The sequence below is a fragment of the Strongylocentrotus purpuratus genome, unplaced genomic scaffold (assembly GCF_000002235.5).
Source record: "Strongylocentrotus purpuratus isolate Spur 01 unplaced genomic scaffold, Spur_5.0 spur5_scaffold_21, whole genome shotgun sequence".
Classification (NCBI taxonomy): Eukaryota; Metazoa; Echinodermata; class Echinoidea; order Camarodonta; family Strongylocentrotidae; genus Strongylocentrotus; species Strongylocentrotus purpuratus.
In genome coordinates, this window is record NW_022145607.1 from 37,107,405 (window position 1) to 37,179,493 (window position 72,089).

The 72,089-nt window shown below is 38.1% G+C and overlaps 2 protein-coding genes across 3 annotated transcripts in view; both read right to left on the reverse strand.

Moving 5' to 3' along the window:
- Positions 1–900: 900 nt before the first annotated feature.
- On the reverse strand, positions 901–39,403 carry LOC100890978 (trophoblast glycoprotein). The gene is made up of 3 exons (XM_030994723.1): positions 39,285–39,403; positions 32,127–33,443; positions 901–2,970 (listed from the first exon to the last, which is right to left on the reverse strand). The coding sequence occupies exon 2, from the start codon at positions 33,378–33,380 to the stop codon at positions 32,145–32,147; it is 1,236 nt and encodes a 411-aa protein (XP_030850583.1). The 5' UTR covers positions 33,381–33,443; positions 39,285–39,403; the 3' UTR covers positions 901–2,970; positions 32,127–32,144.
- Positions 39,404–45,726: 6,323 nt separating this feature from the next.
- The window catches only part of LOC100888923 (inhibitor of Bruton tyrosine kinase), a 29,207-nt gene continuing 2,844 nt past the window's right edge, over positions 45,727–72,089 (reverse strand). The window contains exons 2-21 of one of the 2 annotated variants that reach the window (XM_030994725.1): positions 69,917–70,299; positions 69,286–69,507; positions 68,111–68,304; positions 66,894–67,096; positions 65,805–65,976; positions 64,259–64,382; positions 63,331–63,496; positions 62,264–62,435; positions 61,025–61,130; positions 59,403–59,971; positions 58,355–58,559; positions 57,673–57,871; positions 56,801–56,979; positions 54,485–55,123; positions 53,926–53,975; positions 53,240–53,632; positions 51,687–51,827; positions 48,275–48,379; positions 47,272–47,401; positions 45,727–46,783 (exon numbers count right to left, since the gene is read on the reverse strand). In XM_030994725.1, coding sequence (XP_030850585.1) covers positions 46,649–46,783; positions 47,272–47,401; positions 48,275–48,379; positions 51,687–51,827; positions 53,240–53,632; positions 53,926–53,975; positions 54,485–55,123; positions 56,801–56,979; positions 57,673–57,871; positions 58,355–58,559; positions 59,403–59,971; positions 61,025–61,130; positions 62,264–62,435; positions 63,331–63,496; positions 64,259–64,382; positions 65,805–65,976; positions 66,894–67,096; positions 68,111–68,304; positions 69,286–69,507; positions 69,917–70,243 — 4,431 coding nt within the window. In that variant the 5' untranslated portion in view covers positions 70,244–70,299 and the 3' untranslated portion in view covers positions 45,727–46,648. Of the gene's footprint in view, positions 46,784–47,271; positions 47,402–48,274; positions 48,380–51,686; positions 51,828–53,239; positions 53,633–53,925; positions 53,976–54,484; positions 55,124–56,800; positions 56,980–57,672; positions 57,872–58,354; positions 58,560–59,402; positions 59,972–61,024; positions 61,131–62,263; positions 62,436–63,330; positions 63,497–64,258; positions 64,383–65,804; positions 65,977–66,893; positions 67,097–68,110; positions 68,305–69,285; positions 69,508–69,916; positions 70,745–72,089 lie in introns of both variants that reach the window. The other variant, XM_030994724.1, reaches the window with a different exon arrangement.

A 72,089-nucleotide genomic window follows, 5' to 3' on the forward strand; every position in this document is an offset into this window, starting at 1 on the left:
CAAATAAAAAAAGATTGCTTTTAAATCTGTCTATTTTCAGAGAAGCATGGGTACCAAAGAACTGCATTTGTTATGGAGAATGATGATTAGGCCAATGCAGAATGATGATGGTTAAGCCAATACTGAATCTACCGGACGCAAACAGACCTTTGATGTTTCTACCCCCTGTGACATGCACAGCTCTTTTCATTCTTGCACTACTTCCTCCACCCCATGCAGTCCCCGCATCAAAGAGATTTAAACCAGGCCGACGAGTGTGGTCTTTGGTAATCGCACCTACCGCTGAGGCCGAGTGTCTCATTAGGTATGTCTTCATCAGCTCGAGATTGCCAAACATCCAGCTATTTGAACTATCCCGATCGCAAACTATCCAGTTAATTTGTGTCTTCATCAGACCGAAGTAGCAATTAGCGGGATATTTGGTTGGGATTATCATCCCAAGATATCTTGGAATAGTTTACAAAATATCCAGCTATTTGTCCTATGCGTCTTCACCAGACCGAAGACTCGCTCTATGCGCCAACGCTGAGCAAAATATCTCGAGCTAATTTCTCAAGGTCAAGTTTCAAGTTCTAATCTCGAGCTAATGAAGACACGATTTGTAACTTCAAGATTATTTCCTAAATCAGAAATAGCGGGTTATTTGGCACTCTCGAGATGATGAAGACAGGCCTATTGTAAGTTTGTAACAATCAGCTTTCATCTCCACTAAGGGAAATTTATATTCATTCTGAGCAGTAATGAAGCTCATAAACCTGCACTCTAAAACTCTATTCACGTCGAAGTCCCTCACTTTCATCACACAGCAGCATGGACCATGCCACTACTCCCAAACTTACATGGTCTTCTTTCGATGTTTACAAATTTAAGTACCCAGAGATACATCACCAAAAACCAAGATTCCTTGTTTACTGTACATCCACGTATATATGCAGTGGTTCAGTATTATTCTTTACGAAAATACTAGCCTTCCATTGATGTCTGCCTTAAGTGATGGACAATTCTTAAAGCAAAGTAAATACTGAATACATCGTGTTTCAACCTCTTTATCATATCATATATGGTTATAAATAACAGTTGGATAGCATAAAACTAGGTGATGTACAGATGTAATTTGCCAGATACATTTCAAATACAAGCTACTTCAGCAAAGCAATGAGGATGACGTATTGTAATAGGTACATGGTTGAAAAGGGACCGGTACCCCACAAAATGAACATACACATGTCAAATACATGTCAGCATCGAATGTTGCTGCAGTCTTACACCTCACCATGTTCTAAAACGAAGGTCTACTACATGTATGTTGACAATGGGAAAACATTATTAGTTGATGGTTAAATACCGGTACAGTAAAAACAAGTATGTATGGACGTCAGCATGAGGTAATTAATTTTTGAGGTTATTTTTCATGACTCTAAATCACATACCCAGAAAAACCCTTCTTGATCTACTGACCGCAAAAAGGGCATTCACTCAAATCATATGCCTTTCTGGCTTTTAGGAGAGTCAGCTGATGATGGCTTTATCATTATCATCAACGGCTTCTCCTTCGTACAGATATCTAAAGAAAAAATAAAGCCTGCATTATCAAATAACCAATTGCTTCAATCACAAATGAGTATTCATAACAGACACGTCAGGTTTACCTTGTGCAGGCAACTACAGTAAGTGCAGCACATGTACTTTCATAATTCATTGAGCACAAATATGTGAACTGACTGACATATATATTTCATATTAATTACAAATAGCATATAGGTCAATGGCCGTCAATGATGGAAAACACGATGGGAGACGGTTCAAGAAACCCCAATCGTTGACCACTCAGAATCGTAGGTTCATACCACTATATCATCTGGAGCCAGAAGAGTGTTAACTCATGCTTTGCTACAGCGTGAACTCCAAAAGGATAACATATGCCGTCTCTCTCTTTGCATTCACCAAAGGTCACTACGAAGAAAAATTCAGGGTTTAATTTCGAGTCGTTCTGAGGACTCCATTTACGATGGCTCAAATCTCATGGACACCTTCAATGGCACGAATCCAACAGAAGAGCCTCCACGCACAGATTGGGTCAAGCTGGCTGAACCCCTTAAGCCCAGGGGCTGATCCAAAGCTCTTACGCTCATGGCACGCACTGGCCAACAGAGCAGGTGGCACAAGGGTTGTATGACTTTCAACTTTCAACTTTCAACTTCTTGAGACAAGAACTGGACTTCTTGAAGAGCTGAACAGTTTCCTTCCACACGCATCTAAATTTAGCTCAAGTTACACATTGGGGACTAGATACATGTAATTTCATTGGTTTTCAAATAAATATGAATTTCCAGTAACAATGTCATCATTGCCAAACTATGTTTCCATGGGTTATACTATCTGAGGATAGTATACGAAAGTATCTTTAGATATCATTTATATTGTATGATCTAATCAATATTCTATAGCCCTTTGGTCCTTCCGAAATAAAAAAAATAACCTTGAAATTACATTACACACCACACCGTTACACCTAGGTTTACAATTACTGCTGCCACTAATAATAATGTTTTACAGAATGTGGAATTGATTGCTTAGTATGTACTGTACGTTTCATACACCCTAAGGAATTAAGTTCAATAATATGGTCCGTGTATGAAGGGGAATATAACATTTGGGGTGCCTCTCGGTACGTGCAACAAAATCTATAATGATATCATCCTTTCTCGAATTCAATATTCCCCACGTCCGATCCACGACTATCCTCCCTTTGGCCGCCACTAGATATCACGCTGTCTCCTCAAGTCATTATGCTTGTAGTTCATACCTACTGTAGGCAATATCCATTGGTAGCGTCCCTTGTTTCTCAGGTACACGTTGAGCGAACAATCGTGTCAAAGTTATTCTCCTTCAGGTGGCTCCATACTTACAATATACCTCTGAAGGAGCTCCTGGCTTGCTCTCTTTCCATTTAGCCAAAGGGACAATAATCTGGATAAAAAACAAAGAAGAAAGAAAGAGGGAGAAAGAGAAAAGAAATTGATTAATATAATGATCCCAGCACCAGCAAACAATGTGCATTTGAAAATAAAGGTGCTCAATAAATATTAAAGAAATTGTCAGTAGGAAATGTTTCCTTCAGTTTCTTTCAGTTTCCTTCAGCCCCCAGGGAGTATTTAAAAACCAAGTTAAGCATAGGTAATAGGATATTTTTAAATGTCATTATTGAATAAAGGACAGATAAAGATGTATTGATAAACACTTGAAATTTTCTTCATACATGTAAGTTAAATGCGAAGTAGGGAGATGCATTTTATAACTATAGTACAATTTTTTTTTTTTTTTTTTAAATCTCTTCAAAAGAAAGGGTAATACAATAAAAATAAAAAAAGAAGAGAAAGATAAAACACTATAATTAATTTACAGAGCTCTGCAATTGCTTTGTTGCTATGGCAACATGAATTATATGGCATTAAACAGCTGTTCTTACACATAATCAAATAAACTTTCACTTTGTTAAAATGAGTGGAATCCCTTTCATTTCAAGAAACACAAAAAAACAGGATCATATCAAAGCCGGAAATTCATCAGCAGACAAAAATAATTGTGAATCAATCAACGGCTGGAAATGGATCTCTTGAAAGAGAGAATCTTTTCAAGATAATAACGGAAGGAAAGGAGAAAAGCAAATGGGGAGAACAGAATGATGTACATGTAAATGTACGTACAATAAAACAGATAGCAAAAAAGGAAAGAAGCAAATTAGAACACAAGAGAGGAACGGTAAAGAGGCAATAAAACGAAGATGAAAAGTAGGCCGTGTAAGAGAGAGGAGAGAAGGGTGAGAATACGTCTAGACAAAACAAAATCTGAATGAAGAAACTAATGAGAATAGATTCAATTGGACGAGATTTAGCCACAAATTCATCATGAAACACAGTCTCAATAGCACTAGTAAAGGGACTGAATATTGGCTGCAGTAGAATCTAAAATGGAAATGGCTGTTCAGGAGAGGCCTAAGTAAGGAACTCTGTCTAGGAATGCTTCTCAGAACCAATCTAGATGAAGAATGATCATGTTTCCCGTACAAATTGATTAAATTAGGGAATGAAATTACCCGCCATAGGGGAGGAAACAGCACTACTAATAAATGTTCAGCAGCTATCCAATGCACTGAATCATGATCATTGCGCTCAACCAGTGCACTGTACACTGTTGGAATTTCAAACAATTGACCCTTCATTTTGGATTATAGTATACACAGCCCAGTTTACATACATGTATATATGGATGGAAAATGCAAGTCAACTCCCTATCCTAAAAGCGATACACTTTTGATAATCTCGTAGCAATACACTTATTTTCATGGCGAGACATTTCTATAAGGGTCTTGTCCAAATTCAGTACCTGGGCCATGCATCATGTTGACAGGGGCTGTATCGGAGGAAAGATGGCTGAAAATAAAAATGCACACTCTTGGAAAGAACAGCTACAAACTGAGCATGTATCATGCACAACAGGCATTACTTTTTTACTTGAATTACAAAACTAGTTTACTGATGTATTGTTATTTTACATGTTTATGTGGATGTAGGAGTAAATTATTCCCACCTTACACTCCTACAGTGAAATAGGGTAAAGGGGGACTGGATCAAACTATAGCTGAGAGGTACAAAAATGACACACACAAATGATAAATACATGAAGTAAATGTAGCTGTGCCACTTATTCACTAGTGTTGAAGCACATTCAATATCCTCCGCCCCCCCCTCCCCCCCCCCTCCCCCTCCCCAGAGCCATATCAATCCAAGGGGTGCCAAATTACAGGAGTAATATCTGACACTTCTAAACACTTCTCTTGTCTTCTTATATTATACATGCGTAATTGCATAAATGCAATCGACCAACATTAAAGGACTTTGTAACATTGTTCAGATGAGGGAAAGGTAGTGACTGCAATGCTAGATGTGCAATTAAAGATAATCTGAAAGTTTGAATGAAAACGGACCATCATTAACGATAACAATTGGGAAAGCTGATCTGATCGATTCCTTAATTCTCCCAACTATATTATTAATAATTACACTTTTTAGGTGAATGTAAATCGTCACAAAGCAATTAATTTGCTCTATATACCATTCCAGACCTCAAAGTGTAAACAAAAAAAATTAAAGCCAATTTTATGTCATATTTTCATGGAAAAACGGTTGGGAAAATTCAAAAATGGTTTGGAGAATTTACTGTTAATCACTGTTAGAGAGTGTGATCAGTGACTCCTTCAAAGAAAACCATGAATATCTTTGTGGTTTAAAAATTTATAAAGGATATTTTGCATTTTAGAGGGTTCGTACAGTAGAATTAATATGATAAGTAACATTTCATACACAAATTACTCAGTTTTTTCATAAACCTCCAACAATGTTAGTGAGTCACTTTAAAGAAGAGCCTAGACTATTTCCCAAACAACAAAGTAGCACGAAATTCGTTTCAGGCTGCCATCCAAGCAAAAAGCAACTGCACGATGTCTTCACGAAGGAGTGCATGATTGCGCTCCGCCAAGAACCGCGATGTCGGTGGGGCTATAAAAATAATTGGGTTTCTATTTTTGATGAGACAATTCATGCATTTTTTAACAAAGAGGGCTATAAATGAATGAAGCCGTCCCTCATGGGACTGTGAAATAAAAGGAGACAAAATGCTTGGTAGGTGAGGAGATCTGCCCTTCTTTCCTTCGTCTCTTGTTGGTGTGGCGAAGGAAAGAGGATACGTTGTGCTCAATTTTTGATGCGATGCATGAGGCCTGTTTTCATCAGCTCGAGATTGCCAAACATCCCAATATTTGAACTATCTCGATCGCAATTTATCCAGTTAATTTGCGTCCTTATCAGCCCGAAGTTGCAATTAGCAGGATATTTGGTTGAGACAATCATCCCAAGATATCTTGGGCTAGTTTTCACCAGCCCAAAGACTCGCACTATGTGCGAACGCTGAGCAAAACATCTCAAGCTAATTCCTCGAGCTCCAGTTTTAAGTTGATAGGTCAAGTCTCGAGCTGATGATGATGATGACGTGATTTGTAACTTTGGGATTATTTCCCAAACCAGAAATAGCGGGCTATTTTGCAATCTCGAGCTGATGAAGACAGGCCTTTTGATGCGATGGAGAAGCTGAGAAGAAGATACACTCCAATGGGGACGCCTAGAGCTACATGAAATTTTAACGCTCTTGCGTCATAACATTAATCAGAGAGGAACATGGGAATCGACAGGTCAAACTCTGGCATGACAAAAGGACGGGATAAGAAATGGGAAATTGAAATATCTCTCAAACATAAGAAGTATCACCGTTACTTCATATGGAGTTGAAAACTATGTCATAAGATTATGCAAATGACATGTTTAAAGGAATCAGCAATTGTTAAAAACCTAGTATTTTGCTATAAAGAGGATGAAAGTGTCATTTGAATAGGGACAATCAATGACTATGATAATCCATTGCATCGACTGGCAGTTTTCTCCCGAATCAAATACTACCTTACTCGAATATACAGTGAATGATGGGTCTTTTTGTTATGCATTTGAGTTGATTATCTTGACTTAGACCCCGTTCTCACTCACTTTGAAAGTGGTCTTAGTTAGACCGCTCCAGAGGAACGGGTCTTGAGGAACGGTTTGCGAGCGTACACACTCCGAGCAGTTTTTAATGGCTCAAACCGCTCCACGAGTCAAAGTGGTCTTGTTGCTATGGCAGCTCAGGTCAGCAGATCAATTTTTCGCGTGGAATACAAACCGTATGTACCGTACTACATGTTTCGCACCGAAGGTCACTAGCTCACTTCCGTTCAAAGTACGCTTTCCGTTCACATTGCACGTTAGAGCGCTCCAAACCACTCTTAATAAGACCCACTCCTCAAGACCACCTCGGAAGGTGGTCTTCTGGAGTGGTCCAGAAGTCCACTTCCTGGACCACTTTGACCGTTCTCACTCACCTAAGAACCGCTCCTGAGGAACGGGTCTTAGTTAGAGCGCTCCAACGAAGTGATTGAGAACGGGGTCTATGACGGTATGACCAAACATGTTGATGTGCCTCACATAAATTCATTTGATCAGGGATCATTGCTTGCTCTGTATCTTTGAGACACGTTCAGTTAAGTAATGCAAATTATAATTATTGTAATTGTCAAACAAAACAAAAAGTATAAAAATATAAAATGCCTTCTGTATAATCTAATGCTTACAAATCTGACACCCCAAAACACTGCGACTGCGATTCTTTGGCCACATCAACAGGATGAGACCATCACGATACCCAAAGATACTCCTAACTTCAAATATTCATGGTGATAGACCCCAGGGCAGACCAGCCAAGAAATGGCTTGATTGTGTAAAGGCTGATTGTGCTAATAGATGTCTGGGATGCCTCACAGAAGCGACCAGAACGTCACAAGATAGGAAGATCTGGCTTGATGTCATGAAGCAGAAGCCATCACACATCTCCCAGATGGTGCGGAAGGCTTAGGTCAAGGTAGGTCAAGGTAGGTCAAGGTAGGTCAAGGTCAAATAAATGGTGACTGCACGCAACAAAGGACTTGTGCAAATTCATCAAGCTCTGTGTTGTAAGATACGGAACTGTGAAGCGTATGACACCTGAGGTCAACATTATGTTTAACGCAGCGGTTTTTGCTGCGTCATAACTGAATGAGCCTCAATTGGTCTGAAGATAAGTTTAAACGACAAGATGGAGAGAGGAAATGAGAAGAACAGTGCAAAAATAATTCTATTTTTAAGAGAAAGAGATAGTGGAGATTATGGCAATACAACAGATACAGGGAAAGACAAATAGGATGAGGTGGCAAGGTCCTTCATACATGTATTTGCTAACACAACCTGTGAAGGTGGAACAACCAGCATGCTTAATTAAACGATACCGATGACCGTCTGTTTCAGCAGCCTTAACCTTGTCTTCTGACAACTATCCATATATTCTACGCTACTTGGTATTCATTCCATTGAAGCGTCAACAAAGTATTATGGCCAGTTCAGACAGCAGGAAAACTTGTGTAAAGAAATGTTGTATGAATAATCCTTGGTCCGAAAGAGGTGTAAAGACTAGATAACATCGTATGAAGAAACGTAAAAAGGAAGTACACATGTACCTGTATTTACGGAGAGGTTGATTGACATGATAGCCGGTCGATCATCAGTGCTCACTCAAGATATGCCCTGCCCAGTTACACTGCTTTTTTTTACAATGCAACGTACAGACTAGAACGGGGCCCCTGATTTTATTACCAAGTTTTTGTTTGAAATGGTGTTCAAAAATGCATTTCTCTATACAACATGTTGTTGTTGAGTTCAGCGTTATATAAATGGCAATCAGTCTTTATTTACTATTATCACCAACTGTTTCTTTAAAGCTTTAAAGATAAACTTGAGTTCTGGTAAAAAAAGAAAATGACTTCCCACAGAATCTAACGAAACTTACACTGAATGTTCAAGATTACAAATAAATGTCATGTGCCAAACAATTTTGGAAGAAAATGTATACTGGCTGAGAAATGAGCATAGAAAGATAAGGAAATCAGGGTAGTACTAGCCCCGACACCATGTGTGTTGTCCCATATACATCCTTCTGTGTAAGCGATTGTTATTTTACCACGACTATGCCAAATTTATGATGATTTTGATGACTCCAGAACCTTGCATTACACACCATTACTTGTATGATCAACTTTTCTGATCCATTCCACATCTTTTCTTTCACAATGCAATCGCATTACCAGAACTCAAGTTTATCTTTAATTATAAATTAAAAATGTATAATTCACCTCTCTCTTTTATCATAATTTGTGTGTGTGAATGACCCTGTACAGTATATTTGTCAGGGTCTTTATCAATTTCAATATTATTATTATGATATCATGCCAGCTTACCAAATCCTGTCCTTTCTTAATTATTCCGCACCATCCTGACAAAATGTATATACATGTACATTTAGTTCTTTAGTGTTCAGGCTAGAAAAGAAGCGTTATTTTATAGCTCAACAATTCTTGTATAGTAATACAATGAATTCTGATAGTGTGAACAGAGGGTTAGATACATGTATTCCATTTACACCTCAGTGAGTCCTTTCAATTCAGGTCACTTTCAAGCTACTTAGTATAGATCTAGGTTGGGACAAGAAGCGGTTTGTCCGCCGCATCAATTCTGTCAAGGCAAGAATAAGATTATTTGCATCTCGGTAGGTGAATGTGACGGATCAATAAACAACTATCTCTGACCTCGTACGGCAAAGTCTGAGGAGGATAGTGCACTAATAAAGCCTTCGCAGCAGCAGAGAAGCGAGATGATTTAATCTTTGCTGGATGCTAGATGCTAGAAGGACATAAACTTGTTTTCTCTACTGTAAAATCCCAAACTTTTGTGTGAACAAATTAAAATTAAATATATATATATATAAACATATTTTTGAAAATCCCCCAGATCTACATAACTTTCAATTCAATTCAATTAAATTTATTTCGCAATATAAAAGTATACAGAGTAACAGTAAATTTTAACTATATTTACAAAGGTTATATGCGGGGCTTTCCATGAAGGTTGCGAAAACCTCTGAAGTCGGATTGCCCATAATAATAATAAATGAATCCAATTCAGACCCCCCCCCCTCCCCCCCAAAAAGAAGACAATTATTAACAATTCATAGAAGTCTCTACTGTTACAGTAATATTGACATTGTCTAAGAACCCTTTGGCTCACCAGAAACAACATGATCCATACATACATGTACAGTGTAAGATTAAGTTAAAGAGTTTAATCAATCCTCATCATAATTATATTCAAAAGTTGAGATAATCCCTATCAAAATCTTTATCTTCATTAACAGGCACAGTCTCATTATACTTGTAGCCTTCAAAAGTACATGTATGTTTATTGCCATTAAAAAAATGTTGCTATGAGTTACTGGTTGCCTATTCATTTGTGGCGAGGGAAATTGAAGGCAGATAATAATTACATGTATAACAATATTCTGGGATTACATAACACTTTATACATTTACAAAGTCTCTAAGTGCTTTACAAATATATTCCATCTCACAACTCTATTACGAGTACATCCTCTCCAAATTAAGTCAATTTCAATATGTCATGGCAATAAACCTAGTTTTTTTTTACCTATAATGGCTTTAAAATAACTGCTCCTACATCTGAAGCCTTGTTAAAGAGAAGGTTGAGTTCTGGGAGGAGGTGAAAATAATTTGTGAGCGTTATCATTCTTATTATGCAAGTGTGGAAGAACATCAGATAAGACATGTTCCCTGAAAAGCATGGCTCTTCAAATGCCTTCATATTCTGAATATGTCATGTAAATCGTAAAACTTGGGGGTAGGTTTTTTACGCCACGTGTTCGTGTAGTCCCATATACATCTTTCTGTGTACAGTGTTTGTAACTTTACCAAGACTTGGCCAATTTCTTATCCTTTTGATGATTCCAGAACCTTGCAATACACACAAATTCTTATATGCTAGATGATCAACCTTTTCTGGTCGATTCCACACCGTTTCTTTCACAATGCAATCGCATGACCAGAACTCAACTTCATCTTTAAGATATGAAGTGATACACAATGGCGTTTTTTATGATACATACACACTACACACGATTCACATTTTCTGTATTCATAACACAAAGCTCAATGAATACGTGCCTGATGTTTTTTGCAAAAAGCTGCCATTTATTTACACGTTTAAAAAAATGCTGATGGTTTTACTAAACAAGCCTTTAATATCTGCAATATGAATTCAAACCAAGAAATTCGGCCTATTTGGTCTCATATTTAAACAGGATGTCATAACAGAGGCACCGATCTTCTAAGAGATCTTATTCATCAAAAATAAGGCACACTACATTGAAAAAGACTTATCTGTATTCAAGCTCCATCTCTCACTCTCCTCACACAACAGCATCAAAATATGTTTTCATATTTAAGATGAAAAACACTAGCTCTTGAAAGGTTGAAGACTGAATAGACTTATAGCACAACATGTAATTCAAGTCCGCCATCCCAAGGGTTATCTAAGGAGACGTTGCTATGGCAACAAGAGGGATGTTGCCAACCAAGTCTGAATACCGGTAAGATGTTATTTTGATACAATGCTGTTCACCCGAGCAATATCAGCACAATAATAATGGAGCTTTTATGGAAATTCCAATTTTGCAAAATGGATTCAGATCCGGTAGTGAGTACTATAATGTAGGTTAATTGGGCTATCGAGCATTAGACTTATTAGTATTACACAGGTAACATGACATAAAAGATGTTTTTATTTCTTTAGAGATGCTCAAATGAACATAAAGATTGTTTATTTCATTCATATGACAGCGTATTTGGAAACCGAGTGTAATCTAATAACTTTTCAACAACAAAAATCTGCTAATATGTGACTATTTTTCTTCTTTTTCAAAAACAAAATTAATTTGAACTTTTCTGATTGTGTTGATTTTCTACTTTCTTTAAAGTAAGTTTGAAATCCACACTATAGGAAATGTGTTCACTTAAAGATGAAGTTGAGTTCTGGTCATGCGATTGCATTGTGAAAGAAACGGTGTGAAATCGACCAGAAAAGGTTGATCATCTAGCATATAAGAATTTGTGTGTATTGCAAGGTTCTGGAATCATCAAAATGATAAGAAATTTGGCCAAGTCTTAGTAAAGTTACAAACACTGTACACAGAAAGATGTATATGGGACTACACGAACACGTGGCGTAAAAAACCTACCCCGAGTTTTACGAGTTACATGACATATTTAGAATATAAAGGCATTTGAAGAGCCATGCTTTTCAGGGAACATGTCTTATCTGATGTTCTTCCACACTTGCATAATAAGAATGATAACGCTCACAAATTATTTTTCACCTCTTCCCAGAACTCAACCTTCTCTTTAAGGTTCTTTCATTGATACATTTATGAATTTTCTTACTTATCAAGCATGTTGATAAATAAGTCTAAAAAAGGTTGGGAAGCCATAATGCCATATGTATGGTGAATATATAGTATGGAATTTGTTTGTTCACTCCTCAAGGTTATGATATTGATTAATGTTGGACTGTTCTATACAACAGAATTCTTATTGACATCGACAATGGAGTTTTCCTTCACAAACCTCACTACACATTGGCATTCTTCTTCAAACTTCCAGTTATGTCTTTTAGATTTAATGCAACATTAATGAGCAATTCACTTACTTAGTACAACCATGTCAAAGTGGCATTTCTCAGTTTTATGTTGTACAGCTCTCAAACATTAAAAAAATATAAGAAGGCAGATTGGCTGTCCATCAGTTTATTACTACAGTTTGGCTGAGAGGGTGGCAAACAAAATTGATAGCTGGTCCGGAAAATAGGTATTCTATCCTAAACTTTGGTATTGTGACTCTTGTCTTTATGTACTGTACTGTACAGTATGTATGTTTCTTCTGTTTCTGTAAATATATATCTTTGTTAATTTCTGTCTTGTACTGCTATGAGTATTCAGGCAGTAGACTAGTCTTGATTTTGTTTTGTCATGCTTATGTTCAATAAATAATGTATGTGAAAAATAAAATATGTACTCTTAACAGAACAAAACCCCAATTACATGTACCCAACTACTGGTACCCATCCATTTATGAGTGAAACATTGTCATTGTAACATCAGAGTATCGCTAATCAGGAATATTCCACATAAAAACATTAACACCAGTACTACAAGCATTGCAATACCAGAATGAATTGATTGAAATATTGAGGTGCTAATACATTACACGCCTCTCTAGACAAACGCTTCCAAACCATTGTGACATCATCAAGTATTGATTGGCTGTTTTCAATATTGCATAAATGAGTGCAGTCATCCATGTTCTGCAATTGACGAAATGACGAATCAATGACAGTTTATATTGCATGATAAATTGACTTTCACAATCAATGGTATTTTGTAAACATGTTGTCACAGGTGCAACTTTCATTTCTATTGTTTCTTAGAACAATGACCTGATTGTTTTATACTTCAGGCAAACGCTTCCAAACCATTGTGACATCATCACATATTGATTGGCTGTTTTCAATATTGCATAAATGAGTGCAGTCATCCATATCTGCCAATGATAAATCAATGGCAGTTTATATTGCATGATAAATTGACTTTCACAATCAATGGTATTTTGTAAACATGTTGTCACAGATGCAACTTTCATTTCTTTTGTTTCTTAAGACAGTGACCTGATTTTTTAATACTCTATTCTATTAGATATTGCTTCTTTTTGTTTTGTCCTTCAAATTAATAAATAGACCTAGTGTTATTATAGATAATATTGACTTGAATGTGTACAGTTAACAACTAGACTATTCATTCCCCATGGAAATTTGATGTTTTTGTATTTTTCGTAACTCAAGAACGAAAGGTGGACTGATTGAATAAGGGTCTTTGTTGAATACTTTGGATGTAAGCTTTACTATGTCACATTCTTAAGAAAAGTAAATGGGGACAGATCAATTTTTCACATACTTTAAATGTGACAAAACTAGTTAAGGTTTATATGAATAATTTAGTTGTCAGGTGTTTGTGCAAATCGTGTGTTCCGTGTAGTTCCTGCATTCCCAACTTTATGATCTCTGGAAAAGATGTGAAGAAAAATATAATTTCCAACATCTCTACTAACCTATCATCCTCATGAAAAGAGGCCAAGATTAACATTTTGTTATGATCATAAAAAAGTGAAATTGAAGCCATGCAAGCACCGCAAATTATTCTATCCCAAATTTTCCGTGATTACCATCCTATTTTGCTCATAAATATTTCTTCCAGTAAAAATCAATAAATTTCTTTGAATTCCTAATGAGAGTAGGAGAAATACAAATCTGCAATTACTTTGTATCGCATTTTCTTCAAATAACTTCCCATATTTTCACATTAAGATGAGAACTGATTAATTTCTTCAAATTTAATCAAAAACAAATGGATACAAAGCAACTTTGCCACACATTCTCTTCCTATTTTCTCAAATTTTGCCAGATATTAATCATATTTTCAAACATATGAATAAAATCAATCTATTTCTTGAACTTCCAAATGGCTATGCATGTGCAGCGACTGAATCTCACATTTTCCATGATTATTCCTCATAGGAGGCCCCTTGACATGAAAGGGAACGTAATGTCTTATTTATGAGATGGGGGCCTAAGCAATATCCAATGTCACAGAGAGAGAGAGAGAGAGAGAGATAGAGAGAGAGAAAGAGAGAGAGAGAGAGAGGAAGAGAGAGAGAGAGATTGAGAGAGAGATTGAGAGAGTGAGAGAGAGAGAGAGATAGAGAGAGAGATAGAGAGAGAGAGAGATAGAGAGAGTGAGTGAGAGAGAGAGAGAGAGAGAGAGAGAGAGATGCAGACAGCTTCATCACATATATTCGTAGAAGGAGACAGGCATTTTATAGAGAGATGTGCAGGAATTTAGACTGCTTTTAGTCTTCATATTGTCTGCAGCGGAATCAGCTCTGATAGAAGTTTAAACGGGCAATGTGCGTATGTAACCAATTTTAATGCATAGTATTGCATAAGTTTTTGTGAAGTGCAATCTGATGCAATTCACAAAGACAGGCAATACAACGCATTAATTTGGATACATTAAGAAAATGGTTAGAATGTGTAACAAAGATATTTCTTCTCCCATACTACGTAATTGAACCATAACCTGTGTCATTTATAAGACTTGATATCCATTCACTCATCCAGAATAATATTTTATGAATTTAAAAGAAAGGCACATCAATTCAGCCATCTCCAACTTATTATTGAAATCAGTTTTCCTTTCAGATATCAATTCCCTTATACATTAGTTCAAACTTTAGAACTTACTGACAAATATTTTTTAACAGCTACTGCAAAAGCAAGAAGCTTTCAAACATCATTCATAGCGGCAGACAGTTGTTTTAACAGCATGTTTTGTACTTCAATTAGAGGGATGAGCACTTCACAGTAATTGAGAAAGTTTTGTGCATGTGACAGTTTCCAGTTTTATTGTAAATTTTGCATGTTCATGAGTGATAAAATTCACAAGTACATGTATGGGATGTACCCAATTCAGTGGGTGAATTTCCTATATATTCTTCCATACTACAATAAGCATGATATATGAATGTACTCATACCAAAAATAAAATTTATTAACAAAACATATTTTCAATCTGGTGTAAACAGTACCATGTACATTGTACATGTAACCAAAATAGGTAAGTGTTCTGTAAAATTGGTTAAAAGCCTGTTGCTAATCAACTAATTAGATCTTGATTGCATCATGATAACTTAAATCCACATTTAAAACAATGCTAGTTCACAGCAACCGGTTGAACTTCTAGACCAGACATTGATGATTTTACACATTGACAACATACAAACATACATTCCTCAAATATTCCTTCCCCCTCCCCGTTCAACGTGCCCCATTAATGTACGCACCATTCCCCGGGCGGCCCAATGACATTTGCAACACGTTGTCATGACAAACGTGCTGATGGGTAAACGCAACCACGAATGTATATATAGTTGAGCACACACACAGGTCCAGGGACGCCCAACATGCAACGTTCAATCTACATTCTTTGGCTAGATTCATCTCTTTGTAAATTGGAGCGTGCATTTAAGAAGGTTGAGTTAATAAACATGGAATAGATTGAAGTGTTTCAATTGCTCGGTCCTAGATTTGATTTCGAAGCCGGTTCTTACCCCCCTCATGTACGGAGTATGTAGAATCGCATCGTAACGTCTGCTGAAAGCTTCAGAAGTAATAGACTTCGATATGACAAATATAAACTCGAAAATCAGAAACATGGTGATAGCAAAGAGTATACAGCAGGCCCTATTTGCAAAATGTCATATTTCCTGCAAATTATATTATGTTACATTTTGGATATCTATTTAGCAAATTGAAATCGAAATGTATTACAAAGAAGTGAAAGTTCTCCCCCTTTTATCAAGACAAGTAAATGTTTTGACTCCTTTATCAAAATGCTCCAGCGATAAATTAGACCGGGCTTAAAGAGGGGTGCCACTAAAGTTAGTTAAAGAGCTAGCAATAAAATGAATGTTGGTGAAGAAGTGTATTGAAGTGTAAGCCCAGGAAAATACTTTTTTGTTCTTCTCGAGTGATGCACATGAAAGATGGAAAAGCTGCTGTGTCCTTTAAGGTTGACAGAGCCAAACCAATAACAAACTTGCAGGTATATTGCTTCATGTTATTACAGGGCATTCACAATATCCCTCCCCATAGTACCTCTACATTAATGAGTCTCCCATGGCGAATACATGCAAGCTTTTCTAACAATGTCTCTTCTAGTATACCCACTCTATTTCTCTCTATACCTTCCCCTTCTCTTTCTCTCCCGATCTTTCTCTCTTTCTGTCTTCCTTCATCTCTCTCTCTCTCTCTCTCTCTCTCTCTATTTTCATCTTCCTTCATCTCTCTCTTTTCATCTTCCTTCATCTCTCTCTCTCTCTCTTTTCATCTTCCTTCATCTCTCTCTCTCTCTCTCAAACTCATAGGTTTGGTTCTCTTCGCATTGCCGAACACTTCTACATCTACTGAAGATGTGTTTTGATTTACTTACATGTAAAATATTTATTCTTTTAGCTGTAGCCCCCTCCCTCCTCTCTCCTCTGTCAGTCTATTTTTCTCCCTTCCTCTCTCCTCTGTCCATCTATTTTCCTCCCTTCCTCTCTCCGCTGTCTGTCTGTCTTTTTTTCTCTCTCTCAGGCATGATTCTCTATATGCCGCCTATGACTCTCCTAATATTCACCCAAGATGTGTTGTAATACTCAGTTTTTACATTCTTGTACTATATGTAGCCCCCCCCCCCTGTCCCTTTTTTCTCTGTTCGTCTGTCTGTCCTCCTCTATTTCTTTTTCTTGTTTCTTTTCTCTCTCTCTCTCACAGGCATAATTCATTACACGCTGCCTACGACTGTTCTACATCTACCAAAGATGTGTTTTTTAAACTTACACTTTTCACATTCATACCCTCTCTCTCTCTCTCTCTCTCTCTCTCTCAATTTGTCTTTTCCTTTCTGTCTATCTGTCTCAAACTCTCTCTGCCTCTACCTCTCTGTCTTTTCACATCTTTATATATATATATATATCTGTGTTGCTCTTCACCCTCTCAGCCTCCCTCTTCCCACACCCTCTCTCTCTTTCTGTCTATCTGTCTCTAACTCTCTCTGCCTCTACCTCTCTGTCTTTTCACATCTTTATATATATATATATATCTGTGTTGCTCTTCACCCTCTCAGCCTCCCTCTTCCCACACCCTCTCTCTCTTTCTGTCTATCTGTCTCTAACTCTCTCTGCCTCTACCTCTCTGTCTTTTCACATCTTTATATATATATATATATATATATATATATCTGTGTTGCTCTTCACCCTCTCAGCCTCCCTCTTCCCACACCCTCTCTCTCTTTCTGTCTATCTGTCTCTAACTCTCTCTGCCTCTACCTCTCTGTCTTTTCACATCTTTATATATATATATATATATATATATATCTGTGTTGCTCTTCGCCCTCTCAGCCTCCCTCTTCCCACACCCTCTCTCTCTCTTTCTGTCTATCTGTCTCAAACTCTCTCTGCCTTTTCACATCTTTACATGTATATATATATCTGTGTTGCTCTTCACCCTCTCAGCCTCCCTCTTCCCACACCCTCTCTTTCTTTCTGTCTATCTGTCTCAAACTCTCTCTGCCTCTACCTCTCTGTCTTTTCACATCTTTATATATATATCTGTGTTGCTCTTCACCCTCTCAGCCTCCCTCTTCCCACACCCTCTCTCTCTCTCTCTGTCTATCTGTCTCAAACTCTCTCTGCCTCTACCTCTCTGTCTTTTCACATCTATATATCTGTGTTGCTCTTCACCCTCTCAGCCTCCCTCTTCTCACCCCTCTCTCTCTTCCTGACACACAATCTTTCTCCATCTCTATACCACCTGCTGGAATGTGCAATATGTGATGCGTAGAGGTGAGATCGATTCTCATGAAATTCGGTGATGGCCACCATCTCAAGAAAGTCCTCCGGGCATCGGCAGGTAGCAAGCGGCTTCTATTATCAACACCCAGCTCTTCACTCCTTTCTGAATAGATGAATATTTTTTTCCTCTTCTCATTTTCCCATTTAAAGGTAATTCTGATTTCTAGTAATGGAACTGTGATTTAATTGAGAAGGTAATTGAATTTTCCATGCAGTGAAGGGGATATTTGCACCTTAGAAATAGCACAAACTTACAAAAACTTATTGAAAATCCCAGGTGCAATGAATAGCACAAACACTTATACATGCATGTGGGACTAGAATTTTTATATTTAATTACTCAATTTCTGCACCTTTCATTCCTTCTTTCTCAACTTTATGAACATTTATTTATTTCATGAGTTGAATTTGCTGAGCAGGTGTTATTTTGTCTTTAGCATTTACCTTCAATGTTGTTGGATTTTGACATAAAAGACCTGTTTACGCACTTTTATGATACTTTTTGAACAAAAGCAACTATTGACAAATAAGAAGCTTGCTAGAGGCTTGCCTGTCAGAGCAATTACTAATGTATGTTAAGTGGCTTCCACCATAGAGATGCCACTATTCATAGCTGGTGAGTCGAATGGCTGGTTAACAGGGGTTCTGGAGAAAGCCATGCATATTAAAATGCATTGGTTAAAGGCCGTGTAGCTTGGCAAATACTCCTTAACGCCATCAGTTCACGCTTCGGTTTCGCGTACGTTCCACACACGTGACTGCTGCGATCCGTCGTCCGTAGTCGTATTATACCGGATTGACCCCCGAGTCAGGCCAGGGGAAAGACACGTAGCCCCGTCACTTTACACTTCCTTTAACAGGTCTATCGTCCTCACCAAATCTAATGATTAAAAGAGTTTACTTGAAACTCATAAGAGATGAAAGTGACTGGTAACCTTCACATACTTCTCATACAGTACAGCTCATGATGGATTAGAAGACTTAACCTCTCTAGACAGGTGGTTTTATTGATTCCTACCATGTGACCTTCTGTATAAGATCGACTTTATACAACATTCATCCAAAGGGCTGTTCTTGCATTAATAATCAAGCCCCCGGGCATCTCCATCCAAATACAAAAATAACTGACTCTATTGAACTTTCTACCAGACTGACCAAGGGCCAACATCATGTACAAATAAGTATCTACATGTTCATTTGGGGTATAGATCTACCATCCCAAAAGAAAGGGGGAAAGGAAATGATAAGAAGGAACACAAAAGAAACTGATGGAAAATGTTCAGATTGTACTTTGCACATACAAAAGTCTTGTACATTAATCGAGAAATGAATGTGAAAAACCAAAAACTTCCTAAAAACTCTCCATCCGGCAGGTGGAGGGCGATGAGTTGTCCAAAAAAGAAAAAAGAAACAGGTTAATAGTGTCACACTCTTCATCAGACTATATGTACAAATATATGTGCTGTAAATATCTGAGAGCATAACGAATCATTACTACCTTAGATTGTATAGCATTCGTAAATAAGTACATATTGCTGTCTCTCTCGAGGCCAAGACAGTTTAAATCCAGGAGTGGAGGAAAACAGTGTACAACCAATCTATGAACCCAGGTAACTAGATCATTTAATCCTCACCAGACCACTTGGTATTAGATTGATTGTGAGGTAATTCCTCTTTGAGCAGTCCCCCCATTAAACGCACAGGACCTGCAATAATAAGGGCGACACACAGGTAATGAACCCTTCACATTCAATCAGAGGGGCTTTAGGTGCGCCAGTAATGCAAGATGTTGCGAGGAATTGCCTGTGGCTACAAGGACGAGCGAGGGAGGCTTGTCAGTAGGCGCGTCTTCATCATCTCGAGATTGCCAAATATATAGCCCGCTATTTCTGATTTGGGAAATAATCCTGAAGTTACTAATCGCGTCCTCATCAGCTCGAGATTCGACCTTGAAACTTGAAACTTGAAACTCAACCTTGAGAAATTAGCTCGAGATATTTTGCTCAGCGTTAGCGCATATTGCGAATCTTCGGTCTGGTGAAGTCGCACCAGACAAATAGCTGGATATTTTGCCAAATAGTGGGATATTTTGCAAACTATCCCAAGATATCTTGGGATGACAATCCCGACCAAATATCCCGCTAGTTGCTACTTCGGTCTGATGGAGACGCAAAATAGCTGGATAGTTTGCGATCGGGATGCACGTAGTTCAAATAGCTGGATATTTGGCAATCTCGAGATAGTGAAGACAGGCCTATATTGTCAGAGACTTGTCTCGTCCTGCCATGGTAAGCATGTAAGCATTGCCAATTTGCCATAGAGATTTCTGCGGTCGTCTTCACAGGTCTGTTTACGTATTCAAGGTTGCATGTGAGAAGATGTAGAAAATTCAAGCATGCATTTGCACTGTAGCATCCATGTACATAAGGCAGGTGTGCTACATATATTCATGAAGATTGTTCAAAATGGTGTGAACTAAATATATACGACTTGTAAATGTCAATGCAAAATTTGAAATAAACAAAAAACATTGGAGCTTTTCCTTTTTAATGGAGTACATTTCAGAGATGAATTAGAGGAGATGTGAAGGAGAAAAACAAAGGGAGAAGAAAGAGAGAGAGAGAGAGAGAGAGTAAAAGTTTGAGTAAACACAGAGACACAAGGAGGGAAGTCTGACAGAAAACATTGAATACTAATAATACAGTCAAACCTGTCTACAGCGACCGCCCAAGGGAAACACAAAAAGTGGTCTTCGTAGACAGGTGGTCTTTGTAGACAGGTTCCTTTAGTACATGTTTCAATGAGAAACCATTTTCAAAGGAAACAAAAAATGTGGTCCTTGTAGACAGGTGGTCTTTGTAGACAGGTGGTCACTAAAGCAGGTTTGACTGTAATATAATATTGGATTCTTTACAGCGCACGTATCGACCTTGCAAGATCCTCAAGGCGCTCCAACATTACCCGGCTATGCTAGGCTGCCGATTTCGACGCTCACAGCATTTAAGGAATTCCTTCCTACCGGTTCCCATTTAACACCTGGGTGGAGAGTGGCAAGTGTAGATTAATTAGATTAATGTCCTGTACAATGAAGTACAGGAAAAGTTCGGTAACAACAAAGAAGTGTATGAGCTGAAGAAAACAATTCAGAAGGAGTCGAGAAAGGTTAACAAATGTTATGGGACAATCAAGAATCAAAACAGTGATATAAGACTGAAGTCGAAGGGCAAGTTTAGAAACATAAGTAGAATGAAGGTACATACAGGTATGTACATGTATAATACACACAAAGACTCAGTAAACAAGATGTAGTAACAAGATTTAATAGATACATGTACATGTGAAGAAGGGGTACAAACACTTACAAAGTGGTAGGAGAGGCCCTTACTGTACTGGTACTGACAGAGACATACTGCAACATACTCCTAAAAATCAATTTACAAAAAAGAACTTAAAGTCTTGAACCATACACATGTTCATACACTGTAGTTGGTTCATATCTAAAGAAGATAGGGTGGAATATATCCCACATTGTATGCATGCGATTGGGGGTCGGTTTGTGAAACCTGACTAAGCACTAAGAAAGCATGTGTATGCTTGCAAGTAACCAGGGGAACAACGGCTTTGAGTCCTCTCCCAGGGCCTTGGTAACAAGGATTAATACCTTACCAAAAGGGCACTATAGTGCATTGACCTGGTTTGAGCCCAGGACTTCTCGATTATGAGACAATTGCACGCACCATCCATTTACTACACCTGGGTGGAGAGTGGCAAATGTAGATTAATGTCTTGCCAAAGGACATCAATGCTGCTATGGGACTTGAACCTCAAACCATTTGTTCCACAGTCTGGTGACGTATCCAATAGACCATGGCACCTCTACAGGGACCACGACACTTTTACAAAAATGGTGTTCCTTTTTTTTCTCTGAGATGCGAATAACTTCCAGTCTATTGCATTTGCTTAGTTGATGATTCATTCAAATTTCATTAAAAATAGTGCAACACAGCACTAGCATTCTTGTGTCTCTATTGTCATGCATTTATAAACTAGTCGTCCCAAGGCCTTTACATGAGCCTGCATGCATTAAAGTTCATTAAAACCTGAACAGGCACTGTGTCTATAGCATTACAAAGCCAGTCAGGATGAAATATGACTAAACCTGTGAACAAGGGGGTCTGTCTGTGTGTGTGTGTGTGTATAAAGATGTCTTTGCGTACCATGCCTCACTTATGGAAACTTATACGATGGATCTGTTTTTGCTTTTAATTGTTTTCAATTGTGGCGCTGTCAAGTTTTTAAGGAGAAATTTAACCCTAGTCCCTTTAATAGAAAGAGGGGCATGGAGGAGGGAGGAGGGGGAGGAGGGGGAGGAGGGGGAGAAGGGGGAGAAGGGGGGGGGGGGGGGGCGGGGCGGGGCGGTGGCGCTGCATAACATCAATACTGCAGCTGGAAGTAGGGCAATCATTTTAAAAATACAGCTGCGTCTTATACACAGAGATATACAGTATCATACGACATTGATCAACGCATTTCTATGAAGAAATATAATTCACAAGAATGTTTAAATGTTGAATGTATGTTACATTCCATCAATATACTGTTTATGTAACCTCATGTGCCCCTTATAATCATTTTGCGTCATGAAATTGCTCCCAGTAACTACAGACACACACAGACAGACATCGCAACCCTGCGATAAGACCCTCAAACTAAACCGCAATTGACTGAAAAACGCTTGAGACTTAACAAGCCGGAGAACATTCATCGTCGTATCATTAAGTTCGCTTGGGCAGCTTTCATTAATGTCAATAGTTCACACATACTGCATGTCCATGTTGCTGCTAGCTAGGGCGCTTCAAGCGGTACTACATACCCACATACAATTAAGCACCGTGCATATATTGACAAACCACTCGGCCCTTTGGAGCATCGGCGACAAGAGTGGATAATTAATTTTGCGCCGTCCGTCGCGTGGAGTGAATTGGGATAATCAAGAGTGAATAACATCTTCAATGCCACTCCTGGCTGTATCATTGGCTGTCATTCTGCTTGTATTGATCATTAATTGGTGTTGGTGATTCAAAATTAATTGCTAATTCACTTTAGAGGACATGCCAATGATAAAGTACGAGTACGAGTGCATTTTGTCAATTTGTCAATGCACTATTATGTGATGGTATGCATAATAATAATAATGGATTTGCTTCAGCATTGTTTACCCACCCTCATGTGACAGTGCTCTGTATCATAAACACCCTTTTAATGCATTAATTCCTGCCATTTTCCCATTTGATTAACACTTCCTTCTCACGTAGAATTATTTGGTGTAGAGGTGTAAATTAGATTCTCATTGTTAACGGCATAACTGCATATAAGAATAGACTAAAGAAGTAAATAATGAGTAAATATTTTAATAGATAGTAAATGTTGTATACCGGTAATAAATCCCTCTTGTGAAGTAACAGCACCTCAAGAATGTAAATAATGTATACTCTCACAGTGGAGTAAAAAGACTACAGAAATATCTACTCATGTTGTGTATGACTAAGGAAAATTACATAATGATTTGGGAATGCTAAATATAGGTACATGTACATGTACGTTTGATTCCATCGAAAGTAAAGAAAATTTATAAAATTCAGAAAGAATGCATCCAAAAAATTCACAAAAATTTGCAATGTTCTAAGCCAAAATATAATCCAAATACAGAGCGATGTGATGATAGAGACTTCTAAAAATATGAACGTAGAGAAATATATACAAATATAAATGTAAATTACGAGGGATAGAGATTCAGAGATACTGTCAAAGTGAAGAAGCTCAACTGATCGCAGACGAGATAAGATGACAGAATACGATGTCTGTGACAGACTTCAATGTTCATACTAAACCTAGATAAATATAAATGTACATGAATGTACATGTACCTCATGAAAATAGGGGCTGAAAGAGAAAGGCAGAAGGGGGAGAGAGAGTGCAAGAGAAAGAGTGAAAAAGAAAGAAAGAGAAAGAGAGTGAAAGAGAAAGAGGAAGAGGGTGAAAGAGAAACAGAGTGCAGAGTGAAAAAGAAAAAGTGAGAAAGATTTTCTCTTGGGCTGACCACAAATTGAAAACAAGGGGAGGGAAAGAGAGAACTTTCTCTTTTTTTTGGGGGGGGGGGAGGGGGAGGAGAGAGGGAGAGAGAAGAGAGAGAGGGGGAGGATAAAGGGAATAAGAGGTAGAAAGCAGAGACATAATGTAACGTCCCTCTGGGATAGACCCAAATTTGAAAACAATACCTAGTGAATTAACATAGAAAGGGAAAAAAAGATGAAGAAAAGAAAAATTTGGGGGACTCTTACTGTAGCTCTCACGTTTGCCCAGGGTGTCGGCTTCATTAGTGGGGACAAACGAATGTCATTAGCTTTCATTACACTTGATCGGTTAGAGAGATACCTCGCGAGGGTTTAATTACTCATCAGAAGATGAATTTTCACACGCATGAAAACAGATGGGAATAGGGCCCATCCAAGCTGAACCAAAACTGCTTCTATCTCTCTCTCTCTTGGTAGGCTAGCCAAACATGATCTGCATGAATGATAAGGCTTCATTCGTGAGCACCCATCAATGCTCCTAGCGCTAGCTGCCAAGATCGAGACCCAGCCAAACTTATATAAAAAAAATCTTTGATATATATTTTACAAAGACAAAGTTAGTGCATGCATCATAGAGATCTAATCTTGCGATCTTCCTTGCAGATACAAATCAAACGCACAATGAACTGTACATACATCCATGTGTTGGATTTAGAACTTTAGGGGGGAAATCTAATTTACTCCACAAATTATGTGGTGCTTCAAATCTCATTTATTTCTCATCAGGTGGTTTAAACATTAGCAGTTCAAATAAATCATTGTGCTTCAATAATACCTCCTAAGATCGAAATCTGTAACTGTATTTCTTTTCCCAAATAAATATATCTTACGAATAACAAACTACCGACTCTACTCTGTTGATAGTGCATGTGATAAAGTACTCTCAATCACAGCTCATAATTTTGCCTCGATGCAGTACGAAAACAAATAACTCTCCGGCCTCCAGCAAGACGCTCATTAGCTATCCTCATTTCTTGTTACCGCTGACACACACCGAATAATGAATAATAACTCCCCCTCCTCCAGCTAATGAGACAACGTGTTTTTTTTTCTTGGATTTACAGCGTGTCCACACACAAAACAATTTATCCCGAAACTCTATAACGAAACGTTGTATAAAGAATCATCGTATAAATTCCAGGATGTCCACACACAGAAGAAAGTAATCCTGAAACTCTACAGCGAAATGTTGTATAGGTGCGCAGTTTGCTACTGCAATCATGAAATGGAAGCGAAAATGAGAGGTCAGGTCTCCTTTCGCTCGAGTTCACGTTAAGCCCCGCCCAGTTATACCGTTCTAGTTCGACTATACTGTACGTCCACACACAACATATTCCGTGATAAGGCGTGATCGTTTCGTTATATATGACGATTCGTTATACGACGTATAGTTAGTAAGCGTCCACACACACAATTTCATTGTATAACTATTGCGAAACAGTATAACTATCCCGAAACGGTATAACTAATCGCGCCTAATCACAGATAATGTTGTGTGTGGACACGGGTGAAATGCAGGGTGTGAAGGATCGTAAATCATCGCACAGGCCTCTGATGACACACACCATCCACCTAACGAACCCTTGCATTCATGACGAGCATGATGATTGAGATTTCTTAACACTTCAAACTGTATCCTAGATGAGCTTTACGACCATTAAATGTCAACAAATAAGTCTTGATATTTTTTTATAAAAAGATTGAATACATGTATATAGACTGCAATTTAAATTTGTGGGTGAGCAAACTTGCGCATTATGTTATGAACGTTAAAAGTGCATGATAAAAAAAATACCAATCAAAGTCTACAAATGATGTACATGCTGTACATGTACATGTACGATTATATTTGTATGTTTTTTATGGAGAGAGAAGGGAGAGAGAAAGGGAAAGAGAGAGAAAGAGAAAGGGGGTGAGAGAGAGAGAGAGAGAGAGAGAGAGAGAGGGGGTGAGAGAGAGAGAGAGAGAGAGAGAGAGAAAGAGAAAAAGAGAAAAAGGGAGAAAAGGAAAGAGAGAGAGAAATATAGATGTTACAATGTACAGTTCCTTTAGTTGCAAAACAAATTAAATGAACAATGAAACATTAATTTCATCCTTTCTCCAAGATATTCTCTCCAATGTTTCCTTTGTTGTGTGACTTTTATTACTAACCTGCTACTGAATTGCCCAAATGGTTTTACAAGGTGTAATGATCACACTTAACAACCACTATAAATGTGATAAGTATAGAGCCCATTAGATCACAGAACAAATCAATCATTGAGATTCAAAATAAATAGAGCTCCCCCAATGACCTCTGGATGAAGTTATAAACTTGAATTTAATAGGGTTTTTAAAGATGAAGTTGAGTTCTGGTCATGCGATTGCATTGTGAAAGAAGTGGTGTGGAATCGATCCGAAAGGGTTAATCATCTAGCATATAAGTATTGGTGTGTATTAATTTCTGGAATCACCAAAATGATAAAAAGTTTTGCCCAGTCTTGGTAAAGTTACAAGCACTGAACAAGGACAAATATAGGGATTGCATGCACGAACATGTGGTAAAAAATCTGTCCTGATTTGTATGCTGTTACATGCCATATTCAGAATATGAAGGCATTTTAAGTGCCATGCTTCTCAGGGAACATTTTTTATCTGATGTTCCTCCACACTTGCATAATTACAATGATCAACGCTCACAAATCATTTTTTACCCCTTTCTACATGTCAAACTCAAATTTCTCTTTAATGATTGAAGCTTGGGCACTGAGCAATGTCACCCAGATGTACTGAAAGTATGAAATGTCCCCTTCAGCCCTCTAAACATTGTATTTGCACATTGTTTTGATTAGTTTAGTTAGATATCTGAAAGCAAGCTCCGGAGCAAAATTACGTTTTCAAGGGCTGACAGAGTTTTGATGCAGTGGCTACATCATCAATGTCCTGTGGGTGGTTCAAGGTTTGAGTCCCATTGTGGCACTCAGAAAATTTTGTTTATCTATAAACGTGCCCTTTGGGTGGAGACATTACACATATTTAATGTATATGTATTAATGTATATTTGCTACTCTCCACCCAGGTGAAGTAAATGGGCACCTGGTAGGTAGACATGTGTTGCATGCTTTGTCCTTCGGGCGGAGACTTATTACAATGTAATCTTTGTCACTCTCCACCCAGGTGAAGTAACTGGGCACCTGGTAGGTAGAAATTTGTTACTTCTTTAGCAATCTCATCATGGCAGCTTGGCTAAAGCTGGGGTAATGATACAATATTTTGTATGAGAAGTAGTATATATTTGTATAGTAGCACTCTGTGATATTATATATCAATTATTCATATGCAGGATGTGACAGGAGGATTTCATACAATAGTGAAGCTGGAAAAAGAGAAATGAATGTTTTGTGTAAAGACTCACTCCATCTCCTCTCCTTTCCATTGTAATGAACATCATGAATCTACTTTGTACATTTAAGTAATCATTATTCATGCAGAGCCATGAGTCATTCCTATAGATGGCAAAAGTGACTGCAAACAGCTATAAATATCGGGAGAATGAAATGGAAAAGTGTATCCTATTCCTAGGCTTAGCTTCAAATGGGTTTTATAAGTAGAAATTGGTGGAACCAACTACAGTACATGTTCATGTACTGTGCATTGTAGTTAAAGTTTTTTGTTGTGTTTGACGAAACATCGGAATCGGAATGTGAGAAAAATCTATGGTTTTAGCTTCCAGTGTAAATGCAGCTAATGACTCAAGTATAAAAAGTGTTTTGGGTGGTTAAATCACCTGTGGCAATGTCAAGAGAAATACTTCTTGACCTCTTACAAGTACATGACTGTATTTCATAAGTCATCTTCTTAACCTTAATCTGAATAATGCAAGACATACAGAGACTACAGTCTCATCTTTCATTTTTCAAGATCAATTATACATGTACCGGTAAGTCTGCTTTTTTCTTCTTTCTGTCTCAAGAGCTGCATTTACACTGCATCCAAAAATCATGGAATTTTCTCACATTCCAGTGTTTTGCCTAGATACCAAAAATCGAAATCCAAAAATGCACCTCTGGAGAGTGGTTTTTTATAATGCCTGCTGAAGTTTCACTGATTTTGCAGTGTAATGCAAAGTTTGGTAAGATAAAGAGTTTTACTCACGTAACTCTCCTCGCTTCCATGCTGATGCACGCAGAGCACCGATGAGTGGCGAATGCGCAATAATCAACCAAAAATAGGCGTGAGCAAACTTTGGCGTTTTTAATGGGTTTTTCCGTAATGTAAATGGTAGTCCCAAAAATATCAATGAGCTTTCAAAATGGTGTAAAAGGGCCTCTCATCTTTCTTGGTGAAGAAGATTGCATTATTCAAGTTGGAGCAAGCTTCGCAACGCTTCCGCACCTTTCCCTCCGAGCTGAGGGAAACACTAGGACTAGGAGGTTGCCACAAAAATGCGTCATGAGACTCCATCATCCCAAGAAGGGTGTGAATTCGTTCCAAGGGGGTACGATAGCTTTGCCTTCCCTTTTCCTCGGTACCACACAAATCTTTTTTAACTTCATGCTCATTTTAAAGAAAATGCATACTAATGAACATGCTTTCAAGCTAGCAACAATAACATTGTTATTTGTTTGAATGAGTTTTGTTTTGTGTGTTTTAAGAAAAACTACAATTCTAATGCATTAACCCTGAGTTATTGAGACTGAGATCAAAGGTGCAATCAAACCTGCTTAAGCGACAACATGTATAGAAAGACCACCTGTCTACAACATGTATAAAGACCACATTTGTCACCCCTGAAAACATGTTTCTCTAAGAAACATTTTTAAAGGCCATCTTTACTAGTGTACAGGAGGGATAAGACCACCCTGCAAGGTCACACGACAGGCGGTTATCTCATCAAATCAGCTCTCAATTAACATAAACAAAAAGGCATCATGGGGGACCAACCGGCACCAATTAGGCATTGTTTAGTATATAGAGGGCGCAAGTAGCTATAAGTAGTGCAGCGGGGCTTTAAAGGAACTGGCGGAGAATACTTGAATGGCGATCTCTCAGAGAGGAGCGGAAATCAATCGCCACCTGCCTTGACAGGCGGAAGAGATGAAGACATCATGCATGGCATCTTCACCAAAGACTCACCGATCCACCGATCAGCCCGCCCAAGCAAGAGGGCAACTAAACCAAGAGCCTACCTCCCCCTTGTATTTCTTCATCTATAATTTGCAAGCAGGTGTTGTGTAGTCAAGGATACCATACCCCTATCCCTTGAGTTTGACTCCTTGCCCTCCTATCCCTTTTGCCTAGCTTTCAGCATTCAGTACAGTGTACATACAGTATATGTACTTGATCCTGATGTGTTCTCAGTGCAGGTGATACAAAGTTATGCATCCTATTAACTAAAATCAACTAGGAAAAAAACGCAAAACAAAATGTGAATAAACGAAATCTTTTAGTTGCGTTTTAGTCCTTGCTTGCTGTGTTTGGCGCTTTGACAAAGTTTTTTTTGGTCCAAGTTCTAAGAAGGGCAAATTATCAAATTCCCAGGTTAATTCCTGGGGCATTAATTCCTGTATGATGCAACTCCATGACCATGTATGAGATGTATGAGAATGAAGAGGATATTGTAAAGGGCTTGTTCAGACTAGTGCTTTCCTGTATGATGCAACTCCATGTACAGTATCAGGAAGAAAAGGATATTGTAAAGGCTTGTTCAGGCTGTGGCTTTCGTGTTTATGACCTTCAGATTAGGAAAAAGGTACATGTAATTACTTAATGACGAGCTATAGGGTTCATACATGTACATTGTACACGTACAACTTGTATACAATGAATTCCGGTAGCCTGAACTGAATATAATATGAATGCTAGTGATAAGCAAAAGCCTAGTACGTGTATGGTCATTGAGAAGGAACTGGCAACATGGGTTGGGCATTGTTCTTCAGGGGAGAATGAAATGTACATGTACATGTAACTTACAAGTTACAATGGATACTGATTACAGAAAGTGGTGGGGGGGGGGGGGGGGGGGGGGGAGTGAAGAGGTCATGTGTTTCTGACCCCCCCCCCCCCCTCCCCTGTTGCTACACCGCAGGCCTTTGACCTTTGTTAATCCTTTCCAGGCAGTCATTCTACTTCGAAATGTTGTGGTTTCGCTCAATTTACACATACTGTAGTTTTTATTCAGAGCCCTAAAAAATATTCCAGGTGTATGCATATACACGTAGAATGGGCATAATTTCTGCACTCATTGTGTAGCCTCTATTTTTGTAATTTCAGTGCCCCTTCAATGACTATCAGTATACTCATGATAACCAATTGTCTAATGAATTCTCCGAAAAAGTTATGGTATGGGTGTGCTTCAAAAGTTTCTCACTACCGGGATGAGGTGACAAGAGCTTCTAAATATTGCAGGCCAATTCCAGCTCTTGCCACCACTACTCCATCTAAACACCTGGGTCTTTCATTGCAGCGAGCTGTAGCCAATTAGCGCTGGGTATTAAACTCATTACTACACCCCTAGCTCACATGTCCCACGGTGCTTGGTCAGAGCCCAGCTATCGGGAGGTGACAGAATCCCCTGGAGATAGAGGCAGTGCGCCAAAAGCGCCACCTTTGTTTCTCGTGACAAGCCCTCAATGGTGATGCCTGATTCATCATCAGATTAATTATGCCCCCTCCCTTTCCCCGGACAGCTAGGCTACAAATTTATTAAGATATCAGCAATAGAATAAGAGGATAAGACCAGACCTGCCAACCTCTGGAGTTCAAAAACTACATTCTTTTAATCCCAAAAGTTGTATTTTACTGACAGAAATTGATTTTTTTTTTAAAATTAAAAAAGATCAATGCCTCTTACAGTTCCTACAGTCCATACAGGAAGAATTTTGTTATGGATTATTGGTTGAATATGCATTACCGTATTTCATCATGACTGGTGTGCTCGATGAACCAATGAACATCCCCAAAAAGCCGATGTGAGATGCTTTTTGGGTACTTTACAGGACAGAATGGGCATCTTGCCATTGGAAATATCACACACACACACAACTAAATACATATACCAGTAAAAATATTTATTTGAAAATCGTACTATCCTATTTAAATCTAAAAATCGTAAAAAATATGATTAAATCATAGTGGTTGGCAGCTCTGTAATACCCATTTGATGCTAATAAAGTAATGTTTCAACACCGATGCCCGATTTATCCTCGGATTAAAGCCCCCACCCGTAGTGCCCCTGACATGAATAAAATGCCCATGGTGGAAAATACAAAGAGAAATGTCAAGAGCAATCTTGCTGAAATAAGAGATGAATTTCGCTCCTGGTAATGCCAAATTTATCATCAGATTTATAGTTCTCAAGACCTAAAGATGCCTGTGGTGGAAATGACCAGAAAATGGCACCTTGATTAAGATGAAAATTCTGAAGGGTTGACTTATAATTTGTCACCAGATTAATGAGTCCACCTCATAATTATAATACCGAAGCTCCAAGGTGCAAATGATGGATAGTTTTAATAGACCATGACAACTCTTGAGCTTGGATGAGACAAAATATTATGTAAACTGATATTTTTATGTCAATTCATGTTTATGATTCTATAATCTGTCTATATATTTAAGTTTTGTTGAACTCTTTTTAAATCTGAGCTTGTAAAACTTGAATTTGTAATTTAGCTCTCAGCCTACCAGTTTGCAACTTTTTACATGTAAACCATTCTAGTACTACAGGTGGACTACATGCATGAAACAAGTCCAAAATACTTGACGATTTCTAGGACATACTTTGGACTTGCCCTAAGAATTTTGTTCATCTACATGTACTGTGTTTAAAAGAAACCTACTTTCAGCCACAATGCTGTTTTTGAGGCAAAACATATATTATAAAGAATTAAGACAACATTACAAAAGATTAACATGGACAAAATTACAGCTCATTTACAAAGAATAAATACATATAAGTGAATGGATCGCCAAAATAGAGTATCTCACCTTGCAGAGGGCAGCATATCAAACATCTACTGCAGAGTGTTCCGGGGTTTCTCGTCTCGCTTGGGTGATATCGCTGTAGACGTATGATGTATGGTGTGTATCAAAGGTTTCCTTGGTAGCCTGCTTCATCTGGTTACACAGCTTGATGATCTCTTTTCGTCTCATGAAGAGAATGACGAGGGCTAATAAACCGATGATGCTCAGCACGGCAATCAGCAAGATGTAAGAAGTCTTCATCTGTTCATCCATGTCCGTGTTTTGGATGTGCCCGCATTTCAGCTCCATCGGGTCCAGGTCGATGATGCGTTTACCCCCATGCACGATACTGTCCATGGAGCAGTTGAGCTTCTCTTGATCAACCACGGTCACCTCGGTGTCATTCGACTGCAGCCAGACAACAAAGTCTTTGAGGTTGCAATTGCAGGTGAGAGGGTTGCCGGTCAAGTTGATCGTAAGCGCGCTGGAAAATTTGTCAAAGCTTTCCAGGTTCTCTATCGGCAAGCCCGTGATGCTGTTCATGCTCAAGTCAATGAACGAGAGATTGGGGAGCGTTTCAACTTCAAATAGGTTAGTGTTGATCATGCCAAGTCTGCTATTACGTAGGTGAATTCTACTCAAGGGACTTGAACCTGATGACAAGTTGAAGTTGAAGGTACTCGAACTCAGATCTCCGAGCAAATTGTCATTGAGCATGATTTCTTCCAGACTCGGCATGGATGATTTGATGAATGTATGCGTGACCTGCTCTGACACGCTTTGGTTCCGGTAGAGCGCATTATTCAGATGTAGCTCCCGGAGCCTATCAAGACTCTTAAACGTTGTGTGAGCACTCAGCCTAAGAGCATTGTCATCTAAAACTAACTGCTCTAAATTTGGAAAACAAATGGAACTAAATGACCTCGGTCTCGTGAAATTAATTTGGTTGTTACTCAAATCCAATTTCCTAAGATTTGTCAATGTACCAAATACTGATTCACATTTGATGAGATTTGTCTTGGTAGTGTTTGTAATCGTCAGGGACTCTAATTTGCTGTCGATATCCCCGCTATGAAGCTCACGATACGTCGGCCAGTATCCTGTACATACCACGTTGGGTCCTGAACATACACAGCCTGCAGGACTCGCTGATAGCTCGCACGCATCATTTTGAGCAGAAGACAGGAGTGGAAGCAAAAAAACAAGGCAAACAGAAAGAGTTCTCAGGGTATCCATTTTGCCGGCAGGTAATGGTTTAGTTCTCTGCATTAGAAGCATTGGAAGTAGTACATGTAACAGCAGAGTATCCCGCAGCTAGATGAACATCGTTACGCCAGGGATCTGCAGTCAAAATATAAAACAAGAGAGGAATTATGAAAAGTTGGCAGAAATTGAAGATTCAACAGTGACTCATCCATGCTTTCAATCCATTATCCAAAGTACCAAGGTTGATTTTAGCTAAAACCCTTTTTGGTCAATCATTCCACATATTGTGGTTTGGTTCAATATAGTGTTTGCATTCAGAACCCTAAAAACTGTACCAGATGCAGGAGTAGAAAGAGCAAACATTTTTCATTTCATTTCGTTTTATTTCCATTTCCAACAAAATAAATAAAGTACATGGGATTGCATTGTACATAGTAAAACAATTTCTTCACACACTGCATCCATTTTTTCTTGCATGACTATGCCAGGAATTAAAAAATAGGAAAATAAGCTTTAAAGGTAAAGACCAGTTATGGTCATGCGAATGCATTGTGAAAGAAACGTTGTGGAATCGATCAGAAAAGGTTGATTATCTAGCATCTAGCATCTGCAAGGTTCTGGAATCATCAAAATGATAAGAAATTTGGCCCATTCTTCGTAAAGTTACAAGCACTATACACAGAAAGATGTATATGGGACTACCCTATATCTCTCACAGACCATGAGAGAAACAAATTTACCAAATATATGAATTAGTAGGCGGTTTCCCGGCAAATTTTTTATCATCGTGTATTAGTCAAAACATATTCTTTCACATGATTGGTAATGAGAGCTTCCATTTCATTTTTTGAAATTGGGGCATTTCCAATACTGGTCTTTACCTTTAAGATCCTTTAATTGGCAACACATTGAGAGGTTCTGACTTTTGAATCATTATTTTCGATCAAAATTGGCTCTAGTCAATTCATGTACATCTGATGAATAAACCATTACAAGGACACTTTAGCAACAGAGAACAGAAATGAAGCATTACAAAATCTCAAAAAGAGCTTTGGGAAATGATGGAAAAAAGGCAAACTTAAGAAGCCCCACATAATGTACATGCTAAAATCACATAAAAAAGAAAAACAAATAAATGACCAATTATAACGATAAATAATAAAACTTAACTCACAGCAGTATTTTACAAACGTGGCTGTCATTTGGTGATTTTATTATACAGCACATCTGCGATACACATGCATACATACAAAGTGTACCACTGTACATGTATTACGAACATGCATCAGCATTTTGCAAGTCCTGGTGATCCAGGAACGATCAGCATTTCTTACTTACATACTCAAACTGAACGCATTTACTTAAATCCAGAACTAGGGACTTGTTGAAGAAGGCACACATGTGTACAATGTAGGCCTACATGTATCCATCCGCTACAACGAGACGACAAACCAAATAACAAATTTCAGCTATCGTGACTGCTCAATATATTACGACCATCACCGAGAGGGACTGAACAAGGATGCCTAGTAGCTGAATTTAGCCAGCCAGCACACACGTGTATGCATGTACCTAAATGCCGAGCTAACACACTTTGCACGCACACCCTGGTTTGGTGTCACAGCGATGAATGTCGCTGCTGCTGCACATACACTGTACATGCGAGTACTTGAACATACATTAACTTTAAAGTCATCAAATGAACAGAGAGAGGGAGGGAGGGAGGAAGAGAGAGAGAGAGAGAGAGAGAGAGAGAGAGAAAGAGAGCAGTAAATTACACATTTAGACATGTACAGATATAATGCACATTTGTATTGTGGAATTAAGCTCGACTGAGGTGGGGGGGGGGGGGGGACTTTACTCTAAAAGCATTCTCCATGTTATCCCCTGAATGCAAGTCTAATATAAAGGCCAAAAATGTAGTCATTGTAACACAAACATACAGTTGTACTGAATGTATGTTCTGGAAGTGTATTATACACACATTTTGGAAGAAAACCAAAGTACTGTACATATTATTATACACAAAGCAATCAAATACAAGAATCTAGTGGGAAAATGGCCTTAAATGATAACAAAACGGTAGGCTAATAACAATATTCAATGTATTTATTTGTATACAATGTACATGTATTACAAACAATATCCACATGAACTATGATTTAATACTAAACTTATGACTCCATTTGAAAATTGAAATTTGTTAAAAGAATAAAAACAATTTATATTGATGCTTGTATATATGTACACCCTGTATATACCACTGAGGATGGATATGTGATGTGGAATTGATTTGTTTAATTACAGTAATCCTCTTCAAATGTTGTCTGAGGACATTTTTATCATTTAATGTTCATGTACATATAACCACAACATATTTATGCAAGCCCCACAACCGTTTTGGGAATACCGGTACTTATAATGTTGATAAGACGAAAGTGAGTAAAATGTAGGCCAGTGTGAAACATGGTTGGAAATATTGTGTGAGACATATCAAACTGATACATATACATGTACATGTAGTTAATTTTTAAAAATGAAAAAAAAAAAGGTTTAAATCTAAGTACAATGTAGCTTACAGTAGCACCAAAAGTGTACTAGCAGGTTTGCTCATTAGGGGGAATTAGGATAATGCCTTATTTATCACTGCTCATTTTAGGGAGTGCCTAGATATCATCCATTTTGAAGTTGGTCTTGAGCTCTATGTACAGTGTATGTTGTACATGTACATGTTTGTAAGCGTAAGAGCTGGAGTTGATCAGGCTATCATCATTTTTCTATAGGATTCAGGGGTGGATCCAGGAGGGGGATGCCCCCCCCCCCTTTTCTTCGATGAAAAATAGCAGGGAAAAAAGCTAAGAAATATTGATATTCACATAAATGTTCAGTATACACATTCAGAAATGCCTCAAAATGTACCATACATGTAGCATCTGAAGGTTCATAATTTTCTGAGGCCGTTAAAGGTACTATGTCCCTTTTGCAGCCAACCTCAAATGCTGTAGAACTTTGCAGGAATTATGAATATGTCATGTATGTCCTATCTGTGAAATTTAAACATTAGCAGTGTCCTCATATTCAAATTATGCCAGGAAACCAGTTTACTTGCTAGACTTCACTGTCAGACACTATTGAGTGACTGACTGCCTTTTTTCTTCTTTGGTAATAACATACATGAAAAGAGTTGTAAAGCGTACATGAGCATTTGTGTACATCAATAACCCACATCTTGTGATGGCCAAGATTAAACTGATTGAATCTTTGCGCAGCATAAAACGTATGGCCATTCGGTACAATTGTCTGAAAATCAAGACTATTACTTTTGGGCTCTATAGCCCTAAAGTCGATTTGACAACTAATAATCATTATTTTCCCACTTGAAGACATTTTCAAGCCCCACCTTTTTTAGGGAAGTTCTAAATTAGTATTATCTTTCAAATGCAGTTGGAATTTAACTTTTTCATTTTTTTGGCCTGCAAATGGGACATAGTACCTTTAAGGGGGCCCCGGACCCCACACAGTAAAGGCTTTGCACTTGCAATTTTGTACATTTCACCCCCCCCCCCCACCCTTGGAAAATCCTGGATATGGCCCTGAGATTTCATGATGATACCATTACTTTCAATATCTACATGTACATCTGTTCTCCTGTTTCTTTCAAAGTATGCACTTACAAGTGTGGAGAAATGCAGCATAAACAATGTTACTCAAAGCCATCACTAAAATGACTTACCAGTACTGTTTCGGAATCTAGACGCCACATACAGAATAATCAAAGTTTAATTCCTCAGCATTACATCCAACTTAAAGCTTATCTGCCATAGTTTACAGGAGGGATTAGAGCGCTCTGCAAGGTCACTGGACAGGTGGTTATCTCATCAACTCAGCTCTCAGTTAACATAAGAAAAAGAGGATCATGGGGGACCAATGGTCACCGATTAGGCTTTGGTTGTTATATAGAGGGCGCAAGTAGCTACAAGTAGTGCAGTGGGCCTTTAAGGATCCTGCTGAAGTAGATATATGGTTCTTCTCAGTATTTTTGCCATCACAACAGATGATGTGTGACGGTTTCATCCACCCTTGCATATCAAGTTGGATTTAATTGAAGCAGAAAAATAAGAGGAATGCATGTAGGTCAGTGAAAGTTTGAGCAAAAAAAAAAAAAAATGATAAATAAGTTACACATTTTTGAAGTTGTGATCAACCAAACACAAATTGGCAACACTATGATACATGTATCTTGCAACTCCTCTCCAATTCGCTCTTTACAGAAAATGTCATAACTTTCATTTTTTTTAGTTATTGATGATGGAATAGATTTGTTTCATACAGGGGTTGTAACCGGTGTATAGAAACATATTTGCAATATTTATATTTAGGGTGCATGTAAGATTGAAAATTTTCTCTAGGGAAAATAGAAATATATATATGATTTTTTTTTTTACTACAGAGGAAAATGGGAGGGAGCTTGCGAGATACATTAGAGTTGCAAATTTGTGTTCTTCTTCTTCTTCAGTTGCAGTACAGGCGTCAGGTGTATTGTCGTACTGTTGAGGTGTTTGATTGATCGCAAACTTAATAAATTAATAACTTTCTCAATTTGAATATAATTTCGCTCAAACTTTCACTGACCGTTCATCATATTTTTGCAGCTGCTATCAATTAATACCAACTCATTATCACGGTGGACTTCCCTTTCAGGAAGCTACTGTGCACTGTGTGCCACGCCCAAGCATCACCAACTATCAGAGTACTAGATACTGTTCATGGATGACTACACTTCAGCAGGAGACATTAATGCCAAAAATATTGACCCTAATCTTCATTTCTGGTCAAAAAAATTTACAAGCTTTAGTGGCTCTCTTCTGGAAACAACATTGGATGAAAATGACGTAGGCCACTCTAGGAGTCTAGGACTAAACATAGTAATCCACTGAAATACTTTGAAGATTTTTTTCTTCGATCTGTTCTCTACATACAGGGTGTAGTTCAAAAATAGGGAACCATATTTTTCACACCGCTACTGGAAAAACAAAAATACTGGTAAGTAATCATGCAGCATTGAAGCAGCTTCTATACTAGACGGCAAAATCTGTCTGCTTGGAGGAGTTTTATTAAAACATGTTTTGTGTTCTGAACTTCTGATGCTCTTCTGCAGTACCAAGAGAGAGGGATTCGATGATGCCAGATGCGGTCTCAGCAAAACATATCCCTGAACAAAATAGACTTATTTTATTTTTGGTCTAAATGGATTTCCATATACTGCCTGCCAACACTAAATGTACATGACAACTTACAGCTAGTGAATATAATATTATTTCTATGTTATTGTGTTTCCTTTCTTCCAATTTTCTTGTTTGCTCTTGAGTCTTTATTCTTTATATTTACTGTATTGCTAATAAATCCAAATTATTAAAAAATATTATATAAACATGGAAAGGCAATTATTCCAAAACTTATTGTCGTTGTTGTTGTTGAATGAGATGGGTGAAGGCAGTCAACCCACCCCCCCCCCCCCCCACCCCCAATCGACAGGGATGAGGACAAAGCAAGAATTCTCACAAAACTATGACTAGAATCTAGATCTCACAAAGTAACATACCAACATGAAATTACATGATACATCATCATCATCACAATCCTGCATCCCGAGTATTCTTACATACTTCAAAGTAGTGACTCATCTTCTCTTAGTAAATGCAACGGCTCGAGAACAAAGACTCAAGAGCGAATTTTATGATATCCCCCAAAGTCTGCAGTCCATCTCAGCTCAGTGCCAAGAGTCCTACTTTGTCACATTGGATTCGCCCGAGCGTTCAGCGAGAGTACATAGCGCAATGTACGTTGTCCATGGGCCTTGACCGACCCCGAAAAGTCGGACTCACCCATTTCAAAACATCACGATAATCTGTCATTTTCAACTCATTAACCTACATAAAAATCACTGACAGCAACGGTAATTGTATTGATACTCACCAAATACCCATGTCACGTAAGATAAATCAATTTATAGAGTCTTTGGCGAGTTGAAATTGTAGATTATCTCCAAGATATTATCCTCGTCTCAACTCTCAAGTACAAGATGTGTAACGTGAGAATATATTAAACAGGTGCAATACATTTTCGGGTCGCTTTACAGCCATACACCTATACACACGCTGTATGCCTAGGATTAATTCATTGTACCATAGGGGTATATAAAAGAAGGGACACATGCCACCTCAAAATTATTGTTCATTTGTCATATATTTTATAATTATTAGACTTAAACTTTATAACAATAATTGTTCAATGATTTATGAAAGTGTTTTTAAACAAATTTGTTTCATTGTAATGAGGATTTCCCCCCTGTATGCTCTTCTAGTGTACCCGTATCAATTATGAATGTATTCGCCCTGCATTGTCGGGTATCATCAAACGACTGCGTGAATGCTAACAATCGAATGGAACGGTATCAAACTTTTGAAGGAAATATTAGAAAAGAAAAGAAAATGGATCATAATGTTTAGTTCCAACGAATAGGTAATTTAACCATTGGGCCTGGGGCAGTGCATAAACTCGATTGGGATCATGTAAAGTCAGTACTTTGCCGCCATACAATTTATTGAATAATGCAAATTTCCCAAGCATGCACAAAGCAGTAACATAATGTTGATGCGTTGAAAAAAGTGCCACCGTCGATGTGAAAACACCATTTCCATGATGAAGAATTTTATTTTACAACTTACATCCTGCTTACATATTTCAATGTTATGATATGCCTTTCGAAAAATATTCGTGTTGGACTTTCTTCTTCTTCTTACTCTTGGACAGGCGCGTACGCAGGCTATTGCCTATCGACGTTTAATAAATTTCAGAAAACACAATTTGTGTGGAAATTGATCGGGGGGGGGGGGGGGGATTACCTCCTCGTCCCAAAAATGATAGAAAGGACGGTTCCATGGAAACGTTTGAGTTTAGTGAACGCCTTTGTACCACGCTGTTGCCCATAAAGTCGGATTATTCTGTTTCTTACCTCTGCTCATGAAGTGTTGTAACAATATGATTTATACGTGTTTGATAAAGTTGATATCTTCTCAGATTGACGTGTATTAATCAATTTCTATGACTCTTTAAATTGATCAATAAATTTTATGATTATATATAAAATTTATCCATCAAGAATAAATCATACTGTAACAATCATTTATGAATAGGGGTCAGAAAAAAATGTTTATATCCAAGAGTATATACTGTGCTTCGCTTCTGTTCTACAAGATTGACCTAAAAACACTTCCTCTGTACACAAAAATGAGTGTATATGCTCTCATCAATTTGCATTTCATAAAGGCTTCTATAGTTCGATCCGTGGGTATTATTGCAAGGACCATCATTGTGTTCATCTTCAATCATGGATACATTCAATATATTCACCCCGAGTTTTTGCTTCCCCATCTCTATCGAAGAGACCGGGTGGTCCGGTCCCGGAGGGGGGGGGGGGGATACTCAGATTTGTTTTGTTTTGGACGGGGGTGTGCCGCTAGCTCTAGCCTCGAAACCCCTACCCATTATGAAGGGGGCATTCTCGGGCATTTTTCACAATTTACGGGAAAACGGACCAATTTTAAATGGTATTTTTGATAAAAGTGGGACCCATGTTTGGGAATTTTTTGTGAAAAAGTGACCGATTATGATTAGAGCGGCACACCCCCGTATGTCCTAGTATGTGAGTACCCCCCCCCCCCCCTCTCCGGTGGGTCCGGTGTCCGGGAGGCAATCTCCATTGGACACACCCTTTTCTTATCAATACAGACTCACTCTATATCCGTCTTTTTGATCGTCACATCTCCCCTACCTGAGCGTAATTATTGATTCTCTTCACGATTATGAATAGGGGGCTGGCTTGGACTAACGATTTTTGACAGAATGAAAAGAGTCGGAAGGCTATTGATTGGGTAATTATTGTTTTGTCTTGTAACTAGGCTTTCCAGCAAGTTCGTCTTTAATAGAAAGTAGCTAATTGTGTTTACACATGTGGGTTCTAGCGCGTTTCCAGTCACAGAAGAAGCTGTGGAAATAATTTGCCCATAAATATAAGAGAAGAAAAAACAAGATCATCATTTCGTCAAAATCTCGGAATTAAACTCCTAAGCAGAGATGAATCATAAGGATCAAATAATATGATATTAAGTCAAAATAAATACCAATATAAATTTGCATACAGTTTTAGAAACTTGGAGAACCAATCCCGACTAGCACTCGTGCTAACTTTTGGTTCTCCCTTTAACAACATTTTAAGTTTTTAAGTTTAAAAATATCCTTTATTTGAATCACTTATACGCTATTGGAACTCTGTGAATTTCAATTCCAGCCACAAATCTCTACGTATTATTGAGTTATAGCTAATTCACAGGTTTGATATGACATGGTATATGATTAATTTACCTTGTACACATGGTTCAACTAGGGATATTTTCTTTTTCTTTGTAACTCATGTACATGGGTATTTTGTTACCCACTTGAATGCGTTTGTAACAGTGTGTTATGTTGTTGTTTTGTTGTTAATAAATTCAAATTCAATTCAGAAGAGGTAGGGGTAGAGGCGGTAGAGGAAGGAGTGACTATAGCGATTTGGGGACGGTGGGGGGTGCTATTTCCGTGAGTTCTTTTTCTCCTGTCTTTCTTCTCTTCTTCTTCTTCTTCTTCTTCTCTTTCTTCTCCTTCCTCTTCTTCTTCTTTATATTTACATCTTGAAATAAAGGGGATGCCCCTGCATCCATTTTATTTGAATTGGCTCAAAATATCACCCAACATTTTTGCATGGTCAAGAATCATGACATAATTTTGGTAATTCTTTATAAACTTGGCCAACAATGCAAGATAACAAAATTGCTGGAAAAAGAAGATGAAGTTGTCAAAAGAATAAGATTGGAGTTCAATTTCTGAAGGAATATATTATTCTTTTCAAGACAAATACGGTGACAAATAATATACATCATCATAAACTATATGAATGCTTTGCTTTGCATATCAGAGTCACATCCACATAGCCTTGCCTCACATCACAGTTAAAAAACCTTTTATAGCTAAAGCGGGGTTTTTTTTTTGGGGGGGGGGGGGTGGGGTTTAGCTGATAACAGTACTCCAATCAAAAGCAAGTACAAATGATTCCTTTTTTTTTAAAGAGAAAACAATCTGTTTTATTTCATTCAAAAATATTTGTACATGAATAAACAATCTGTATGTACAGCCTCACAGCACCTTAAAGACACTTGAAAGCTTGTATACTTGTAATAAATACTGATGTAAAGCAATGAACAATATTCAATTCTTTCATAGGCTCAAATATGCAGTCTTTCACTTGCATTGTCCATTTATTAGCATGCATAGCAAATACGTTTCAAATACATTTACCATTATAATAATCATTTTATCTTGTAGAACATTCACATATAATAGAATAGCTTGGTAAACACCATCTTGCAAGGAGGAAATGATGGGAGAGGAAAGAGGGGCAGACCAACTAGGACATGGACTGATAACATCAACCAGTAGACAGGCATGTCATTTGAATAGCTAACTAGAACAGCTGAAGGCAGGAAGTTTTGGAGAACCTGTGTCTTAAGGTCCATTTCATTGTCACCCAACAACCTCCAAGCTATTGGATATAGAAAGATAGATAGATATGTTCACAAATCAATCTATGATTCTCATACTTTTATCTAATAATATTGGATATTTTTATAGTGTACATATCCACCACGTAAGGTGCTCAACGCGCTCCAATGTTACCCCGGCCCTGCTAAGCTACTGATTTCAGTGCTCACAGCACTCAAGGAATTTCTTCCCATTGGTACGATAAACATATCATTTAACAAATCTTTTACAAATGAATCTCCCTGTCCCAAGACCAGCTTCACATTTGGAATGTCAAGAAACAAGCAAATAAGACTATTTACCAAAAACAAACTAAATATTTAAATGGCTATAGACAATGGAAGTACACATTTAGGCGAAATACTTAAACTTGTAATATCATATAAACTTTTACAAACAGAATCAAAGTATCACCATCAATCTTTGATTAATGTATGAAAGTAAATAAATGAAAACTGACAGAATGAATTAAATAAATAACTACCCAGTACTACAGTAAGTTAATCACTGCTAATAATAATTTATCTTCTACAAGTTAAAATCAGCTGTTCCCGTTATTGAAAGTGATAACACAATAGAAAATTAAGAATAATGAAGTTGTTTTTGAGTGAATAGAAAACAACTTAAATAGTGATTAATATAACAAAATATTTACAATATCTATCACCTCCTCACCAAGAATCAAAATTCAAACACGATAATCTTGGTTTGCACGAAAATATATCTACAGATGAGACAGAGTCACAAATAAATAAAAGCAGTCCACAGCAGATAAAATACTTTTTTCAAACTGTATGAGGGTAATGCAAATGTATACACTGTAAAATCAAAATACAAACTTTTAAATGAATACATCATCTTGATTTAAGAAACTAGCAATTCACAAATAGCACACATATAGAATCTAATTCCAAAAGGGTCAAAAGAGCTACAATACATCTACATAGAAAATGATTTCGCATTCAGTGAAGTTAAATTGTATACAAGAAATAGCAAGATACTCTTTACTCAAACCAATTGAAGATCCATACATGTATAGGGATACGGATTACAACATTTCTAAACTGTACATTTTTGTAGCTCTCTTTATCTCTCTGCATAGTCGCTCATTTGCTACACATGCTCTTTTGCACACAACCATAGGTATCAATTAAAGGAAGAATGGCTTTGTAAAAATTCCAACTTCTGGGGGGTGTTTCACAAAGATCCTAAGTCGAACTTAACTCTAAGTTGGACTTAAATATTATGGAGAGCCATTTGTAGCCTTAAAATAAAATATATTCAAATAAAAAAATTAGGTGTTTTAGACTTTTTATGAATTACACATCAATAACATTATATCTCATTGATAATAGAAAATATGATTGATTTGAATTAACATTTTATGCCTTTTAAAATAACTTTTACAAAATATTTTCAAAGATGCTAACGGCTTTCCATAATTTTCACGTCCAACTTAGAGATAAGTTCAACTTAGGATCTTTGTGAAACACCCCCCTTGTCTTGATTAGCACCATGTAAACACAAGTATAGATTAATCTTGCACTGGAAACATTTCAATAATCTTAAATCCTTTGGTATATTCATCCCTTGATAAATACAATGTGGAACAGGGATATTATTTGTGCGGTGTATAATGAGTTAATTTGCTTTTTACTACACATGTAAAGCATAATCTATCCCAACAAAGTAGTTTGGTGTATCCAATATACACTTTTCCACAATAAATAATATATCAGAAAATAATAGTTTTGTAAAGACTGTCCCCAGACACTACATGTTAGCCCATTGACTACTGAGTTCTCTCATTCCCTACTGGCTTAATACAGGAACTATTCAGTTCCAGTAGACAATGGGGTCTCAACTCACAGACCCAGATCGCAAACTGTTACATTACCTGAATCACATAAATACCCATGGCACACGGATGAAGATTGTCTACGTTTTTCAGACACAAACATTCACATTACCATTGTTTTATTATGATAGAATCTGAATCATGAAATACGTTTTGAAAGTTTCCTTTGACAAATATCATTTTGCACAGTGAATGGCCCTTCTAAGCGAGTCACAGGGAAGCACTTGTAATATTCAAACAAAGTTTGCAGCGACGGATCCAGGATTTTCCAAAAGATGTGGCTGAAGCCATTCTGGGTGGGGTATTCTGGGGACGGAGCCCCCAGACGCCCTCAAGTTTTTAGCAATTAAGAACCTTCAAGATAACCGTCTTGAGCGATAGAAAGTTAGAAACACACCATCTCCTAAGGACTATTTTATACGTCATTGAAATGTACGGTAGTCAATGTTGTTTTACAATTCTTTATTTTCCTGCTGGACTAAAAAGCAAGTCATTAATCCTGTGTGCCTCAGTTCTCACACTGCCATGGTATTGAGTTGAAACAATACAATACAAGACAAGACCAAGACCAAGACCAAGACCAAGACCAAGACCAAGACCAAGACCAAGACCAAGCTCTGTAATTATTAGGATCTCTGTCCAGTAGTGCCGTGTTTGTGCCATCGAACTGGATCGACCAAATCAATTGATTCATAATATATGTATATGCAATATTTTTTCCCGTAATATGAGAGTAATTTTAATAGTTTCATACTATTAATTAAATGTATTGTTAACTGTATAATTGTTTTAAATGGGGGCACGCTACAAGAGTCCTATCTCGCACCCCGGGGCAACGTGTCTGACACGGCCGGTTGTAGCAACTACTCCGAAGATCAAGATTACACTAATCTTGATCTAAGGAGACACGAACGAACGAATATAATGATGATGTTAAAAGAAATTCAGCAAGATTTGTACTCATTGCAAAACAGGAGGCAAGAGGCAGGGCACATCGTAAAGGCCTACATGAACATCCCATATTGGAGCTGACTATTTCTTCCTATACAGTGCTACTATACTATAAACCCTTTGGATGATACAAGGCCAAAGAATTTTGTCATTCCGTGTCTTATATGTTACCTCGTTTCATGGAATAATATATATTGCAACAATATTTTTTCTTGATAATAGGTCTGACCTCAGCTTTGGCACAGGATTATTAACTTTTTACAATCTGCCGGTATACTGTTGACGGTGACATACGGAACAAAAGATTTTGGTCTTGCCCAAAACTATCTGGACCAACAAACCTTCTTCCTGGTCTTAATCCATATGCTGTGCACATACAATTGTACATGTAGTTTGTTCACTGAATTATAGAGGACCAAGTGTCGACCACTTCATCTAATAGTGTGTTATTGAAGTTTGTGGTTAAATAATGAAGTAAAAATTCTTGATAACAAAAAATAATAACTTCAAATATAAGGTGTCAGAATTTTGAAATTACGTATTATTACACTCACAAATTTCCTAGCTGTTATATGTTTATATTTACTGGTTCACTGCATCATATCTGAATGAGCCTAAAGTCACATTAACATAAACAGTATACGGAAGAAAAGGTAGTCCTGTTGGTCTTCCGGTCGCTATTTCTTTATGGTTGTGATTAACAGACGAAAACAACTTTGAGGGCACACTAGAGAGATGGATCATGCACAACATACTGCAATTTAGACCAATAATTATCAGGTAATCTTTTGAAGTTATTTAAACTTGGTGCTGTGACCGCAGACTGAAGAAGATTGTTCCAATAACTCTTTGGCTGAAGGAGTGTCCTCTGAGATAGAGTGTGATTAAGTCACTATCATCTGTCTTCTGATTTCTTCTTCCAGAGGGGCGTGGCCACAACATGTTGAACTCTCCCTACTGTGATGTATTCATCTGGTTTATGAGCACCTCTGTGTAGGTTATACAGCTCCTCTATGGCTCTCTCTTCAATCTAGGGTGACATAAAGAGAGAGAGAAAGAGAGAGAGAGAGAATAACACAATTTAATGCAAGTATAACAAATTTTCATTTTTTTTTACTTCATTTAATTTATTTTCATATTTCTCATGTTACATATACATTTCAAATAAAGTAAAAATTGTTTTTTCAATCATACATAATAAATAACAAAGATAAGAGAAATATGATGGGACCTACGTCATATGACTCATTCGGAATCAGATTCCAAATTCAAAGAAAGATAGGATATACTCCACTTTAAATCATTATACTATGACATGTGGAAATCATTTTTTTGAGCATATAAAATGTAGATGCTGTACATGCCTGTATCTTTGCTAGGGTCTTGTTCTTTGCTTTATCAATATTGTTCTTCTGTTCTGATTCAGCTATTATGCCATTGATTGTTTAATATGTATTTTCTCTAAGTTTCTATTATTGTTTTCATCATTGCACAACGCTTTGAAACACTTATAAATACCTGAATCTGTGCTAGAGTCTTGTTCTTGGCTCTATCAAGGAAGTGCTTCTGTTCTGATTCAGCTCTGATGATATCTGAGAACTTGACAGACGGTGTAGGAGGAGACACAGCACCACTCCTCTGCCACGGACTGCAGGTCAACAAAGGAAATAAAAGAATCATCTAATAAACTCCACAGATCCATTACTGATTATGAAATAAGTTTAAGTAAATTTAAGGAAGACTTTGGAAATAACAAGACTGCACTATATCGGCTCTAATATAAGAGAAACATTCAAGGAGGGTGTAGGTGGAGATACAGCACCACTCCTCTGCTACGGGCTGTTGTAGGTCACAGAAGAAAGTAACAGTAAAAGCAGAATCCAATAAACAAACTCGAAAAATCAATTACTGATTATAGGATACTATGTTTAAGATAGACTTTACTGTAAACAATGATAACAAGTTATCCGTAGCTTATCTTCCCAAGTTTGAATTAAAACTATGCAGAGCCTTATATCTTCTTCTTCTTTTTTGTTGTTGCCCCAGGTAACATATTCCTGCAATTTGTACTATTTTGTCACTCAATTTCACCTGATAAGAGGATACACATATCTTTAAAGCAAATTTAGTTGATATACTGTATGGACCTTACAAAACCATCAAAAATAAATTCTATTTAAAGAGAGGATAAACTTCTTAAAACTAAACTTAAAAAAACAACTAGAGTCCCCTTCTTGAAAGAAGGAAAAAAAAAATCAATTATATGCATCTTAAAATTGGTTTGGAGGCAAAAACAGAAATGTCTCTCTCATGTATCGTAATGACTTCAAACAAACATATATACACAATAAATACAAAAACCAGCTCATAGTTAACTCAATATATTTTGTTTTGCTTAATACAAATTTGCCAAAGGGTAAATCCAGGGAACATGTCATGAACTAACCATCTCCATACATATCTGACTAATGTTAGGAGGTACGTGTATGTTTAAGTAAATATCTTTTTCAATATTTCTTACTTGATGATTTCTTTAGGGCTCTCAGGGGAAGCTGGTCCACTGGTGGATGTGATCTCTGGATCCTGAAGTCTTTGAGATGATGATGAGGGGGTGGCTAGTCCAAAACTAAGAGACAGATAAAGAGAGAAAAGATCTTTGATATGTCGTGTTTGTATAGAGCTTTTTTCCATTTCCTTTGAATTGTAATCTTTTACTTGTACAGGGTCTCTCAGAAAAAATAACCAGTATTAATACGGAAAGAGCTACTTTTTAAAATTAAATAAATAATAAAAGAGAAATAGAAGTAAAACAGAAAGAGAAAGAGAAAGAGAGAGAGAAAGAGATAGAGAGAGAGATAGAGAGAGAGAAAGAGAGGGAGAGGGAGAGAGGTAGAGGGGGAGAGAGAGAGAGGGGGAGAGAGCAGGAGAGAGAAAGGGGGGGGGGGCGGGGGTATGAGAGGATGATGTAAAGCGGTACAAGATAATTCAAGAAGAAAGATATAGGAATAGAAATTAAATATGAAAATAGACAAACACAACAAACAAGAAAAGAACAGAAAAGAAAAAGTGAATGGGAAGAGAGAAGAAAGAGTGACAGTGTGAATGACAGAAAAATTTATAGAAAAAAAGCAGCAAAGAAATGATACAAGAACACATATTAGAAGACAAAAATAAATAGAAAGAAAACGACAACAAAAGAAACCACCAAAGTAGACAGAATCACATTTCACTACAACTCTCAATGTCATTACTTGGAAGAAAAAAAAAATACTGGTATATATGTACAGAAAAACACAATTGCAGCATGATTTCCTCACCATAAAATAAACGTAAACATGAACCAAAATGCACAATCACCAGGCTAATCAACCGAAAGGAGCACTAATTGGAAAGACTGCAGGGTAACTAATAACTGGTGCATGATGAAGATAATGAGCCGCTGGATAGGCTACTTCAGGTGTTAAAACCATCAACCTGTTAACTGTATCTAAGGGGTGGTGTGCTCTTTCCCTCTACTATAGCCTCAAGTGGATCCGAGCTCACATCCCTTCCAACCTTTACACTGCCAAATCTACAGCTTGCCATATATTGCACCGTGGACCATGAGTGCATACAGTGTAGATTTTAGTATTTGAGGTTTTTTTCTTCATTGGATTTGTTTTTGGGGTAAGTTTTACTTGCACTTCTGGTTATGATCATCAGTCTGATAAAAATTAGTTACAAGTCACTATGGATTATTTATAAACTAGTTTTTGGAAAGGTGAAATAGAAAAACTAAAAAAAACTCAAAAGCAGCAGCAACCACAATCACAACAACAAAACTTGCACATTAAAGGACATAATAACCATCTAAACGTACTACTATGAACTCCCTTGTTAATTTCTAACTACAAGGATTAATTTTCTATCATATCCATTAGTTTGTGTTGTAACTTTAACAATTCATAATGTGAATTTTTGTGTTTGTTATAAAAAAAAAATTGCCTATTGGGGCAATGATATGGAAATAATAATTAGAAATAAACAATATATTACGACGAGGGTTGTGTCACCACAGATAAAACATTTGGCTCTGACCCTGAGGACGAATACCTAGGCTACTACAGTTTAATAAGCGGATGATTAGATATGGCACTTCTAGGGTGATGATTAATCCAGATGTATGAACTCTGACCTTTGTTGCTCTCATTGAGAGTGAGTATGTCTTCATCAGCTCAAGATTGCCAAATAGCCCACCACATGTATATCTGATTTGGGAAATAAGCCCGAAGTTACAAATAGGGTCTTGATCAGCTCGAGACTTGACCTCGAAACTTGTAACTCAAGATTTTTTGCTCAGCGTTCGCGCATTGTGCGAGTCTTCGGGCTGGTGAAGACGCACCGGACAAATAGCGGATATTTTGCAAAATAGCCCAAGTCATCTTGGGATGATTATCTCAACCAAATATCCCGCTAATTGCAACTGCGGGCTGATGAAGACGCAAATTAGATGGATAATTTGCGATCGGGATGGTTAAACTAGAGGGTTATTTGGCAATCTCGAGCTGATGAGGACAGGCCTATTGAGAGTGAGTATGGGTGAGGAGGATGTAATAACCGTCTTGTTATATTAGCTTCAAGCAAGCAGCTCATAGTGCAGCTTACAATACACGGTATACAAGAAGGTTGTGACAGTTTATCACATGGTGTATGATGTGATCTTTATCTATGGACAACATACATATATGTCACATGTATGATAATGGGGAGTGTTTCACAAAGACTAAGATCGACTTTAAGTTGGACTTAACTATGGCAGACCGTTCATGCCACTGTTTGCTCTCACTATTTATTACTGGCATTGGTCTCTCAAGGGACGTACAAATCATGTTCACAAATCTACAGAATTTACGTTTGTTGATATTTCATTATTGAAGGAAAAAATATTATCTAAAGATCATAATGGTGAGAGCAACCATAGTTAAATCCAACTTAACGGCGATCTTAGTCTTTGTGAAACACTCCCCAGATCAATAAAGCCTTGTTCAGAAATGAAGTGGGAAATCAACTTTTTCTGTCTTTCTACATGATAATATAAGTGCAATATCCATCTCATACATGTATCTGTATATATAACACAGAGCTCAGTGAATACATATATAGGAATTTCAATGCACGCAGTGGCCATTCATTTACACGTTTTGAAAAAGAAAAAAAAAACAGATATGGTTCCAAAATGGTATCACTCATCTCATCTCAATTAAGCATACCCTGTCGATTCCAGCTCTCATGAACAACGCTACTCTCTTTTCAAATATACTACGTATTTTGACGGTCAGATATTAAAGTTATACGTCACCAATTGTATACTTCATCTATTAGATTAAATACAGGTGGATGTCGGTTTCAATCAAGAAATGTAATATACACATGTAAGTTCAATAAGAATTTATAAATTCCATAACCCTTGGTCCATTTAAGTGTGGTGGGGTTGGGTTGGGGGGGGGGGGGGGGGGCGCGGTTGAGAAAAAAAATACACTGTATATTGTCAACTGACTTGACACTGCTTAATGACTTCTCATTCTAGTTTTGTGTATCCTTTGACACCACATTTTGTTGGCTGCCGCAAGAAGGGTTTGAAAGCCACAATTAACAACTGAATTATTTATACCCCTTCAAAATTTGATGTGTTTTTGTATTTTTCATAACTCAAGAATGAAAGATGGACTGCCCAGGGAAAAAAATTCATGGGGGCGGCGGGCAAATTCGCCCCAGAAATTCCTAAAAGTGCCCCCAAAATAGGACAAAAATATGATTCATGGGGGGACTTAAAAAAAGGAAATGGTCCAAAAGTGCCCTCTAAACAATTAAGGAATTTCAAATTCAAGGGAAATGAAAATAGTTCATATGCACCCTGGGCAAACTGAGGAGATAAATACAACTATATGTCTTACCTTATTTTCCTTGATGCAGAGAAAGTTTTCTTATCTGGTGATGAAGATGGGACGGGATCCCAGATAGATTCAACATCTTCATCTTGAGCTTGGAGCTCACGAAAAGAGACTTGAGATGGCTGACGTGGCGCCACATTGGCCCTGTTCACAAACAAGAGTTATTAGATATTTCATCAAGTGACAATTTTGTATCTCCACTTTCTAGTAGAGTCAAACCTGGTTTAGCGACCACCTGTCTACAAAGACAACATTTTTTTTGTTTCCAATCAAAATGATTTCTAATTGAAACATGTACTAAAGGAACCTGTCTACAATGAACACTTTTCCTGTCTCTCTTGGTGGTCTTTATAGACAGGTTTCACTGTATATTTTGCAATATGTGTGGTAAAAAAATTAACTGAATTATCTCTTCACGGCATGATTAGATTTAACATTACACATGAACAGTCAAGTATAACTTAAACTTGTTTATGATGTTTGTATCAAGAAACAAAGTAAAAACATTTTTTAATTTTTTATTTTGGGTTTGATTTTGTTTTGCAGTGCAACTTGAATGCACATATTTTTATTAACTGTAATATGGCCCTAATATTCAACATTATTATCTTTATAAGACTTTGAAGTGGTACAATAAATCAGTGTATTTTTAATATCTTTAGCGCAGTACTCAGATGACAGATCAATATCATTTTCGCATTGCTCTGTCTCTTCGGAACTTTAACTGTCGATACAATATCCATTCACTAAGGTAAGTCAGATTTTGTTATTTCGCTAGTCAGCCTGATATGGAAGCTGTGAGAAAGAATAGTGGGAATTATTTATCTGAGGAGGGACTGGCAAAGTACTATTTTTCGCCCCGAGGAAGAAATAGTAACTATTGCAGTCCCTCCGAAGATATATAATTTCCACTATTCTTACAAACTAAATGCTTGGTATATTCGTTTTATATCACTTCGTTACGATCCGAACGTTTGATTAATGATTGGCTGGCATTATGGTTTTTAACTTTATTCTTATGTCACCCACATTGGGCCGGCGGTATTGGAAAAGTTTATAATCAGTTTGAATTTGTCAATTTAACCTGCGCACAATTATATTAACGCGCATTTAATGAGACGCGCTAATTGCGCATTATTTTTTACTGAACATGATGTGACGTCACAATGCTTTTCTACCTGAAAATCTCATAGAGCATGCGCAGTTCTGCCCATGGAAAAATAGTGGAAAATATTCGGAGCTCTGACAGAGATTTGTTTCAAATAGTGAAATAATATTTTATCACGTGACCACCAATTGACCAATCATGTATTTAGAAAACTCATGAATATTCATAGAAGGGATATAAATAATAATGTATGGCTTTGTTTTCGTGTGATATAAGTTTATATTGCTCTTGCTATGACAATATTTTCTTTTATCACACTCTAAGCCATCCAATATATAAGCATCCATTAGAAGTGTTAATTCATTAAACCATTGCCCACTGGAAATAAATGGTCCCTGTATTATGTATATGGAATTGAGAGAATTTAGTAGTCAATTGATGAACTTACCAGGGGCAAGTCACAGGGTTGTGGTCTCCTACCACCTGTCCATCCGTCCCATCCCCGCCCCCAGTCCTCTTCTCATCCACCCCTCCCCCTATCAGAGCAGCTTGCATCTCCTTCTTCCTCTGCTTCTGGGACTTCTTCCCCAGGGGGGTGTGGCCCCTGACAGAGGGTTGCTGGGGTCTCTGTGTTGGGGAGAGGGGGGTGTGGCCCCTGGCAGCAGTATGCTGTGGTCTCTGGGTAGGGGAGATCGGGAGGGGTGATGTGGCGGCAACCAGTGGTGCTCTTGCTATCTGCGCTGGAGGACTGGTTGGCCCAGGGTACGAGCTGGCTTGGGGTTTGTTAATACCTGACTGGGACTGCATGATATCCCGAAGACCGGTTATTGGGCTCTTTGGGCTGTGAAACAGAGAATAGCAAGAAATATTATCATACCCCACCCCTGAAGATGAAATTACTTAAGTTGTAACACTCTAATTCAGTAGTTAATTAGGTGTATACCACAAAATAATAGAAAATATCTATAGTTAGATTTCAATATTATTTGTTATTTACAACTGTACTGCTACAGCTAACAATTTTTCTAAACATGAAGAAATACACATACAAAATGTAAAAAACACCTAAACATGTCTTCAATGTGAATTTAGATCACTTCTTTATCTCACCCATAGAAACAAAAAAAATCATACCTTGCCCAACTCCAAATCCTAGAACTGCCAGAGGGTCCATTATTCTCTCCCTGGTATAAACAAACATAATATATTTACAGAGATAGTGTTTACAAGCATGACTAATAATATTCATACATCATGTAGCACATGTATCTATCCATAAAATGTCTATTGATAACTATCTTTATCAAATTTGGAGACATAAAACATTCTCCTGCAACATAAAAAAATTTTTGTTACAGACAAAACAACAAATTAATATCCTTCTCTTGAAAAAAAAGAAAAAGAAAAAGAGGAATCGATGGTACTAAAAAAATCAAAGAAAAGCAAGGAATACAGACAAACAAAAGCTTATTGTCTTGCCTTCATCAGAGCACATTTTCATGTGCTTTGCTCCTTCAGCTTCCGTTATATTTTCCCATTTAAGCTTCATGCTCATTCTTGCGCCTTACTCTGATGAGTGCAAGACCTAAAGCTTCAGGATGTCTGTATTCTATGCTATTCTTCAAAGTCAGCAGAATATCTAATGCTTGGATTATTCTGATCATGATAGAAATCTACAATTAGATATCCTTACCTGACACTCTTGATCACCTGTCTGTACTGTAAGCTTGAAAGGAGTTGTTTGTCCTGCTTTCTTTCTCTCCTTTCTATTAGTATCCATATAATTCAAACCGTCTTCTCTTTTGTGTTTCCTTTCAAGTACATACATCCCATCAATGTTTTCTGCCGTCATCACTTTATCAGGAGACATCGGGTTCATTGCTTCATTGCCAGCGTGATCTTCAGAGGTAGATGATATTGCAATTTGATCCTCTGGGTTCAAAGACACCACCCTTGCAGGAGATGAGACAAACACATCCTGCAGGGCCTCACTGCAGGAATCAGACTGGGAGGGTTCATCTGGCTTGGATCCTTGGACAATGCTTGGATCATCGTGCTTGGATCCTTGGACCACGCTTGGATCATCGCAGCTCTCGCTAACGGACACACTGGTGTGTTTCCCGGTGCTGCTGGTGTGTCGACGTCCCTTGCGCCTCGCCTTTGCCTTGCGAGCAAGGGCCTCAAAGTCTTTCAAGGAAGGGTTGGAGGATTTGGGTTGTGCACTAGAGCTAGACGGATCTTGGTGGGAGGCAGCTTCTTCGGGAGGGTAGGGATCAATATGGCTGATGTCAGGGGCATTCATTGAAGGCTTGATGAATCTCGAGTATGGGAGCTGTAAGTATTTAGAAGTAAATTAATGTAAAGAAATGTCAAAAGGCCACATATTGTTCTACACTGTGTTTTTAAAGAACCGACATCGATTTCAATACATCAAACTAAAAGTAACATTTCAGGTTTTTCAGTAGCACCATTTCTTTCTAAAATGCTGGGGCATACCTATAAAGGTATGAACTACAGTATTCTTATCACAAAATTTTGTGAAAAAAAGTTCTTTTGAAAGTCTGTGAAGATAATATAAGCAAATCATCTAGACACCATGAAATACCTTGTAAAATCAGATGTGCACTGGTTCTGTTTATGTAATTTCTTGGTTATGTAATGTTTGGAATAGTAACGGAATCCAGTGACCGGGGTAATCATAATACTGTAAGCACTTTGGTCACTTGTAACTGGTAAAGTGCTTAAAGCCTGTATGTACTAGTTAGGCCAGGAGGGATTAGACCACCCAGCGAGGTCACTGATAGGAGGTTATCTCATTAACTCAGCTCTCAATTAATATAAGAAAAAGAGGATCACGGGGGACCAACAGGCATCCCTTAGGCATTGTTTTCTATATAGAGGGAGCAAGTAGCTACAAGTAGTACAGTGGGGCTTTAAAAAAAAACTAGATGGAATTTTGACTGGGCGCAGTCGAAAATGATGCCTCCGCCATAGAGCAATTTAAACAAGTTTGGAGTTTAAATCTCCAGTGGTTCTTGAGATATCATGATAACAATCTCAATGTATGGAATTTCATAAGTTGACCTCTGTGACCCTTGACCTTTGACCTACGTGCTCCAAAATCTACTCAGATTGTCTTCCTATGGTGATACACACTATCATTAAGTTTGAAGTTTAAATCTCCAGTGGTTCTTGAGATATTATGATATGGTGATACATACTATCATTAAGTTTGAAGTGAAAATTCTCCAGTGGTTCTTGAGATATCGCAATAACGATCTCAATGTATGGAATTTCATAAGTTGACCTCTGTGACCCTTGACCTTTGACCTACATGCTCCAAAATCTAATCAGATTGTCTTCCTATGGTGATACACACTATCATTAAGTTTGAAGTTTAAATCTCCAGTTGTTCTTGAGATATTATGATAACAATCTCAATGTATGGAATTTCATAAGTTGACCTCTGTGACCCTTGACCTTTGACCTACGTGCTCCAAAATCTAATCAGATCGTCTTCCTATGGTGATACATACTATCCTTAAGTTTGAAGTTTTTACATCTCCAGTGGTTCTTGAGATATCATGATAACAATCTCAATGTATGGAATTTCATAAGTTGACCTCTATGACCCTTGACCTTTGACCTACCTGCTCCAAAATGTAATCAGATTGTTTTCCTATAGTGATACACACTATCACTAAGTTTGAAGTTTAAATCTCAAATGGTTCTTGAGATATCGCGCTAACAAACTCAATACAAGGAATTTCATAAGTTGACCTCTGTGACCTGTGACCTTTGACCTACGTACTCCAAAATCTAATCAGATCGTCTTCCTATGGTGATAACTACTATTCCTGAGTCTTAAGTTTAAATCTTAAATGGTTCTTGAGATATTGTGATAACGGTCAAACGGGACGGACGTACGGACGGATAACTCGAAAACATGATGCCTCTGGCACCACCTTCGGTGGCGGAGGCATAAAAATTATTATTCTAATCAACTCACAGTTTCTTTATAGGCTGCAGAGAGTTCCTCCAGGACATGCTCATCCAGAGGCTCCAGGCTACCAGACTCTACCAGACAGGCAAGGTTCAGGCAGATGTACTGATGACAGCTAGCCTTCAGCTGCAGGGCTTGGTACATGCTCGCGAACTGTAGCAACTCGGCTACGTTCCTCAAGGTGACTGGAAAATGAAAGCGATATCCTATTTTTCAGACTCTGCCAATCCTAGTTATAATTTGAGGGGTCAGTGACACAAAGACGAAACTCCATTATGAGAAAAAGTAGTTAAGTTAAGTCTATGTTTCACTAGCCATTGACTTCAATGGGTGGAGTTAAGTCTTTGTGTTTCCTGGAAAGCCCACATTTTTCTGAACATTTTGATATCAAATACACATTTTGGCAAAATATGAAGTTACGTCTTTGTGTCACTGAACCCTCAAATTATTCCTTTGAAGGAATAAAATGTACACGTGGTAGTCCTGAAAACTTTACCTACAGGTACAATTCTTGCAATCAAATTGCAAGCATGTTTGTAGCTATGACGTAACATCAATGAAGGTACTATGGACTGCACTATAATCAAGATGAACAAAACCTGAATTTGAAATACATGTATGTACTTTTCAGCCCACCCTCAAAAAAGAAAAATTACTGCCATTTATGAGTCAGTGATTTTGAATTGATATTTGGCTTTTAGCAAGAAAGCTTAGCACATATATGTACAATCAAACTGAAGAAGATCTGTTACTGTATGCTGTTCACCAAAATAATACTTAAAATATCTGCTTCACACATACGTTGACAAGGAATTTTACATGCTATGTGCCTATACAAAAATTACAAGAAAATGAACAAAGAGGAAGGCATATCTTACCGAGGTCAACCAAAGTGATTTCACAAATATCCTTGAGTCTGGTTACAAAGAGCTGGTCTGCGATGGCAAGAGTGTTACACAATATCTCTAGGTCCTGGCACCCATCTAGCTTGGGGGCCTGGTCCATGTACAGGTAGTCCAACAGCAGGTCCAAGATCGCAGCCGGCATGGCCATTTTCAGAGGCTCCTCAGTAGAAGCCTGTATAAGAGAGCAAAAGAAAGAAAGAGAGAGAAAGAGAGAGAGCGCTTGATCAAGGATGGTAAAGAATGATTCAAATTAACATGTTTTAATAGCAAACACACGAGTATGTATGTAATCAATGTTTATAAATCACTTTCTGGATCATCAAAAGCCATTAAAATGAAAGATATATTGGGATAACAAGAAAAATTTAACAAGAAATAGGCCAAAATTCACAAAGGAGGTTTAAATTTAACCCGTGGTTAAAACTCTCATTTACATAATCCATGGTTTAAAATTAGCGCAAACTAAGCGTTACTTGCCTTGCGCGCATCTAATATTGGACGTCTGATTGTGTCGCGCTTACATGTAACTTGCGCTAGTTTTAAACCATAGGTTATGTCAATGAGGGCCATAGAGTATCTGCTTGTCTCATTAGGGCAAGACTTTGTTTTTACATTTTTAAACAATTTTGTTTCTTCAATGATTATTTATATTCACCTCCATCCAGCAGCTCCCCAGCATGTTCTGAAAGTAATCCAGACGAGCTGAGAGAACACATTTATGACAAGGAAACAGAGTTCCTTCCTCTGACATCAGCACTACATCACTCAGGTGCCGGAGACTGCTCGGATTGAAGCTCAGCAGAAACAGGGCAGGACCAAAGTTAATCAGTTTCCCATCAACAAACTTGACGTTGTCCAATCTAGTAATGATAGTGATTGAAAAATAATTAAAATAATGATACCTTCATAATATTCAATAATCTGACATGTCACCAATGATTCATTTGATGCAAATACAGGAAACTGGTACAGGTTCGTTTAGATGAAAAAGCGTCATATCAAAACAAGGCTTAAAGAGCACACTACACGTATATCACTCTTTCAGTGATCACAACTATTACATGGACTTGTACTCATTACGATCTGTGGACGTTTGCTGCAATGAGCAATGCTGCACACTGCCATTACTCAGCAACCAAAATCAGTAAGTTTTCTCAATACAACCATATATTATACTAAATTTTGACTAGCTTGCAGCAGAATTCCTTTTTTTTTCCACTAAACCTTGAGACTTCCCCTTTCTAAACTGATCTTATATTGCCATGAATTTATATCTTCATAAATCCATTCATTTCCTTATTAATTTTATAAATCATCTACCTATTGATGACACTTTGGAAAACTTTTGGCACTCAAAGAAATCTTTGAAGCTGTTCACACCGCAATGAGATAGCGCGGTCTATCGTAGCACCCCCTTTTTTCTAGCGCGCGCTAGACCGCGCTATCTCTCGTGGACCACCCCCAAGAGGTGCTCCAGTGGCACGCCGTTTTGGCTCGCCGTGGCTTGCTGTTGGGCGGACCGAAACGACGTTGTACCTTCCAAACCGCAGAGATGGCGCAGTCTAGCGCGCGCTATCTCTGCCGGTGTGAACAGCCCCAATGTTTCATCTTTCCAGCCAATACATAAACACTATTAAATTTGATATAAATGGAAGCATTTTTCAATAAGGGAAATCAAATAATATTCTTGACTGAGAAATTACCTTTTGGCAAGAGACTTGATTCCAAATTTCTTCGCTTCTTCTGCGACCAGTCTGACAGCTGATAATGGTTTACGTTTCTCAGCTTTGGGGTGATCCGACGGCTCTCCCTTCCCCTTTTTACGCCCCTTCTTCCCTTTCTTCTTCCCCTCTCCACCCTTTCCATGCTCCCTATACACAGAATGGGCAGACTGGTGACGATTTCTCTCATTTATTGTCAGCTCTTCCCTGCCGTATGTTTCCTCTGAAGCAGGGTCACATTCTATGCTTCTCTGGTCAGCAGAGCCATGCTGCTTAGAAGGGTTGATGCGAAGCTCAAAGTCAGGACGGAACGCATCACACGTACCAGTGTACAGGTACTGCACCAAGATGTGAAAGATATCGTAGTCGATGATGTCGGTGAGGTCAACGATGGCTGTTCCTTCGTCATCGATGAGGACTTCTGGTTTGTTGGAGATCTTCCCGTTGTTCTCTGATGAAGAAGGTTCATCAGGGTCGGTGAAGATCTTGCTGAAGTACTCGCTGCCGTAAGCAAGGATGTACTTATGAGCTGCAAGCCGATGATTGTCAATCTGTCAAAGTGTAAAACATATACCATAAATCTCTGTGTATAAGACAGGTACAAAAACAAAAACAACATTTTTAATTTTTTTTTTAAAGTGTCGATTTATGCCCCTCCACCTGCACTGTGCCAGGCAATGTCTCCCAGCTCAGTCACACAAGGTGTGTTGACTCTAGAACAACACTACCTGTATGGCCAAATTTCAGTTTAGACTTGAAGGAAAATTTGTCTGTCATCTTTAGTCTTAAAAACGACATTGTTACTATATTATTGTGACAAAGTTCACAAGCACAAATCGGCGATTTCAACTGCCCCCAAACTAGGGGTGTGTCTTATGGTGCGTCTTATACACTGAGATTTACGGTATGTACAAGACACATATAAACTACAGTGAAACCTGCACATAAAAAATGTCGTTGACGAAGCTGTTCATGATGACCATGGCCCGACTGGAGATGCCGGTATCTGGATGAACCTGCTTGAGGACTTTGTAGATGTAGATTTAACTAGGCGTTGTGGCGTGCGCCTGTAATCCAGCTAAAAAGTGGAAGTTACAAACTGATTCAGCTGAGGACGCAGGTTCGAAACTGAGTCACGTCTTTCGGATGGTGACGTTTAAAGGTCGGTCCCAGACGTAAATAATCATATCTGATTGATACACGTCTGTAAAAACCCAATACACACACACGCACATAAAGACTGCTCCAGGGAGACAAGAACTGCAGTCTTGATAGGCAGTTGGTCTTTATGTACAGGTTCCTTCAATACATATTCCAATGATAGACACTATTCAAAGGAAACACAAAAATGTGGTCTTTTTATACAGGTGGTAGCTAAAGCAGGTTGATGTTTGATTTAACATTGTTATCTTCTAAAACAAGGAAGTGAAAAAATCAAAATGAAGTAATCAAATACATGAACAATTACAAGATTTGTAATTATTGATTAAGATAACCTGTTTACTGATAGGTATATAATCTGTTGGTATGAGAGTTCTAAATGGAATTTAACTATGCTGAAGCTACCCTGCAGTTCGCTGCTCCCCATCACCATGCCTACTCACCTTGATTAGTACATCATGTATCATGTCCATGGAGTCAGCCTCCACCATGAGCTGTTTAAAATGGCTTCCCATCTCAGAAACACTCATTTCAGGAAGCTCAGTTAAACTGCAGGAAAGAAAAGTGATATTAATGTTGACTAATTTATGAAAGTGCATGTCTGCAAAGTTTGGATATTTTTCTTCCAGACTCTTACACCAGCAATTTTAACAAATCATTCATATCTGCTGTACAATACAATATACAAACTACACGTCAATATACTGAAAATCACATTTTGAAGTCTATTCATGGTTTTTCTCTCTGGTTCATTCATATCATGTCTGATTGATAACCGTCTATTTGACACCCAAAATATAAAAAAGCCAGAACTCTGGCAATTGCAAGAAAAGTGCTATCCCTGTATACTTGTTACTGTTAAAAAGTTTTATGAAACGGGGCCCTGGTTCTTAGATTTGACCGTAGGAAAGCAAAGCTAATTTGCACGAGATAAAAAACAATATCTTCTTGTTTTTAGATTACTTAGGTTGCGTTTATCTAGCAAATTTTTGGCTAGAATCAGATTTCTCAAACGTCTTTCAGGCAAATTTAGAAGTAGATAAACGCAAAGCCTTTTTCAAACGTCTTTAGATATGGGCATATCTAAAGACGCAAAAAGGTGCGTTTTGAATGTGACATACAGCCAGAATCACGTTTCTGAGAGATCGATAAACGCAAAGCTGTTTTGAACCTCACATACAAATATGACCACCCAGGTGTTGTGTACAAGCATACGTGTGAAGTTGACCTCCGAGAAACTGTCTGCTTCCCGGGTCAAAACAGCTGGGCAGACACAAGGCCTTTATTTTGAATCGTGAAGGGTCGATAAATGCGACATCCCGCAAATCACGATCGTATAGTGGGGTACGATAGTGGGGTTCGATAGTGGGGTACGATATGTACATATCTAGTGGCAAGCCTAGATAAACGCGCTCTTTGTCTCCAGACTTGGTGTTTTACTCTCACCTTGTTCTTGGATCTGACTGCAACACAACAAAGTTTGTTCCTTTAGGATCGCAGGCTACACCTGGGACCTGTTTCATTAAACATGTAATCAATAACAAATGCCAATATTTCTATGGCAAATTTGCTCTCAGCCAATCAGATGTAATGATTTCATTAACTTATAATAGTTAATGTAACTTGTTATTGATGAAAAGTTTTATGAAACATACTTTCCAGACTTAATATATCACACTAACCTTGTTCTAGGATCTGACTGCAACACAACAAAGTTTGTTCCGTTAGGATCGCAGGCTACACCTGTAGCTCTGTGAATAACTGGCAGACGTTCTACGCTGACTAGCTGCTCACTTCGCCCATCTTTGCTTTCCTTTGATCCTTTGTCTATGGCAGGCTTACTGGGTATGTCAGCTTTTTAAGAGAGAGAGGGAGAGACAGTGAGAGGGAGAGGGAGAGAGAGAGAGAGAGAGGGAGAAGGAGGGGAGGAGGGGAGAGAGATGGAAAGAGGAAGGGGGAGGGGAAAGAGAGAGAGAACGAGGGAAGATGGGGAGAGAGAGAGAGAGAGGGAGAGAAGGAGGGGGAGAGAAAGAGATAGGGGAAAGAGGGAGGAGGGGGGGGGGGGGGGGGGGAGAGAGAGAGAGAGAGAGAGAGAGAGAGGTTTGACAAATTAACTTTATTATCATTTTAATATGCTCTATGCCTGGAAGGGGGACAATGTACTCCATCACAAAGACCCAATTGGCTTTCCTAGTATGTGAATTAAACTGACTCTAATCTAATCTACAAGAAAAGGAGGCAGAAAGCAACTTTCATATTCGAACGATGATTTGGCTTACAGCCATTTCCTAGCCTCCTTCTAGCAACATTTGCACCTACCCAGGCCCATTATCAGCTGAGGAAAATCATCTCTTTATATTCTCAGCACATTACTTACATGACTGCTGAATGACTATCTTACACACTTTCTAATGGCTTTAATAGCTTTTGTCCAATTATGACACGATAAAATAATGCTGGCTGAATGTGGGCATGTACCAATTTTTTTAACACCTGCAATTCATTATCTTGTTATACCATTTAAGTATAGTAAATGGAGCTGGAATGTTTATCCTTACAAGTAGGAAATTAAAGCTGCATCCATACAAATAAAACTTTTTAAATTTTTTTATTGGAGCTCAGAATGGAAAACATGAAAATTAAAAGTGTCAAAATCTTGAAAAAAGTTTGATAAACTACCGGTATAGAAAATCAATTAAATGCAAGTATAATGAGAAATTTGTTAAATTTCCCAGTACAAGCTTAGTACCTGCATTTTTCTTGGCACTGATGAATTTGGCACGAAATCCTTCCCCTTCTGAGGTAACAAAGACCATGTTCTGCTCATTGAATGCTATCTGGGCGACGGAGAGCTGACGACGGTGGGTCCACACGCAGCGTCTCCAGGAATTATCACTCCTACTCCAGCTAGAAACCTAAAGACAAACAATGGCTTGGTATATTACAGCGAGTCTCAGGTTTGTTGTATGGTCTAGAGACAATTGCACCGTGATCAACATCCTACACCGGTTGAATTCATCATTTCAACCGGCACCAAATATTTTACCTACATCTCAACCCTAATCCTAAATTAAAACCCAATTGCAAACCTTACCTTAACCATTCTCTTCAGTTGCTCCACGTCTCTGGAACACCCTCCCTCCTATTCCTCGCGACACCTACATTGTACAAGCCAAAAAGCTTTAGGTCAGGCCACAAAACCCATTTTTTTCAAGCAAATGTGTAGCAGCAAACTCCTACCCCCTGTAAAAGAATTGTTATTTTGAGGAGTTTAATAAGAGCTGCCTGCTTCCACTGTATTAATGGATGTTTGCTGTGTCATATCTGACAACTATATAAACCGTGTGGAATGGGGGTGTTGCCTTAAGCCACTTACTAACTATACCCTTTATTAACTCATTAGTCTGACTGTTCTTCTCCATATCAATTTCTGCCAATAAGGGCACAAAGTGCACTCCGGATTTCATAGGCCATCTCAGGATTTTCATGTAAGGAAATCTGACCAAATGGTGTAGTATTATGTGTGGTGAAAAATATACCAATATACATGTACATACATATATCATCTTTTCTGAGGTACCAGGGCATTGACTCATATACTTTATAACACAGAGTCAATGATCTTGTGGTTTCCAACAGATGCTACACACCCAGCCATTCATAATATTATAGTTTACCTTGCCGTTTGAATGAAGAGCAAGGAGGTGCAGTTCTTCTCCTCCTTGTTTCTCTAAAACGTTTTCAGCCAACTCGGCGTTGAGACATCCACCGATTACTGCCAGCTGCTTAACAGATAGGTGACTGAAAGACAGAGATGAAGAGAGGTTTTGTGTTTAGATTTCATACTGGAAATAAATTCTACAATTCTTTCTGCGATGTTATTATTAGCTAGTTCTGCTTTGGCTAAGCCAAATTCAAACATGGAATTTTTATACTTTGAGAAATACATTAGAATATTAAACAATAAAAAAAAGAAAAAAAAGAATAACACAACTCTCAAGAAGGTATCAGATATATTTTGCCATTCTTTAATTCCACTCCATTTAGTATACTACAATACTTGCTATCGCCAATACCCCCATTTCAAATGCACTCTGGCATAGCTTGGTGACTAAGTTGCTTCCTGTCTGTTTCATGCGGCTGTACTGTGCTGATCTGGACTTGGCGCGGTGCGGTGCGGTGCGGTAGTGCCCGCCGGCCGATACTCACTGAGCTAGCTGCCTGTAATACGCATTGCAATACTTGGATGGTGCTACCTTTCACTTCGTCTTCCTTTTTTCTCTTTTTTAGTATATCGTACGCAATTTTCTATTTGTTATACTGAATTGTCAGTCGGAATATTCTTCGGTACTGTGAATCTGTCTATACTGGTTGCACGAAAATAAACAACAAAACTTTTAGAGATATCCCTGGATTAAAGATGTGACTTGGGTAAGTTCCCAACTAACCGAACACAGTGCACACCTTGGCAAAAGTTACTCGGAAGGCGAGACAAGTTTGATAGCACTGCACGAACGTGATTCTGTTAGCAGCATTTTGAAAAAGAACAATTACAAAATGATGGACATGTATTGAGATTCCCAAAGTATTTCTTCTCGAACAATCATGGAAGCCAGTAGCAGCCATCAAGAGAGGCATCTAGAAAAAGCTTTCAGATACATACATGTATATATTGCACATGCATAATTCTTGAAACGTGAACGTGCCGCATGCTTATGGACGGTACTCCAGAGGGAGTGTTTCACAAAACTTGTCATCAGTGACAAATGACAGTTTTTGTTATAAGCTACTGAAATCCTTGCTTCTGAATTGTTATCAGTGGATTTGTCACTGATTTTTGTCATTGAAAAAAGGCCTTATGAAATACCCCCCAGAAGTATGTAAGTCCCGTAAGTAGCTTGAAATTACATCCAAGAGTCACACATCCTGGCATTTGGGGGGTATTGGAGATAGCGAGAATTTAATTCATTTAAACTCAAGCTAAATCAAGATATACCAAGTCAATGAAATAAAAATTCACAAAAATAAAATTCATCTCCGATTCATCTTAGACAATAAAGATGGGCCTTGTTTCACAAAATTTTTCATCAGTGACAAATGACAGTCTTTGTTATAAGCTACTGAAATCCTTGCTTCTGATTGGTTATCAACAGATTTGTCACAAATTTTTGTCTTCTGTCATTGAAAAAAGGCTTTGTGAAACAGGTCCCTGGTCTATCTTACTTTGATGCGACCTTCCTGCATTGGTATTCTTGGAGGACGTAGATGTCACCATCTTTGGTCAAGCAGACCGTCGCCGCATCACTGGTCACCACGTCCTTGATGATGATGTTAGGATGAGAGAGGGACGTTACTTGGTGAAGGCTTCCGATGCACTTCTCACCCTTATTGTGACCTGCACGGAAAGATAAAAATGACTTTTGATTTCTCGATGTGTACTTTATGTAATGTCTGCTCTGCTACTACGAGTTTCCCAGTGATGCACCTGAAGAACTTATCCCTGATATTGATCCTTTGTCTATGGCAGGCTTACTGGGTATGTCAGCTTTTAAAATAACAAGAGAGAAAGAGAGAGAGAGAGAGATGGAAAGAGGGAGGAGAGAGATATATACTTAATGTAATGTTTTGTCTATTACTACAAGTTTCCCAGTGATGCAGGTGAAGAATTTATCCCTGATATTGCTGATGTTAGGATGAGATTTGATCGGATTCGCAGATCGGTATCGGCAAAAATTATCGGCAAAAATTATCAGCAAAAATTATTGGTTTCATTTTTTTTAATGCCAAAATTTCAAGTTTTGGGCTATCAAATACTAAAAAAACATGCATAGCTGGGATTATTTTATCATTTGGAGTTGTTCTAGACCATGTTTGTTGATATTAAGTGCCTTTTCATGATTTTGAAATTAATAATATTATTCTAAGAATAGAGGCGAGAATCAAGCAGCCATCTTGGATTTTAATGAAAATTGAAAAAAATGCGATCAGAATTTATTTTCCGATTTCACCTGATCGGCCAACAATTGGCCCCCGATCCAATGATCGGTTTACAGGGTTACTTTGTGCAATATTAATGCTACTAAATACATGATGATGATGTTAGAATGAGGGAGGGATTTTATATGGTAAAGTTCACTGATGTATAAACATGTATATTTTAACAAGGCATAATGTGAAGAAAGCAACTCGTACGTAATAACAATAATAATGTTGCCGTCTCTTTGTGCTTGCCAAACTACCAACCAAACAAATTTTAATTGTAAAATAAAAGACAAAGGATGCCGACAATGGGCAATCGCTATTCATACATACCTAGCTGACCGGCATTCAAGCCTAACGTGAACACAGCCTCCCTAGTGTAGACGACCGTATGGAAGCGACCAGCTGCTATTCCTCTGATCTCCTTGTTCTTCAGGGTTTTACTGGCCAGTGTCTTGGGCAACAAACACTTCTGACCAATGGTTGAGTGACCAAGCTGAAGATATGCGTTCTCACCGCAGGACATCACGTTTCCACTGATAAAGAAGGCGTGAAGAATGATACAGTAACTATAAAGTCTTGTCAGTTGTAGTTAGTACTTCATGCTCATTTTTATCAGTTTTAAAATCCAACATGATTTTGTTTCAGTCGAAAGATGATAAAACCCAGGTTAAACAAAGGCAAGTCTATACATTGTACAAAGGTGAGTTTTTTTTTTTAAGAGTGAAGAATGATACAGTAACTATAAAGTCTTGTCAGTTGTAGTTAGTACTTCATGCTCATTTTTATCAGTTTTAAAATCCAACATGATTTTGTTTCAGTCGAAAGATGATAAAACCCAGGTTAAACAAAGGCAAGTCTATACATTGTACAAAGGTGATTTTTTTTTTTTAAGAGTGAAGAATGATACAGTAACTATAAAGTCTTGTCAGTTGTAGTTAGTACTTCATGCTCATTTTTATCAGTTTTAAAATCCAACATGATTTTGTTTCAGTCGAAAGATGATAAAACCCAGGTTAAACAAAGGCAAGTCTATACATTGTACAAAGGTGAGTTTTTTTTTTTTTTTTTGGAGGGGGGGGGGGGGGGGGAGGAAGGTTAATTTTGTCATATTGTTAACATCACAGACAAAAATTAAGATGACCATGAATGTAAAAACATGTTCAGTAGCCTGTGATAATTATTGTGGAAAAAAAAAACTCTTTGTTTTCTGATTTTTTTTCCATGAGACTTTGGCAACTGCACAAATTTTAATGATCACAATAACTAGTTGATTTGTCACCAATAATTGTTTTGGGTATTCTTTTTAGCCTTTCAAAATGTTGAAACTTGTGCGAGGTATTGTTCAAAATAAAAATTGACATAGAAAAGGCCATTTACAATCAAGTACATTCTGTGCATCGGTGAAAACTTAAAGCCCGTCTGCACTAGAAAAAGGGGACCATGGGTGACCAACAGGCACCGATTAGGCATTGTTTGCTATATAGAGGGCGCAAGTAACTATTATAAGTAGTGCAATGGGGTTTTAAGTTCCCATCCGAAGAACCTACCTGTCCATGAGGAAGACAGAATGGTCCCGAGCTCCAGCCATCATCTTACACCTAGCCCCGAGTGACTTGAGGAGCTGAGGTCTGAGACAGGTCGTCTCGTCTCCAAGACCTAGCCTACCACCCTGCCCATGACCACAGGCCAGCACTCGTCCCTGATGGGTCAAGAAGAGCGTGTGGAACTTGCACATTACGACCTGGTGAGTCAAGAGAGAGAGAGAGAGAGCAGAGGGCAATGAAACAGGGGTGATAGTGAGCACTCAATTTTTTATTTTTTCCCTCAACCACCCGCCCCTTGAGTTAAAAAAAAAGAACAGAAGAGGATTCAGGGGGGGGGGGGTGGCATCTCATGAGTTATGAGTAAGAAAATTGGGGAAAATAGGAAAATTCTGGAAAATAAATTGGGAAACCGATTGAAATTGGGTAATTATCAGGTCTGATGAAAGTGGAAAACTACAAAAGAGAGCAATGAAAAATTTGAAAACTGCAAGTAAACCTTCTTTTGTAGACTATTTGAGAAGTTCCTTCAGCGAAAATAACAGTTTCGCACATTAACAAGGCATCTGCTAGATGGGCTCCTTATGATGTTAACTTTCATGAAACCACACTACAAACTACTGTGTTACAGGGTAACATCACTTCATCAAGACTACAATATTCCACTGTCTTACATTCTATTTATTGATTCCATAGACTCTGTAATAACATAAATGTTTTGAAAAAAAACATAAGTATCTATCAATATTTGTCTATAAAGAATAAGGAAAAAAGTATTCTATAATTTGAACCTGAGTGCTCTCCAATAGATAAAGAAATAATTCAAATTCATGACACTGCGGGCATCAATACACCAGTTTATGGTTACATCAGTGCGCATGCGCAGACATGGGCGCCATTTTAATTGGCTTTGTTTTATTTGTGCGTACATTAAGATTGCGCCCATGCAAATGATGATGTGCGCGCACAATGCAGCGCGTAGGCAGTGATGTCATCATAATTTGCATTGGCGCAATCTTAATTTACGCATTAATACATGACCTCTAGGTCATTGGCTTTGTTTACTCGCCAATTAAAATGGGGCCCCTAGCCGTAAACTGGTTTATTACGAGACGATTCAAACAGAAAAGAATAAATCAAACTGAAGAGAAGAAATAGAAGAAATTGAGATAAACCCTTGCCTGTTTGATACTGTGGTTGCCTGCAGCTAGAGAGTCGACCAACTCAGGCTGGTCTCTGCTGCGCTGCCTGCCATGTCCCAAGTTAAAGTTAGAGTTGGTTCCCCACGAGTAGGCCTGAGTAGGATCCACAGGGTCAAAGGTCACATAGGCTGGCTTGTCCTTCATCAGCAACTCCATTGGAGTCAGCTCATCCTTGTCATATCGCTTCAAGGATGCTCCATGCTGAGACAAAAGAGACAAAAGAGATTGCAGTGTTATAAATATCATGTTAAATTTTTTCTTCAAGCCTGTCTGTACTAGTTTGGCCAGGGGGGATAAGACCTCCCTGCAAGGTCACTGACAGGTGGTTATCTCATCAAATCAGCTCCCAATTAACATAAGAAAAGGGGGATCATAGGGGACCAACAGGCACCGATTAGGCACTGTTTATTATAGAGGGCGCAAGTAGCTATAAGTAGTGCAGTGGGGCTTTATTTTGTCGGACGATGATGTCTGTCAAAGATATGATTTTTTTTTTTTAAAGCATGATAAAATCAACATACCGGTAAGCTGAAATGATGCTTTCTTCAAAGTTGTACGCTTCAACTGAAAAAAAAGTGGCTGTCCAGTTCTAGATAAAAAACCCACTCACCCGTATCAGACTGATGGCACATGAGATCTGTCCAAAGAAGAGACTCCTATGCAGCGGTGTCCAACCAGACTCCTTGTCCCTTACACGACAGTCTGCTCCTTTGGCCAGCAGCCACTCTACGATCTCCACCTTCCCACAGGAGGCTGCTACGTGGAGCAGGTTCCTTCCATTGAAGTCCGATACAAAGAAGGGGTTGAGGCAGTGGGAGAGGATGTAGGTCTTGATCTGATGGGTGGTCCCGCAGGTAATAACAGCAGCCATGTCCCGGCCATGCTCCTGGGAGCGACAACGGGGAGTGCACTCCCAACCCAAGAGCGGCTCCATCATCCTTGGTGGGTATATTCCGGAATACAAGAGCACTTGTCTCAGTCTTGCTTGTGATACTGTTCAAAGGAAGGAAGGGTAGGTGACCATGAAGGTACAACGGTATCAAATCAGGACCTTTTCAAGAAATCCTTCAGCCGATCCAGTCGTTGACTACTCAGACTACACTTTGTTGTAGACTTCTACTTCTAGCTCTCCCTTTCACTAAGATGTGGCTAAAAGAGGTTGTCTCACACCACAGAAGAATGCTTCCTTGGAAGCAGATGAACCAATGCTGATGTTCAGACTTGAAGAATCTTCACACTGACCTGCTACAGGATGATTTCATCTATAGACAGCAGACAGATCCCACCTGGTCTGTGAACTCCTGTCTGATCAAGGAGATTCAAGAGCCTTGGTCTGATTCTCTAGTCGACCTTCAGGGCTGCCGCTCACAGCCCCACAGCCACCAGGGCCATGGTGACTAGAGCAAAGTTAGGCGCACATAATGGTCAATTCGATGGCCTACAAATCAGAAAGAGAGAAATCAAGAGAGAGAAAAAGTGAAAAAAGTTTATTGATATTTCATTTATTGAGAATGCTCAGACCTACTATAAACAAGAAAGGTAACGCATCGCATATGGGAAACAGGGTGGCCCCTGTAGTTATGCCTATTGGAATAAGAAAATTCAGTATTAAAGGGTTAAGACTTACTTTCTTACAGAAGCAGCTACATGTATCAGGGATGATAGTAAGAGAAAAAGAAAAAAAGTTTTGGTGAAAATTTAAAAAAAATAGGTTTTAGAAATCCGTTTAGCACTAATCAGCAATTTTTATGATTGTTCGGGAATGCCTAAGTTTGTTGTGCTATTATTATTCCAAACGCAATGTTTAAATATGAAGAGTGAATATGATTTATTGGTAAAAATATGAATTTTATAATTTATACTACAGATGTCATGTCCCATTTGCAGTCCATAAAATGAAAAGGTTAAAATTTCAATGGTATTTGAAAGATAATACTAATTTAGAACTTCCCTCAAAACAGAAGGGCTTGAAATGTCTTTCTGTGGGAAAATGATGACCGTTAGTTGTCTAATCGTATTTAGCGAGCATGCTAGTTTAATTAAATAGTCTGATTTTCAGACCCTTGTAACGAATGGTCGTACATTTTGTACTGCACAGAGATTCAATCAGCCTAATATTGGCCATTACAAGAAGCGGGTTGTTGATGTGAACAAATACTCATGTACCCTTTACAGCTCATTTTAAGTATGAAATTTTCGCCGGGACGATCCTTTTACATACATGCCAACATTTGAAAATCAGAAATCTGTACAAATTATGCTATTTTCAAAAAAAAGAGGAACAATCCTAACTCTCCTATTCAATACTACAGACAAATTTGTACAGGAAGAGGAACACCTGCATTAAAATGATAATTATCTTCTCCCAAAAAGAGGAATGTTCCTCTTTAATCTGAACAGTTGGCAAGTATGCTTTTATTTTAGGAAGTGATTCAGCGTTTACGAGGATATCCTGGTTCATGTGGACGATCCTCATTCTAGTACCAACTATTTATTAACATCATACTACTAGACTTGTTATTATTATTCAAATTTTTATGTCTTCAGATAATTCACGTTTTGTTTTAGGATCGAAGGTTATAGAAGAGGTAAGGGCGTGACATGTCAGGTGGTACTAAAATTGCAACCATTGTTGCTGAGTATAGATGATACATGTACATGTACACTTCTGGCTTTCCTCGGTATAAATCGCTGGTTTCATAATACAAAGAGTAGGTACGTGACTATCCGCGCATTCATGGTGCATTGATTTGACTCCGCACTCTTTATTCACAATCAATTTT

What these genes read in the sequence shown, in the direction of transcription:
- LOC100890978 (XM_030994723.1), bottom strand. Translation starts at nt 33,380, where the DNA reads ATGCTTCTAATGCAGAGAACTAAACCATTACCTGCCGGCAAAATGGAT.